Genomic DNA, 72,089 nt, shown 5'->3' on the forward strand with positions numbered 1-72,089 from the left:
AAATCGTATGGGGGATAATAATTGTCTTTTTTCCTCTCCCCTTATTTAACTTCAGATCACTTCCCCTTACAAACAGCTTTTGGTACTGAAGCGAGTTCATACTGCCTGATGCAAAAGCAAATTTCTTCCACTGAAGAAGGTCCTGTCTGCAGCCAATATGTTCACGGTAACTGTTTGTTCCAGAAATAAACATCTAGCAAGAATCTCAGTATTTGAGAGAGGCACTGCTTTGTTTATACAATCCACCATAAATGGGAAAACAGATATAAAGAGCTTGGTCCTGCTTTCCTTGGGCACCTAGTATTTCATCTGACATTTTTTACATCAATGAGTGTGGAAAGAGTGGAATTTTGGACCCACTGTGCTGCAAGTGTATATATATATGTGTGTGTGTGTATATGTGTGTATATATACATATTTATACTTTTAGGTGGATTATTTTGTTTCCTGGGAAAGGCCTCATTTTTATATGAATATTCTTCAAGTTGAGGAGCTATTCTAATGGATTGCATAGTACAAAATGCAAGCCAAACGAAGTACTTTTTAAAGTCTGATAATAAAGCACTATGTTACCAGTGAATACTAATAAGTCAGAGAAACAATTTCTTATTTTTCATCCAGAGCTGAAGATGTGGACTGTCCTAAAATTTGCAAATATCACAGTGGAAGTCTTGATATTTCATTCTGAACAAAATGCCAAGTAAAAATATTGCTTTTCCAAGGAAATATATTTACTAAATGATGTTGATGTGAAACCAGAGGCAGAGAGAAGAGAGTCAGAAAGAGTTTGTGCACCTCATTCTCTTCTCTTGACTAAATCAGGAAAACTCCATTGAAGTTAATCAAGTCACAGTGATATAAAACTCTAGTAAGGTGAGAATCAGACCACTTGTGTTTAAATAGATGCTATTACTTTAAAAACAGAGTTTACTTCACTAAACAATCTGCAAATAAACACAAAACAAAGGGCAAGTGTAGAGACATATTACAAGTAAGCATGCATGCAAAAAAGGTAAGTGCAAATTAGGTTTGAATATTCATGAGTCACAAATCATTGACAGTTTGAAATAATGCAAAACAGCTTTATAAATGAGGTTAAGGCAAGGGACATCAAAGAAAGGCATTGCTAAATCAATAGCAATTTGATTGTGCATATACTTGTAAATTGTGGTTACAGTTTTTGTGACATGGGAGAAAAATACCATGCATGTAGTGAAGAAGAGACACATAAACATTCTTTTGAATGTGTTATATTTCTGCAATTCAGCATGTACTTGGAGATCTGTCACGTATTAAGTGACCAGACATCATTTTTAATTTATTTTTTCTGAAGAAAGTTACAGTTTCCTTTGCCTATTCTCTCTCCTGTATGGTTTTACTTAGTATGCAAAAAGCAAACAAGCAAGCAAGCAAGCAAACAAGCAAACAAATAAATAAGTTTTCAATAATACCTGAAAAGCAACATAATAAACAAAGTAAAATAAAATAATTCCTTGCTTCACRTGACTTCAGTAGAAGGGTCACCTGCTGATTAAAGTACTGTCATAAAATCATAGCCAGTAGAGATAATCCACTTGTTTCAGGGAATTTTGCTCTCAGAAGTGGGAGTCAGATGAGCTGCAAGTCTCGGGGCAAATTGCTGGAATATAGGGATTTAAAAGAGTGATAGCTTGAAAGATGACCAACCTAATCATTGAAATCAGAGCTTTTTCATTGCATCTGGCAAAGTATTGGATCTCCTATCTCATTGTGAGCTCTGTGGATATTTGAAAGAAAATAGTTTAAAATGTTGATGAATACATAGAACCAAAAGGCAAAATTGTCAAAAGTAAGATACTCATTTAAAATTACTCCAGTGTGTTTGTTTTCCAAAATATTTATATTTTGATTACTTAACACACACACTGATACATTAACTGGTTCCCTCTCCTCAATGTCCTTTGCCTTCAGTGTGATCTCTTCACTCTCTGGCATGACAGATGAAGCTTCAGTGGGTCAAGTGAAGTTAAATACATATATTTAGCAATACTGATAGCAAAACCAAGCAGAGGCATCAGTTGGGGAATGGTCTGGAGTCCTCTGGTTCTTTAAGAAGCAGAAGCACATGACTTCTTGCAGCGCTGTGTCTAAAAGCATCCACTCACATCAATGAAGCTGGCAATTAACTCATGTCAAAACATTGTAGAAGGAGAAACCCAGATGGCAAATAACTTTGGGAAAGGATAACCTCATGTCCTTCTCAATCCCCTAGATGAGCTTGTCAGAAGCTGATGYGTCTCTCATGCCATCACAGTATCAGAAGATACCTGCATGTGCCATGTTTAAATTCAGAGTGGTTTYTGCAATAAGTCCTTTAAATCTGTGTATTCCTCAGCATGGATAAACATTAGATAAGTTAAAAAGAGCCACTTAGGAAGTAAAAGGCCAGATTACCGTTTTAGGGACATTCCTTCCGACCTTCTCTGAGGAGAGAAATGAATCGCTCTTCAGACTGAGAGAAGCAAGTGTTCTGGCTCTTCCACTGCCTGGCCAGGTTTATCAGCGGTGAACTATGTACCTCCATGTCTATAAAATGAAGTCATAGTTTTGTGATTCTGTGAAAAGGAATTCATCAGACAACCCGAGAGCGTCTGATGAAGAGCTACCAATGTATGTCCAGTATTATTAACTTTATAATTCCTGCTCGAGAATGTCTCTAGACTCAGATCTCTGCCATATCTCTAGATTTCATAATCCCATGGTTTTGTTTGTCCGTTCGTAACCTCTTGCACCTTCAGTAAAGTACACAATCTTCATTCCCTGAAGTAACAAAGTTACTGCCTCTTTACATTAGAAATTGCTGTCAAACCTGCAACTGTTTGACTGAAAGTAAAGGAAATAAATACCAAATCTTCTCCATGCTTTTTAGACTTACTTTGCACCCATCACCATGGTATCTGAATGCTGCTCAAAAGAAATGCTTTTCTCCTTCTGGATGTGCTCAGCTCAGACTGGCTGTTGCATTACTTGTGAAAATAGGTCACTGGTGTTACAGGCCAATCTTCAGTTCAGCAGAAGAATACCAAGAGCTTTCTTTTTATTTGACTGGGGAAAAAAAATCAGTAATGTTTCCCTATCATTTCTATTTTGCGTCAGATCACASTTTCAAAGATTGTGTTTTTCTTTCCTGGGGAATTCCTTTTTCTTGAAGAAAATGTGAGGAAACGACCAAAAATTAATGCAGCTAAGGAGCATGAATCTCCACAGTCTCCAGAAATCTGGTGAGTTTTATTAGGATTCTTTTTTTTTCTACCTTCTTCCCAGATTTCTTTTTCTTTTCTGCTCTTTCTGGATTTTTTCATGTGTCTCCAGCAAACCGTCCCCTGGCCATTTGTAAGCCTTGCTTTGTAGTCTGCTGACCCTGACTTCTGGCCTGTAACTGGGGGATATAAACTCATACAATGCTAAAAGTTACGTGCGACCGGAAACAGGCAACGCAGAGCAGCTCAGGTGGGGCCGCTTGAACCCAGCACCCAACCCAACACTACAACCCCTGGTGTTGTGACTCACCAGGAAAGATCTGGCTCTCTGTACGTGATCTAGATTCACACCAAGGATGCTCCTTCCCAGGCTCAAGAGGGCAAACTCGCTCGTGAGGCAGATTCTGTGTACACACGTTTTCCGTGTCATCACCTAGTCCTGCCAGTGTCACCTGCCGTTTCCTTCCCTTGTGCCAGACAACAGGGGCAGCAAGTAGCTATACCAGGACCATAATTGCAGTAACTGGCTTTGGAGCTTCACCTATGGCTGCATTTTGGGGAAAAACATTTCTATTCTACTTCTAGGCTATTTCTCCTTCTATTCCCACTCTACTCCAGGTTTCTTTGGGGAGGATGCACAAAGCCTGAATGGTCTCCATGCCCCTCCCAAGGGCGTTTCCACAGACTCTTTCCTAAGTAGGAACTGGTCTATTCAGATTTGAACTATTCAAGACCCTTGTGGGAGAGGGGAAAGGCTTAGCAGAGGGGTTCATGTCTGTATCTCCAAGGTTTCTGCCTACCTGGGTAGACATTCTTCCTGACAACTCTCAAAGATCGCCTTTGTGTGTTGTTTCCTGGGTAAGGGAGAAACACCCACCCCRCACACCCTGTGAGTCTGTGGTTGCTCTGAAGTCCTTTCTCCTAGAAACTGTGCTGGGATTTCTCCATGGGACTTTGACCAGAATCCAGGAAGAAAAAAGGAGAAGGTAAATTCTGAGACCACCAACTCTCCAAACCAGCTCATCCATACAATAGAGTGTGGAAGGGAAAYGAATACAGCTGTCCTAACAATTTCGTACCTAGTGAAAGGAAGAATAGCTAAGGGGAGCAAAGGAGGGATAGCTCCAGACAGGAGACCCTCAAACACTGTGATCAGTCAGCATGTGAACCACTAGCACTTAACTCCAGTAACRTAAAGTCCTGGATGAAGCATCAGGTGAAGACAAGTAAAATGGTGTGAGCTGTAAAATGCAAACCTTTAAGGTTGATTCACCAGGAACATTCACCTTGGGTTGGCAGTAGCACAATGTATTCCTGAGGCACTGAGGGCCTGAAAGCGAGTTTCTTTTGCACAAATGTGCACATCTCCACAGTGGTACTACTGAAAATAGTGTTGTTACACTATTGCTRTAGGAGAATGAATAGAAGAAAAGTGAGTAGAAATCAAATCCTAGAGCATGACTTCATTTTGTAATTGCCCATATCACAAAGCAGCTTACCTTAAATACACAATTTACCTACAAATTCTCCTTTGTTAATATAAGAAAATAGCTCTGCTTTTGGGAGATATGTGTCCTATCATTTTTTACTACTAAATTTCATCCAAAATGTTAAAGCTTTTGAAGAAAAAAATAATTATATAATACATTTTCTCTTTAGAGTGAATCTGGACATTGCCAAATCCTAGTTGTCAATACAATGATTAGATCATGCATGACCTAGACTTCGCATGTGCCAACAAGTAAATTTATCTCCTTCTGTTATTTCAAATTRCAGGAGATAAAGACATAATCCTCACTGGATCAATTGGAAACAAAAATGCTTTACCTTTTGTTATTTTAATGCCATCTGTTAAAATAAACTAAATGCCAAACATACTACATACACAGGGCACGAAAATGGCTTTTTGATTTGGCTTGTAAGCAAGGAATGCAATGCATTCTCTGACTTCTTTATATGAATTATTATGTACTGCAAGTGACATCTACTGGAGAAAGCAGAGGTAAATACCTACTCTACAAACTTTTTTTGCTATTAAAACAGCCTCTCCTCTAGGAAATAMGGCTATTATTTAATAGAAACCTTGCATTTGTGCCCATCAAAATACAGTTACATAATACTTTAAGGATAGTTAAAGCAATACTGCAAGACTGTCTTTTTCACACTGCAGAAAACTCTTTTGATTTACAGTTGAGCTGTAATACCACAATTTTTCTGGATTTACAATAAAAGACATTTTGAAACTAACAACTGTTTGACCATAGTGCATAGTCACGCTTGGTGCTATAAAATTACTCAGGACATATTATAAAATATTCCCCAAAAGAGAATGCGGCTAAAGTTTCAAGTTTCAAGCTTGCGTGTTAGCAGATGTTACACTTTAACAGAAATTAGCTAGAAGGCCCAGTGCAGAACAATACTATTGTCAACGCACTTTATGTAGAAAGTCTGACAGCATGTGCTTTTTTACCACTGCCTACTGGTTGAAGTTATTTGTTGGGACACATATTCATAAATACCCACATTGCATTAAAACACTTGCAATCTGTACTTGTCAAGTGTTGCATGAGTTTGGTGCGTAAGAGCAGCACGTTTCAAGAAATTTCTTTCAGTGAAATATGATAAAAATCTGAGCAACACTGGGAAAAGGCTGGGAACTCAAATGGCCCCTTACCATTCGGAGCTCCTGGGAGTGTGTCAATATATCTTAATACAGTTTCTTAAGTTCTTGCTTAAAAGCTAGTTCAGGTCCTTGGACAGATGAAACACCAAACAATTCAAATTGTTCTCACTTGAATCCAAGCAAGACCATGGACAGTGAAGCCCATGCAACAGTTCTAGTTACTTGTACAATTGAGTTAGCAAATTACTTCTAGTACCACTGACAATTTGGGAAAAATTTCCCTAGTGTAGACCAAAACCCTAGGGTTTTAATTGTATTCCCCTCCAAGCGTGGGAAAGAGTTTCTGAGCCAGAGAAATCAGTTCAGAAGGTAAATCAATAGCTAGCAGCCATTTAAGGATTTGTTTATCTAATGCTGATTTTAATTTAGTTGTAATTTCCTCCATCAAATGTATATTCCTGTAATTTTATAAGGAAAATTTCATTTGGAAGGATAGGCTSTAGTGCAGTGAAAAGGGATATCCTTTACTGCAGCAGTCAAAAGAAGATGTATTTGTCTGTTTGGAACAAGTGCAGGAGGAGAGATACCAATAATATATTAAATGAGATTAAGTGGCTAATCTGTATGTAATATGTCTRGCCCTAACTGTCCCCTCTAGCAGAACAGTCCCCAGGGAGGAGGCTAAGGGGAAGATGTTTCCCAAAGGGTTTCCACATAGCGATGCCTCCCGAGCTGTTTCGGCTCGGGAGAGTCTCACCCTTCCTCTCTTCTGCTGCAGGATGGGCTGCGGGAACAGCTCGCAGACTGGCTGGATTCCAGAGTCCCAAACCGTCCGCGTGGAGTTCCCACATGCTCGCCTTCGCTGGAGGCTCTTGGCACTTTGCTCCATCCCTTGGCAGTGCTACTACCTCTGTATCTCTGAAGCTTCCCTAGCTCTACTAGCTGGACATCGAGATTTGGGCTAGGCGTGTAATTCGTAGCTTACTATGTCCTCTCTCACTTCTGCTTAGTGGAAACTGCCAGAAGTTCATTCCTGTTGCCTGTACGGTTTGGAATTTATCCTTCAGAGCATAGACTGAGCTCTTCAAAGAGGCTTCAATTTCTGACCTAAGCAAAGCTTTTCAAAAGTTAAAATTAAGTTTCACTATCATCTTCTAAGCAGTGCTTGCCAAATGCCTTACAAATGTCTAAAATAGACACACATTTTTAGAATTTGAAAGGGGCAYATAGTCTAAAAAATCAGCCCTACACAATAAGCTATCTTTTTTGCTGTAATAAGGCTTCAATCATTCTTGTTCAGCAATTTCTTTTCTCTTATTTTCTCTAACAATGGCTAAATATAGCAGTTGCAGAAGTGAGAATGTAAATTGCCCGTCAGAGAATTGGCTCTGATCAGACTCTGCTTCAGCATTTTGGTGCATTTCTATTAGTGCAAGTGAAGTGTAATGTGGTCAAAAAAAAAAAAAAAAGTGTGCAATAAGAGGTGAAGTAGTACTACCCTTCCAGTTTTGGCATGAAGCAGCTACGCAGAATGGTCGTAAGAAACATACTAACCATCTGAAGAGAGAACATGTCAAGAAAAGCAGCTAACTGGAGGATACATGATAAAAACACCCCTGTAATTGTGATAATGAAATATAATTCTTACAGGTGAACAGAAATATTCTGTATGTCCCCTCACACATGTCGTCTGACAACAGATAACAGACCAAAGCCTCCTGACTACTACATTTTATCGTAAGGGACTATATGGCATTTGATTACGTGTGTCTTGACTTCTGGTGTGTGGAACATGAGTGCTATTTCCTGTGGTTTTGCATGAGACACGTGGGAGCAAGATTACATCTTTCATAAGCTGCCAACCTGATTTCATAGAGTCTTGAAAAACATGTCCTCTGGGGAGTGTCCACAACCAAGCTGGTGTTCTGGATTGCTGTTTGCTTTCTGACCTTTAGATTAGCAGAGTAATGTTAGAAGGTATTTGTAAGAGTATACGTGTCCGTCCATCTGCCTGGTGTCTGCATCTAAGGTGGCTGCTGTGCATCATTTACTCCACCTGAGGGGTACAACATCTTTTCTCTGACGTGGCCTTCATTTTAAGTGCTTAAGATAAGAGACTACTAATTGTGATGTGGTATACTAAGAAGATTTCTATCTAGTCAGAGCACAGACATTTAGAAATCCCCTTGAAAATCCATTTGGATAATCCAGCAATAAGAGAAACTGATTGATGATGACCGATGAGATACAACATTAGGAGAAGCTACATTTCCATATAACATCTATATCTGCCCAGATTCATCTTCTTCCCTTGGTGAAATTAATTTGACCAAAGATTATAAACTGCTTTCCAGCTAGCTTTAACCTTCCAAGATGTGTCATTTGAGTAAGTCTCCAGAGTTCATCTGCTTACCAGAAGCTTTTTAGAAAAAGTTCTGAAGTTCTTTATTCTGTATCTTTGGAATGAAAATTTCCCAAGAAAATGCTTTCTCTTGAATCTTCTGACATTTCCATTTTTCAGTTCCAGCCAGAAGTACTGTAAACACAGCCTTTCTCATGATGTTTAGCACTCTCATACTCCTCAAAGGCAGAGCATATTCTGTGGTGAAAAAGAGATGCAACTTTATCTTTAAATATGTTGCTATATCTTTCAATGGCTTCAGAGACAGTCTGAGTAGGAGGCTGAGACAGAAAAGGATCCTGGCGAATCCAACCCAAAAGTGATCAAATGAGTGAGCAGGTCCTCTAAATACTCATGCAGGGAAACTTCAACCTTTGCCCTGGAGAAGTGTCAGTATCTCATAATGTACAATGTCTAAAGAGTCTACAGAAAACAGATKACCTTTATAATTTGCCAGCGTAGATACACTTTAACATTACCACTGTTTCCTGTCATAAGAAAAATAAACCATATTAAGACAAAAAGCACTTTACAGATATTATTTCCACCTGATTTAATGTAGTTTATATAAATAACCACATACAGAAGAAATGCAGATTCTTTTACATATATCATTTCTTAACCAGTTTTTAGGCACAAATACAATAAACATTTCTCTGAGATATGGTGTCTGGCATTCTGTGAAATCAGTTGTATTCTTGAATCTCTCCTTTTATGTTACTTATTATTACTAAATGTTATTAATGAAGCAGGATGGAACTTGCTTATATAGAAGGACCTGAGTTTTCAGTATGTAAGCAAGGTTGCTTACAAATTACATCATGCTTTTTGCAAGATGGTATCACCAGAGACTCAGAAATTCCAGATGTAATTTAAAAGTAATTAAAATATTCATTTCATCAATAATGACAAACCTACTTCATTTTCAGACTTCTAACATGAGAAAAACAGGTACTTATCAAAACTTCTTCATGCTGCAAGGAGGCCTGTTGTTGCTAGAAGCCCCATATTATTTTGTGTAGAGAGAAAAAAGAGTGTATAAAATATAAGGAGACTTCAAAAACTCAAAGTTTTAGCCAGAAATTAAACTGTAGACCTCCAGAAGTTGATTATATATATTTTTTACTTTGCTAGAAATTCCATGAGTAATATCTTTACGTAAGTAATATCCGTAAGCAGTATCCTTACAGGTGACCACTGCCTTCCTCATTGGTTGAACAACCACACTGTAGGATTTTGGCCCTGCCTTTCAGAATTGCCCACGTGACTGCAAATGCATTTACTGAAAGCTGTGAAAGTCTGTGGCTATTCACCTCCTTTCTAGAAGAAATTAGTACAAGCTGGGAGCGAGAACTGTTTTGCTCTATGGCTCAAAACTAGCATTCCTCTTCTATCTCAGTTTTCTTGTCTGTGGAAAGGGAATTACAATATTCTTCTCATAAGATGCCATAAAATAATTAATGAGACAGTATGGAAAAGCTCATGAAGAAATGAATAATTTGTGCATTCTGTGCAGGGTCTGGATGGCAGGATCGTAAATTAGGCTGGAACCCACGCATTGAGTGGAAAAGATGAAAAGAATTATAGAACAGGAGCCCCTTTCCAGCCAAAACACAAAGTGGGCCAGTAGTTTTGTGAAAAATGCATCATAATGCATGAACACGAAACAACACAGTGTTGCACTGGCAGATTTCCTTCTGGCATGCCCGTCTTGCAAGGCGCTTTCCAGTATTTGACTTTGCAACCATATGTAAGATTTTACATGTCATTTTTTATTTCAGTTTATCAAGAAGTGGACAATGATAACGGGTCAAGAAAACTTAGAATTAGAAATCAAGMATGAGCATACCTATTACAGCCATTCCTGCAATAAAACAGCCTGCGACATTTTTATAGTCAGATCCTCAATTGGTGTGAAAGGGTAAAACTCCACTGAAGTCAATGGAGCTGCATCCAATTTAACCTGGCTCAGGACCCGGCCCCTAATCCCTTAACAAGATTTTAATGTTAGCCATGTGATTTCCATCTTAAAATCCCTGCAGGCAAGGCTTGGATTGTTGGATTGAGCAGGGGGAAGCTGGGGAAGAAGCCTAGAGAATGAATATTTCTCTCTCTCTCTCACTCTTTCTTCACCTGAGAATGCCGTCCTATTCTCTAGAAACTTAATATTCATTCRGAAATAAAAAATACTGTTGCAGAGAAACCCTTGAAGCTGTGAAGTGGAAACTAATCAGTTCTGTGTTGCATTCTTGTATCGGAAGCAGCCCTGGAACATTTTTTGGGGAGGCAAAATAAATCATTATCTCATACACCTATTAACAAAAAAAAAAAAAAAAGTCAAGATTCTGAGATCATCAGTCTTGGACTCGGGGGTTTCAGACACTTGCCTGTTGTGCTTGGTCAAAGATGTATCTTTACATCACTGCAAAAATGCCAAACCTGCCAAACCCGACAGCGCCTGCCAGCGCTTTTGTTTTTCTAATTCAAGCTCTACCAGTAGACAAAACAAAGGGAAAGCACACGTAGAACGACACCGACTTCTTGCCAGATTTACAAATACAAAAGAGAWTCTGAAATTTAGAAAATTAAAAGAAACAAAGCAAAACATGAATTACYTGGAGGCTGGAACAAGTGAAAAGATCATGTAGGTGAAATAGTCCAATGTCTGACATGGGAAGCTTGTCTTCTCTAAACTCCCTCAAGGTTTTATCCAGCCTCCTTTGAAGCACATGCAGACAGGAGGTATTAACCACCTTGAAGGTAAATTTTCCATTCATCTCACTGTCCCTGTGACTTGCATTTTATTTTTAATTTTTATATACACTGTTCTTTCCAGTTTCAGGCTACTGTTCCTTAACATACCACTTCCAACCTCAGTTAATAATCTCTCCCTCCTTTTGGACTGTTGCCATTTAAATATTTAAAGACAGTTGTCAGAGCTTCTTTTCCTTACGCTCTAAGCATGAAGTTCCCTTAGCCTCTCACAAAATAGATCACACCTTGTAATACTTGTTTCTGCCACCGTTTCCTGGATTCTCAGACACTTACTGTGCATACTGAACATAACAGCGCATGAATTTGTTTGCAGAAAGGTAACATAACAAAAAAAAANAAGAAGAAGTAGATGCTGTATAAATTGACTTCTTCAAATGGCACAGAATTTGGCTAATGATGCTAAAGAGAAGAGTACATCAAACACGAGCAATAAGCAAGTCAAAATCTTAATTCCTATCTCTCTGTTTTCATGAATAGTTCTGCTACTTGTGCAACGTCATTAAATTGAAACCTCATGTCCAATATGTTCTTATCTCTCACTCCAAATCTTTTCCACATTACAGTTCTTCCTGCAGAGTGTTCCTTTGATTTTATGCCAGATAGTATTTTCCTCCACGTGTATTATTTTACATTTATCTACATTAAATCGTATTCATTTTAATGCTTTCTAAGCTCCTCTGATGTTTGCTATTTCCAGTCCTTCCTATTTTGGTATCATCTCTAAATATATTCATTGTACAACTTCCTTTCTCTTTAAGATCAATAGGGTAAAATCATTACTTTAATGGCCTGATTTTCAAAGATACTGAGCACCTGGCTCTCTCACAGACTCTGTCTGTATCTGTGTACAGAACTGAGCAAATAAAGTGACTTTTTTTGGTTTGATGTTGGAAAAAAAAAAAAAAAAAGATTCCTTCTGAGTCAACCTAAAAGTAAATCATTTTTATTTTTCTTTCTGAAATGCAATCTGGAAAATATTTATTTTGGATTAGCCAAAGATTTTCTCCAATCTGAAGCAAAACATTTTGTTTCATTTTTCTTTATAGAAAAGTTATTTGCTTCAAAAATTAAATATAGCTGCATTTTGAAGTGAAATAAAATTTAAAGATTGACTATTTTATTCTTTAGAAAATATTTAGATGAAATAAACCTTTCTTATTTTTTTCTTAGTTTCTGGCAAATTTATGGCAAGCCATGAATTTGACATGAATTCTCAAATTGCTTTGTGTCATTTCATCTGCACAATGTACGAGATGATTTAATTTGATCTAGGAAAACGAGGTGTTAAAATCACAATCAGTTCCTGAACTGATAGTTAGAAATTAACTGTAGGAAGCTCCATTTCCAGCTGATCGTGCAGGAGCTGTGTCATGTGTGCACTGCTCAGCTGGAAACCTCTTCCTCTCCTCCCAAGCTGGGTCTCAAAATTCCTGCTTTGGCCATATTTCCGTTCCCAGTTCTTGCCTGCCCCTGACCTGAATATGTGTTTTTAGTGAATAAGTAAGAACAAAACAATTTTGACACGCTTTGCTTGCTGTGGAAAGCTCAGGCTGTTCGCCACGGCTCCTACCGCAGGGTGTGCAGAAGTTCCCCACCGCAGCTCCGGTCCCAGGGACACCGCGCCGCGGGCAGCGAGGGTTTGCTGTCCCCGTTACCCGTCTCCACTTGTAGCTGGAGTCGGGGGAAGGCGTTCGGGTCTGTCATCTTCCCATATGATATCCAGCAGCACCAGAATCCCCTGGTAACTGGAGGTAAAGGATTAAGATTTTTACATGACCGCAGCTCATAGGCGTGAAAAGTGGATAGAAAAAAGAAATACTTTCCTGCCTCTATTCATGCAGGTGCTCCTATTAATCACCGGAAGATAATTCAGCATGGGCACCAAGTATTGATCTGTGCAGCTCACTACTTCCTATTTCATTCCAAACTCATGAAGCACGGTGATACTAAAAATTGCTTTTAGTTTAGCATAGAGAAGAAATCAGTTAGACTCTCCAGAAAAAAAAAAAAAAAAAATCTAACCTCGCTTTTAATGTACAGGTGAAAGCCGTATCACAATTGATAGGTCATTTATGTAAAGGTATTTTGGACAATGGTTACACGGTGGAATATTCAGCTTAAGCACTATCCCAGCACTCTCCTACCTACAATTAAAACATTATGCCCTTAACTTCCATGACAAGATGGGTTTTCAAAGACCTCTCATGGGAATCAAAACGGTAATTACCCGTTCATCAGGCTCGAGAAGTATGAGCTCTCATTTTTATATAGAGCTCATTAAAATAGATTTGGAAGATAAATGCAAATATATGAAGAGGTGGGAAGAATCCCTAGGTAGAGAGATTTCATTCAAACAGTGGTCTGTAATTTGCCACAGAGCAACTACTTCTCCAATAAGTGTTATTAAAAGAAACTCATGATAAAATTTTAGTTAAAGTTGTCTTACTTCTTCATGTATTATGAAAACTTATACAGGATTTTTTGAGTCTGATTGAAGAGAATGAAGAGAAGAAAAAAATAATTTTCTCTATGTATGTTGAGAATGATTTTATAAACCAGCCTATGACCCAACGTCAGCAATGAATTCTGAAGTTACAGTATTATCAGGATTAGGACGCATCATCAAACCTCTATTAAATTTGGGTGACCTTCAGTGAGAAAATATCTGTCCAATTAAATATTTTAGGTCTATTTCATTGACTAGATCTTTTGGCCTTGCAGGTCACGACACACAACTATCAGAGGACGGCAGTAAAAGCTAGCCACAAGTGTCAGATACTGGGGTGGGTCTGCATTGATGCGGACACCTTGGCCCTTTGTTTAGCAGATATATTGCCCACTCCCTGATGTTGGTACAGGATTATACTTGGTCATATATTCTCTAGTTTTCTATTCAGACTGGTTTTAAATTTCTTGTGTACCAGGCCTTCCTTTTTCCAGCCTTTAGAAGATATTTTTATTATGCTCTTGCTGTAGAGAAGTTATACCTTAAAAATAATACTAAGAAACCTTAAATATGGAGACATGTTAACTTCAGAAATTAATAACTAGATTTCAAAAAAAAAAAAAAAAAAAAAAATCCAACTCCACATTTGTCCAGTTAGCTCTATCTCATATAATCTTATCCTCAGTCCTTAAGTGCAGTTGTTCATACAGAAGAATTATTCGTACTAAAATCAAGGGCAAAATTCCTTTAGATTTAATAGCTGCAAAGTTTTATACATTTAGGGCCATAAGAGATTATAATCATCTGGTTTACTATAACACAAACRAAAGTGCTGCCTAATTTTTGCCCTATGCTCATAATATCTGTTTGAGCTACAGTGCCTCTGGGAAATACCCAGTTTTGTTTTGAAGATCGCAGATAATAAGAATCCAATGTATCCTGACAAATGATTCCAGCGTTTAATTAATATAGCTTTTAAAATGTGTTTCTAATTGGAGTTTGTATGGCATCAGCTTCCACCTGACTATGCCATGCCTTTCTGTGCTAGGCTAAAATCCTTTCTATTGTTAGGAATACCTTCATCACATTGTTCCTTGTAGACTATAATCTAGTAATTGGCTATATTTTGTCTTCACTAAACAAGCAAATTGATCTTTATTCTGTCTGACTACAACAGGTGCAGATATGTTTTACAATCACACCTGCAATACCGTCACAAAATGAGATGAAGATTGATTGTTTCCTACACAGCCACATTCCCTTACATTGTGCTATCACCATTAATTCTTCACTGGTTATATCATGTTATTACCACTATTTACGTCAAAATTCATATCAGCTAGGTGGGCTGGAGCCACATAGGCTTTTTCTTTTAAAATATTGGCACATTGACTTCTTCAAGGTTAATTAAAAATCAACAGCACTGTTTCATAGAGTTTCTTAGGCAACTTTATTTTKTATAAAGTTATTCAATCCTAAAGATCTAAAATTTTTAATAATTTCTATTTAACATCCCCCCACACTTGCTACCAATGAAAAGTACTTCATTTTTACTATAAAATACGGATGTGCCATCATTATAAGACATCAATATTTGTTGAATACTTCTGCTTTTGCATCATGACTGATAATTTTATATTCTCATTGCATGGTAGACTTCTATCACTGATAGATACTATTTCYTCTGACATGCTTAAGGAACCGTTTTTCTGAACACTATGGGACATAGATGTTTTAGAAAGTTCAGTTATTTGCATTCTATTCTTGCTGATTTTTATTTACTGTAGTCAGTGTCTCATTTTCATCCCATTATGTATTTATTTCAAAATTATTTCTTCTTTCACCACTTCAAYTGGGACAGTTTTCAGTTTTGATCTAAGGAACCTTGTTTTGCAGCAGAATACTTTCTTTTYTGGCAATGCATCTGATAGTTTTGAACAGTTCTAAATTATCATTTACATCTGTCTTTTATAAACTATATTCTCTTCAAATCTGTTCAAAGCTGGTTTTGGCTGCATCTCTGTATATCTACTGCAGCAAGGGTCAGCCACCCACAGCATGAGTGATAAATGCAGAGGTTTTGAATGTCACATAGCATGGCCTAGTGCAATGCCATGATCAATGAGCCATGAGATCTTGAGAAAGGTAGTGTTTCCCAATTTTTAGTTCCTACTGAGTTCTGAAATCAGCAAGAGCTGGGAGCTCCTAATTCAAACAGAAACAAGACAAGATGGAAAGAAAAATACAGTCTGATATATCACTCCTGAAAGGCTGCTGSCTGTTTTACTACCAAATGAGACTACAGTTTGTCTGCACATAAAAATGAAGTTAGACTGTGCCCTCTACTACCTGGACAACTATCAGCAGATTATTCATTAGCGATAGGAACAAAGTCTCTCCTAGATCTTTCTTGATTTTTTTTGAATACTTTCTGAATTTGAAAGGTATCCAGAGAGTTCAGAGACTAGAAGGATATTTTACAGGTAAAATTCCCTGCATTTAGCCCCTGATTAGCATCCTCTATARAGCAATTTTTCTACCTAGCCATCACAGATAGGTTTTAAAGAGCTGTTCATTCTCTTCCTAAATTCAATCTGGTAGCCTACTGCTGACTCTCGCATCACTATTCCATCTCATGATTTATCATTTAATATGTTGATCAATAAGCATTCCAAGGCCTTTTTTTTCTACATTGTCAATAATTTTCAAGCAGATAATACTATCTTTAGAGTACACTATCACCCTGCCTGTCCTTCAGTCTCTCTCTCTTTCCTAATAGGGTATAGTCAGTGATTTTAGCATTCCAACAGTACGAGTCATTCTATTAGATGTTGTATCAATCATATATAATTGCTCCATATAAATTAATATATCTAACTCACTTTGTTTATTACTTAGACTAGCACTGGCAATTAGGTAACTAAATTTTGTATTATTATTATTTTTTTTACATCTCTTGGTGCCTTAATTCTTTATAAGCATGCTGTTTTGAATGAAAGTTACATGTCTGAGCATATACACTGCACTCTAGCCGTGGGCAACTTCCCTTTAGCTGCGAATGTAAAGTCTTCCCAGCTACTTCAGCTGGCTTGACACAATATATAAGACTATAAGTGTGTGTGCAATTATGCTGTCTACTGGACAGGGTTCCATAACTACTCAGTTGTCTTCTAGCGTGTTATTTTTAGAAGTTGGCTTATAAATCACAACAACATTAAGGCTTTGTCTTCAATTTAAGAGCAAGGAGTTTTCTCCTCTTTGTCAAGAAAAAGTCATACAGGTGTTGTGAAAGAATTATTATGTTCTGTTGGTCAACATACACATTTTTATTTAGGTCATTTCACTTTCTACAAAAACATGGGACTAATGAAGAGTTTGGGAGTGGGATGATGAAAATGAGAACCAGAAATTTAATACCTCAAATTGCTACAATGGACTTGGCTCCTGACAGGATGAAGGATATGCTCTGAGTTTTAGTATATTACAAGAGCAGCATAAATATGCTGAAACATGCTCAAACATATCTATAGATGAACATACAGAGCTTTTTAGCTTCCAGCCTGCCAGCATTCTCAGTAGTTGGCTCCATCTTAAGACAGCTTTACATTGTTAAAGCTTTCCAAGTTTATAAATATCTTGGAATCCATGATGTCCTGCCAATTTCCTTCATTTTCATTCTAGACATCGGTGGTTTCTGGCATAAGACTGGGAGTATGAACTGAGGGTCTGTCTACACATATGTAGGTATCCATACTCTTCTACCTTCTACACTCGTATATATCCCAGTGATATGTACTAAGCCTGTGCAGACCAACTCCCCTGCAAATGTGGATAAATTGCATGCATTTTGCAGCTTGGATATAATTTGCTAGGAGAACCCGAGCTAATCGTAACCTTTTCACTTCATTAGTAACCTTTTGCTTACAGTTACCTGCATCTGTATCTTCTGGTCCTTCTACTTGCTCACTTTGCACTTTATTTTCTGGAATTTTACGGCCATGCTATTTACTCTCCCTGCTTGACACARTCTTTCAGTTCACATGAACACTGCTCAAGTACAGACAGAGCACATCCATGGTCCTTCTGCCAAACCAAAGATTCCCTCCTCACACGCAGTTGGCTAAGCAGGGAGCATACCAGGACTTGTGTTCCTTTCTGGAGGGGTTATTCATATGAGCATGGTTTAGCATAAAAATGTATGTCATCACCAGACAACTCATGATATTGACCTGTTGCTGGACTAAACTGTGTTGCTGAGTGTAGATCAAACATTTCCAGAAGCTTGTTGTGAAACTGAGGGTGCAAATGCAAGGTTCAGCACTGCAGTGCACTCGGGGTACCTGACCTGTGTAGTCCGTGTGCTAACCTGTGTACTCTGGGGAACCTGTGCTCTGAAGTACTTGGCTGCAGATTCACGGTGTTTTGACCTGAGTTTGCTAACCCCCACGATCTGTTCTTCACCCAGCTGACTGATAAGCAGAGAAAAGATGGGATGATACCAAAATGAAATATCAGGAATAGCTTGCAGCCATCTGTCTGCAGGCTTGCCCTCAGCCTCACAGGATCAGTCCCCTGAAGTAGATTACCTGGAAGATATCTTGGATGAATCTCTGAGCACCTGTAGCAGGCGGAACTCACATAGGCAGCTACTTACTATATTTGTAATCACCTAATTTTAAAGGGAAGGTGTTTCCATGTTATTGCTATAAAAGATGTTTATGAGTTGAAATATGTTCAGCATGGCAGAAGCYGTGCAATCCACTTTTATAAATCACTTGTTATCTTCTCCTTGTCTATCCTAAATACATGTGACAAAGTGGCTATCAAGCCTAGAAGGACGTTCGCATATACGAATATTGCATATTTCAAAACAGTTTCTGCAGGGTTTAATACTGATAGAATGTCAGGTTTAGCAGGAAAAGAATACAGACTTTTGTGAATAGCAATAATTTTTGCTTCAGTGCTACCMACTGCTTGCCAACAGGGTTTAAAAATCCCCAGAATACAAAATGTGGAGGCTCTGCTGAAGTCCACAGCAATCAAATTCATCTTTCCTGCTCTGTCATCTCCCTGAGGTCCTGTGTGGCACTGGTAAAGGGAACGGCGAGGTTGCTTTCCTCTCACTATCRAGTTCAGCACTTCCTTTTTCGCTTCGATCCGAGGCAGTGATGCTTTTCAGGCATTAGAGCAGGTCAGCCTTGTCAGCTGGCCTGGCAAGCTACCCGCCCGCTCCTTCCATTGACGCATGTCATCTCCTGTAAATCTCCTGCGCACATATCGATACAGGTTCAGTGACAAATATTTTTCATTCTGAACCTTCTAATATCATGATATCTTTAAGATTTGGATAACAAAACAAAAACAGAAACAAAAAGATCCCAGCTCAGGCTAGACACAATTCCATACTGGCAAAGGTGGGGTTTTCTTTGGGCTTAACCTTCTTTGCACTTCAGCAATGTGAAACTCAGATTTTCAATTATTCTTCATTAAAAAACATTTCTTTTTGGCTTCTCTTTTTGTATATTGGTGGGGGCAGCCATGAGGGTGAGGCTCAGCAGTCACCCAACTTTATATGGAAGATGGTAAGATTGCAAAACTACCTGGAAGAAGGGAGGACCAGAAGTAGCTCTCCAGGCTGAAGCACTAAGTGGCATGAAGCACAGAAAAGCTAATGAAAATATTCCACAGACAGATACAAATACAGGAAAGGAAACTATGTTTGGATGGACAAACATACTGAGCTCTAACAGCTTTCCAGTTGTGATCTGCTTGAGCTATTGTATTGATTTATATCAATTTGTCAAATAATCTTTTACTTTTCTTTGTTATAATGGCATTTCAGGGGAATAGATATGCACAAATTAATAAATCAGGTTTGATATAAAGTGAAATTAAACACATCACTGCCTTAATAATAAAAAACACACATAAATAGGTAGTACATTTGGATATATTAATATAAATCTGCTTTCAACAGGTCTTCTCCACATAAAATAAATGCCTATAATTACCAGAAACTTAAAATGCATACAGCAAGAGTAAAACTTTAAAAAATGAGCACAGCAGTCATATGTAATTAGTTAAGCATCGCATATCTTTCCCATCTATTACTCATCAACATCAACCTATGTTTGACAGGATGTGGGCACACATAGCAAGTCTATCCTTTGCCTGCCTTGAGTCTATGCCAAGGTGGATGCACGGCTGAGACAGGACATGTTCAGGTTACCTGCACCAGGGTATCAAACTCGCTGTCCTGGGTCCACCCCATGACTGSATAATGACCATTAACCTCATCAATACTGCACTTTATAGCAGGTYGCAACCATACAGAAGGTATTTGTATTGGCATCCAACAAATAATACCAGTGGCACTATATTAGCTTCAGCCTGTCAAAGACACTCTTGTAAGTGCCTTTTTCAGAACAATTTTAGGACTTACTTGCATTTAGGTGAAAAACTTGCTGTGTCAGTGACCATGACACAAACGTATTTCTCTTGTTTCTCTCTCCCTTGAGCTGAACCTAAAACCAAGTGAAGTCAATGAGAGCCCTTCATTGACTGGGGTAGGCTGTGGTTCATGTCCCAGGAGAAAACTCCTGACATTTTTAGGAAAAAAAAAAATCCTGTTCAGACATTTGTACTTTAAAAACAGTGACCTTCATGGGTCTTTATTTGATCTGCAATAATTCAGGCATCTATTAAAAGCCACAATTCAATATTATGGTCAGTCTAAACCTGCAGGGGCTGGTGAAATAATTTTTATAGGATGCACTTATATTTCAACAGTAGCATTTCACTACTCTAGTAGTATCTAGGAGATAATTTTAGATTATGAGTAGGCTTCTCAGTTTGGAGAAATAATTTCATGGATTGCATTCATTAGTTGTAGTTTGATATTAGCATGAGTATATTAATCTCGTAATCAGATGTGGTAGCATCCCTTTTAAAGCTTACGTATATATGTATAGGAAAGGAGTTTCTTATTATTGTCAGGTTGAGTTAATGTTCAACTAGGGATTACTTTGTTTGATGGAGAAGCAAGGAGACTTGGATGCTTAATTCTTCATTAATCTTTTCCTTGCCRTAATGAGCAAAGGTGTAAATATTAACACCTCTGATTTTCAAGCATCARTTTAAACTATCATCCTCGAATTCACTTTCATAAAGGCAACATGCTTCCAAATKGAGCTACTTTACCCTTAATGAATAATTTGACTCAGATCTCTGATTTACATGCATTTTGGTTTCTGAGCTTTCTGCTTCTGAGATATTTTTTAACTATACTCTTTTTGACTGGATTGCCCTGATATTTGGGATTTTGAAATGGCATCCTCAAAGTCATTAAAGTTAATAGATTAACTTCTGTTATTATTTGTTTGTATAGTTTGTATTTTCTCTTTATAAATTATTTGTTGCAGCCTTTGTATTGTTTTCCTGCTTGTAATTGACAGCTTTATAATACCTAGGGGCATATTTGAGGTCTCTTTCTCTTTTCAAACACTCTTCTCTATCCACTGCAATGGCTGTTTTTCTTTGTTTCTTTGCTGTCTGTGGAAAGCAGATCAGAGACTGTTACTGAATGTGGTAGAATATTACATTCCATCGCAACTAGCAGTTTACTTAAGCTGTGTAACTAAGTATGCTGTAAAAGCAAAATGCAATTGCACTGGCAAATCAATGTTTTCATAAATCATGAGGAAAACTTTTAAGATTGTGAAAACCTGAAATATTTGTATTCACTTTTTAATTGTTGATGTGCTGATGTCAAGGCACCATGCAGTGTATTTTTAGTAGCTCTCCCCATGACTAGTTATGTGTAGAAATAAGAAGTAAGGGGTATCACTTCTGGCAGAACTGGAGAGAATTAGAAATTCTTTTTTCAAGACATTTTAAAATATTCACTTTCTTAACCTCCTTTAAATCTACCTCTTGCTATATTTTGCAACTGTAGGGATTTAATGCATGATGCCTACATATGTGTACATAATATTCTCTACCTTTTGTCTTTAATATTCCTTGGTTTTTAATTATTAAAGATAAGTATTTGAATTATAAATATTCTAGTTATACAGGAATAGGCAAAGCAGGCACATACCCTCAGGCAAAATTCTTCCATTATCCATAATCCTTCTGCCTCCTGCCTCCATTTCTCTACCTCCTATCTTTATGTCGTCTCAAAAAACACAGAGGCATTCTTTTAAACTAACCTTCTCCTCCCCACTTAAACCATAGAAATCCCTTCTCAATATGTATAGGAGCCTTTTCCTTGAAGTGGGATGTCATACTTGTCCTAAATATAATAAAGTGCTATCTTCAAGGCATTTCTGCATCCAAAACACTCCCCAGAAACCTGCCTAGTCCTCCCATCTAACCAGTCTGAATGTCACAAATCATAGCACAGAAGCTGCTTTATAGTGAATCATTAACATTGTCAGGAATGAGTTGGCAAGGAAAAAAAAAGCTTTCCATTAGAGAACTGAGGGAGAATATACAAATGACAGCATTGTCATTTCTCTTACATTGTTTTATAAAGTGCACAACTGATTAGGAAGAGTTTATTATAGAATATATATACAGTGTATGCATACATGACAATTTTGTTTTCATCCTGCGGTGTTTATAAGTATATATGGATATGCTTCAGATTAACTGTCCTACTTTAGGTTTTTGAATTACAGGAGTAACAGTTTCATTACGCGGAAAGACTGTCTAGCCTTAACAGACATATTTGGAAACTAAGAGGTACAAAAATGCAAGATATACGTGGAAAGTATTTTTAATCTACATAAAGATTAATAAAGATATTCCAAAATCCTGTTACGCAGTATCTGGAAAGGTCCTTTAGAATAATATTGCTTCAGTATGTAGACGCTGTTATCTGATTACAACTTGGAGGTGTGTAACTCCAGTGCAGATGCTTACTTGTCAATTTTCCTGTTTGGCACAGCTTGAATGGGATAATATACACTTATAACATGTAATACAATTAGTTCTCTTTTGAGCATCAAATATTGCAAAGAAAGTCATTTTGATCAATACATGTGATGCTTTTTATATAAAAACCTAATATATTTGCGTTGTAAATTAGGGTTTTTTCCCTTCATACCTTAAAAGACAATTGCATGGAATTATACATGGCTTTGTTGTTCATGGAGATAAAAACGTGTCAAACCATCAGTGGCAAAAAATGTGTGAGGATATACAGTATACACCTCAAAAAAGAAGGAAGATTGATTTTCAAAGAGCGAGTTAATTTGCTTTGACAACATTGGTAGCTTTCTTTAAATAGTTGTAAATACTAATGAAAAGTATGTAAAGCAGACTGTACGGCTTAGAATTCCACATGCCCTTATATAAATAATTTTAGCTTGCTTTTCTTCTTCTTAGATGGTCATGTGGRCAGTTAGGCCATTCTGATTACCAGCTTGGTGTAAATCTGGCGTATTTAAGCCATTTTGGCTGAGTTTTGGATTTATATCCATACCACTGAGCTCAGAACCTGGCTATGTGCTGCACAGTAATCGGTAGCCAAAAATAACAATTCCYCAAACTTTCAGTCTCCAACTGGTATTTAGGTGTGGTTTGATTGACAGCATTACATAGGCAGAGGGAATCTACTTTTTYCCCCTCTCAAGTCAGTTGATTGTGTAAGAGCTGCTTCAGACAGAGCAATTTGCATGGTATCCATCATCACATAAACTACTTCCTTCACCGGGAACGGCCAGGAATACATCCAGAGTACGGGGAAGGGCGGGATGTGTGCGACACTGCAGGCTAATCGGGCTAATGCTTACAACGGTGCTGCTTCTTGTAATCGCTACCGCTTGTCCCAAAGCACGTTCGCGGAGCTGGATGAAAAGGTCAATGTCCTTTCTAGCTTGCTGCCTGTGATGGAGAAGGTTGAGGCTGCTTTAAAAGAAAATCAAGAGAAGAATGGTAACAATAGTCATAGTAAAAGTAATAATACAAGGGTGAGCCCTTTGCATTGAACACAACTCGCATGTTCCTTCAGGAGATCTTGGGAGATCTTTGCATAAAGCAAAGGCTTGATCCCACGGCTACTTCACTGACTTCTCTGAGTACTGTATGAGCTCCTAAGAATTATGGCTTGCAAAGCACTACGGTGAGGTAGCGATTATCTAGTTGCTTCTTATATGAAGCCTTCATTTTTCTCACAGGAGATGAAACTGCTAGAGCCAGGGCCACTAAATACTGGCTTTTCATCAAACAGTGGGACCTTAAACAGAAATATACCAAAAAAAGGAAGGAGACAGAACAAAATCCTGAACTTCATCAATTCTCTGAGACAGTAAAAGAGGCACTTGGAAGAATTCTAACTTGAACAAATAGTAGGATTTTCCTTGTACTGACACACTATTTGCTTGATCAAGGAAACATAAAAAAAAAAAAAAAAAAGAGAGAGAGAGAGAGAGAGAGAGAAATGTCCAGTGTGATTTAGTGTTGATGTTGATGACTGTTGATGGAAAACTCTGCTTAATAGATAGAAAAGATACATGTGTATATATTTGCATACAAACATAAAACCAGATATACATTATTTAATGACTGATAAGGACATATTCTTTTTTCCTCTGAGGCTGGTCCTGAGTACAGGATGATTTTTATGAGAAAGCTTTGCAGTTACACAGTGGATGCGGTCAGGTTATAGGGAAGATAGGCAAGCTGGATGTTAAAGTTCACTGCTTGGTTAATTCCTCAGAGCCTGATCCAGATAGGGGTCAAACACCCTCAGCTCTCACTCGAAGACATTGTCCAAGTTAAATACAATAACCTGAACTGTTTTTCATTTTGCTCACCAGAAGATGTCATCAGTAGCAACTACCTACACCTCAGAAATAAAACCTGAAGTAAACAATAGTAGTGGAAGTGTGGTGTCAGTAAACAAAAGCTCTCCCTCCCCCACCAGCGATTTAACATTAAGGTCTCTCTGCATTGGTGAAAAATGCAAGGTTGAGCCCTGGGTTTTAACTGACAGATCTACACTATTTCCAAAGCGTCACATAACACATGGAGAGAATAACCATTCATGCCTGTGTCTTCATGCTTACACATTCCCCTCACTTTCTGAAAATAGTAGCATCAGCTAAGAAGGGAGATGATAAAAATGAATAATAGGTGTCAGTAGAAAGAAGGAAAATATTGTAAACACATGAAAACATATGGCCCAAGAATCCACTGGGAAAATATATTCAGCAGCTAACGTTGGACAAACTCTGAATAACATATAGGAACCACCATCAGCGCAGCAGAGAAGGACAGAAAGAGGCAGAGAATRAAAACAGGCCGATGTCGAAAGGCATGGCTTGTCTGCACCGTCTGTCTGTACAGCTAATCCAGCGCCGGAATACCAGAACCGAACACGGATGAGAGCCTTTACCGAGGCATCCTTCAGCGAGACGGACGCACGCCGATTACCGGGGGTGGAAAGTCTGAACGAGGCTGCACCCGGAGGCTGCCTCGCAAGGGGCTTCGGAATTCGGAGGGGGCAGAAGTGCTGGATGGGGATGCAGACCCGAAGAGCGGCATGGGCAGGGACCAGGAGGGACGGAGGAAGGAACAAAGATGCATCTGTTCCCCTCCTTGTGTTATGGTCTGTCTTTTTAGAATGCAAATTCTTCAGGAAAGCAGAGATTGCTCCTGCCTCTGCTCTTGCACAGTGCCTGGCACTGTATGATCTACAGCATAACGTAACCGGTTACAGTTACACACGTATACGCATAGCACTTTTCCACAGAACCATTTCTAACACAGTTAAAAATTTCGTTAGGAAAACTTTTAATGCAACTTTTAACTCTGAATTGATATTCTGAGAGTTATTATTTTAAAATGTGGRAATGCTGGGTCTTATGTGATAAATACTGTAGAAACATAAGACTTTTCATTCACTCATTTTGATTTTTGTCTTGTTTTGAGATGAAAACGAGCGTTACAATTTTGGAATTTTCCGCAGGAAAAAATCAACTGCTTCTTCAGAAAACCCAAGTCCATGAAGAATTTCTTTCTAAAATGCCCGGCTGATATTTTTAGCTGCTTTTATGATTTCATGCTTTTGCTGACAGGTGATAGAAATGTTCTTTATTTAGTACTGTGACCACAAGGCAAGCAAGAGAGGGTGGGATATCRGCAGAGAGAGACACTCAAGGTTCAGGAGGAGTTAAACGGGATAGGTTTAATAGAAGACTTGCACCCCAAGCTGCGCGGGGAGCCCTGGGAACCGCAAGGAGGGGTCGCCGATGGGAGGTTGCTGGAGGCCCGAGTCGGACGCCCAGGTCAGATACCCAGGCAAGACTCGACCCGTTGTTCGTAAGGGCCCCTTACACCTCCCAGAACCCTTCCTTATCTCAGCTGTGCTAACCTGGAGCAGCTCCTGCCTGGGAAGCAGCTAGACKTTGTTGACACTTATGGGAGAAGATACTGGAGACATCATTCAAAGCTACATTCTACCACTCATTTACCAGTTAGAGAAGATTACCGACCGCTTGGAAAAGTGGCCTGAATATTAGAATCCACTCACAATGTATTTTGTGTGCTGTGCACTGCGCACGGTAAATAGAAACTCTTGTCACGGAACCGTAGGAAAAATAATTCTCCATATTTTTACAACAAGAAACATGTCTACTATGCTCCTTTTCTCCCTAAGGGTGAGGCCGACCTAAAACGCCACCAACATTTTTCACAGGGAAGATTGCCAACTTATTGTCAGAGAGAATTAGTGAGAAGAAATGTGAACATTTGTCACCAAGAATAAAGGACCAGTAGAAGAAYTGGAGGAAAAGAAAAGACAAACTGTGACTATTCGATTGTCTGTACGAGAATTAATTCATATTCACTTACCTTTGTGAAAGTTAGCAGTTCCAATTTTCTGGGTGTGTAGGACCATTTTATTCTAACTTCATTTTAGCTGAGTCTCCATCACTCGAGTTCCATTCTATATTTCAGATCCAAATGAATCTCAAAATATAGAGCACCTCTTTTTTAAAACTGAAAACCCTGCAGGCAAATACCAACCCCTATTTAGCAACTTAAATCAGTATCGTGACTTTAAAAAATTCCTGCTAGTAATGCTGAACTCACGGAAATCACGCAGAGCTGTCAAGTGTCTAACAATTTTGGAAGTAAGAGTAAATTAAACAAGAGCGTGAGTAACTGTCATAATGCACAAAAATGAACAAAGAAAGTTTCTTGCAATGCATTAAGTTTGTGCAGGAGCAGCCAGCAAATGATCAGTTGATGATGACTTCTCACCTTCCTACTATCTCTTATTCACTATTGGGATGTCATTTCCAGTCAAGCCATAATGTTAACCTCCATTGCCCATTTGTTACACTTTCAAGTAAAAGCTTTTGTATTGAGTCGAATTTGATTTGCTATATAAAATGTCAGGATTCTGTTAGATTTGTAAGAAGGACATTTGTCACCCCGGTCCCCAGTGAAGTTTAATGTATTTGTRTAGATAGCATCAATTACATCATTAGTATAATGCTTAGCAGTCACTTAGAGCAAAGAATGAACAATGCAGCAAGGTAAGAATTTCGGAGAGTAAGTTTTCCATTTGATCCAAGGGTGCGTGGTTCAGAAAAATGCATTTTTGCCTCTCTGACATAGGAGAATTCTGGAGAGAGGAGCTGGCTGCTTCTGCTCCCTTTYCCCCAGAGGAACAGTGAAGCAGAGCAGAGCAGGCCAGAGAATCTGGCCCGTGGCATGTTGCTGGCTCAGTCATATCCTTGTCAAGTCCCTTCATTACCTCATTCCTCCTACATCAGGAGGAAGCCAATGTAAATTGGCTAAATGAAGAGAATGAAGAAAGCTATGTGGCCTTTAAAATTAAACCAAACTCCTTGCATAAATGTTGCATCAGCCATTCATCCACCAGCATACATAGTTTTGTCAAACCAGGCATTTTTATGAATCTCCTACCAAAATGTAAAATGCGAGAAAGATTAGTGAAGTYGAGAAAGTTGTCCTTCGCAAAAGATCCTTTTTCTATCTCTATTTGCTTTATTATTTATAAAGGGAATCTCATCTAAGATGCAGCATCTGTTTTTCAGTAAAGTCCTGCTTTTTACCCAATTTTCCAGCTGGATTGACTGAGGCAAAAGGAGGTCAAGTGACTTGCCAAGGTCAGATGGCAATCCAGTGCTTTACCAAGGATTAGAATTTAGGAACCTCCTGATTAATAGAACAAATAACCTCCATGCACCAAATCCCCATGGGATGGGCAAGTCACAGAACTGGGTAGGATTAACCAGAAAGGACTTGTCTGCTTGGGTAAGCAAAATATACCCAACACAGAAGAAATACAAACATTTTCAAGTTGCTGAGGCATAATCCTAGGAACCATTTACATGTGTGTGCTTGCACAGTTTGTAGAGGTCTTTAAMAGACCAATAAAGCAGAAGGTTAATATTTGAAGCCGTTGCATTAAATAACATTCACACATCTTTATTAAAAAAAACAGAAGAATAACACATCGCAATGTATAATTACTACCCATTATTTAAAGAGGTTCAGCCACTGGCACTGGAGATTTGCTCTGCAGAAAGCCCTGTCTCCCAACAAAAGGGACATGCTCGGAACGGCAAGTAAACAAACATTCCAGACATGCCTTATGTTCCAGCAGCAGCACATTTTAAACAAATCTTACTAGTTACAGAGCAAAAATGGAAACTGTCTGCTTTGATTTAAATCTGTCCCTGAGCAATTTCCATGAGTTAACACAGCAGAAGTACAAGTACAGGAACAAATAAACAAACAAACAAAGACGCTGGAGCTTGCCTCTAACARCCGAACCGCCACCAGCTCCCGAAGTGCGGTCACGGGGCCGGCCCTTCTCGCGCCACGGTCAGGAGCGGCTCGCGGTGGGGGCGAACCGTCCGCCCCAGCGCACGGAGAGCGCGTTGAAATGCTAATTGCGCACGGAACTTCAGCGTTGCTGGTGATTAATATACTTATTGTTAAAGTTGGAATGACAAAGGGTATAATATGGCAGTGCTTTTGTGTCCTCTGGCTGTTCAAAAGTGTCTCCTTGCACTTTCTTTGGGTGCCAGAATTACTCAACTTCATTTTACGGTTTTCACTTGCATTGAATAGACAGGACACATGGAAGAACAGCCACTGGAGTATTTAAATAAAGCAAAATAGGTAAGAATGTTTTTTGTTTAGGAAACGTAGTGGGGACGACGGAGGGAACTAGTAGGTTATGTTCTCCTAGGTGGAAAAAAGAAATGAAGAAGACCTGGTATTCAAGCTAATCAGCCCGGTCCTGATTTTTGCCTCTCTTAACTTTACTCAAGTAATAATCCCTTGCTACAAAGTACTGAGATTTCCAGCATGATCCACCAAAGTACTTCAGTTTATTTTTAAGAAGATGAACACTGTACTGACTGTAACTGGCTGCAGTTATTAAACATTTACTTAGAAAGCTTTTCTGAGTAATGCAAAGATATTTTGCATCTTGCATAATTGAGCTTTCAGTGTTTGGTTGTTATAGACAGGTTTTCAAGGGAGAGGTGGATGCTCATCCCCCCTGCAAAGTAAGCCCCTCATTGCATTTCCGTAAGATTTGTGACAACAGCCATTAGAGTCAATATGTACAGACCCCTGCCACATGGCCGGGATGTGACTGCTTGTAACCCTGGCCCGTCAGAGGTGGGGATGGCTATGTGCTGACTAGAGTAACTCAGTGAACACTAAGTATCCTATTTCTATACTCCTGTTAGCACAAGCTAAGACAAAGGAGATTCTGCAACAGATCGCCAGCTGTTTTGAAAAAGATTTGTTGAAGACAGAATATTGAACTTCTCTATCAGAAGGTTTCAGGTTGTTCATCTCCATCTCAGATGTCTTTTTTTTCTTTGATTCATTGCCCAGCACAGCTGGCAGTGGCTGTTTATGGTTGAGATTAAAATTTATTGACTCTACATTAAAAACAAATAAGTAAATAAATAAACAAATATTAGCTATATATAGCTAATATATACAATATAGCTATAACATAGCCAGGACACTGTAGATAATGCCTTCTGGAACCAAGATCTTGCTAATTTGTAGATATCTGTTGGTTCTCAGAATGAGGGTAGGGAACGATAGAGCTAAGGAGTCTTGCACACCTGTGGAGGGGGAGGAGGAAGAAGAGCCACTGAAAATCTGGGAAGCCGAGCTCTGGCAGCATAACTCCAAGGGGCAGCAGCAATAGGGAGCAGATCTTGTTGAAAGGAGTTTTAAACAGGTAATTTGGAAACCATCTGTGATTTTAACAACTGGTTCAATCAAGCAGGAGTAAACCATAGCAAGTACAGCACAGGTATGTCACAGGAGGTATTATTAATTTGTGTAAGTCAAGATCTACTCAAAGGTTTACTTATACTCGTTGGAGATGTGCTGAAGGAAATTAGATCATTTTTTATAACTATTATTTATCTACTTCTTCAGACTGGTGAATGGAAATGATGCAGAGTACAATATAACATCAGTAAGTTTTTTCCAGGACTATTAAATTGCAGTTTGACTTTACACTCTTGTAAGGATGTGTATTGCTGAAAGAGACTCCCATTTGTTTACAACTTTGTGAGTGAGATTTTCCTTCTTAATGCATAGTCCTCCAGAATGATCCATAGAAACATGGCTTACTCAAGTGAGGAGTAAAGCAAGACATTCAACCCAAGACAGCCGGGGTAGGAATCAGTTACCGCTGGACAGGTTCTTGGTGTTATTTTAGATCATTCCCAAGGGACTGGGAGATATGGTACAGGATCTATAGGAGACTCATCCTTCTGGAGAGATATGGTGCGTAACCTATGGCATGTAAAACATCAGTAAATATTTAATATTAGTAAATATAAATCCTGTACTTTGTAGGTACATACTCCACAAGAGTAACTATATGAGCAACTATACTTAAGAGATACAACTTCCCCAGCATCATAGCCTGAGTGATACATTTTTTTGGAGCAGGTCCCATCTTGAGCAATCCTCTGTATTTGGGAGATGCTACCTGTCTGACTTCTGCTCGAGTCTGGTATTGCTATAAAATCAAGGAACGGCTTTAACCTTGACTTTCAGGACATTTATAGGTTTCTGTTATTTTAATTGTATATTCCAATTCAGTTAGCAAATGGTACTGAAATAAAAAGCCAAGATACATGGACCATGAAAACATGATCAGTGAAATATTCTGCATAAATATAAAATAATGATGGAATAGAAGGACTACGTAAAAACCATATTTTCTTTTCTGTACGGTAGTGAGACAAGGAAAAATTAGCAATTGTTTGCTGTGGGGGTGGTTTTATTAGTTTTTATTAGTGAATAAATTATTCATCATCAGTATGAGTTTTAGTCGAATCATAAAGCCCTTTCCATTTTCATTTGGTCAATGGCTAAGATATGACTTTATGCCTGGAAACAAACAATTAGGTGATTTAGGAGCCACCTTTCCTTAGACTTTTAAAAGGTAGATTTCAGTTGCTGTTGTGTATCTCATTTCCTCTGACAGTGATGTGATTATTGCTGTCATATGTACTTGCTGTCATACGTACTTACATAGCTAAACAAAGTATATCCCATATTTTACTATTTGAATTTTTCATTTCACAGTGTTACATAACTTAAGCTTTGACTTCAGGAAAATCTACTTATCATACTTAGTATATGCTGTGGTTTAAGATCATGACAGGCTGTACCAAATAGGTAAGAGGTCACTAGCTGGCATTAGTTCTTAATCTGCTGTACAAGAGGGGTTAAAGCATTGCTTTCAGTGAAAACCACACTGGCTGCTATCGATTATATGGTTCAAGACTTTAGAAGGTTTTGTTCATACAAAGTGGATCCTCAAAAGCTTTCCAGAATTAAGTAATATGATTACACAGATAAATGATGGCAGAGGGAGAGCAGATATTTAGTCAATGAGCTGAGATTTGAAATGAAGAGTTGGTACAACTACTACAAACTACTCCATGTGCTAGACACAGCAGAGAGGAAGGCGTACACACAGGATGGATAAAAATCAGCTAAAGAAACTAGTGGAGAAGTGAGAGCGGTCAATGGCAATACTGACAAAGCAGTGTGGATACAGTACTTTCAGACCCTTATAAAAAGCTTGATTCAACTTTCACAGGCAGAAGGTGAAGGTAGAACCTATGTGTGCATCTTCCAGTGGAAACATTAGTGCTGGTCAGCAGTACAAACCCTTCTGCTGATGCACAGACATCACAGGAGCATTAAACAGTACCAGGTTAACCTTCAGGTGTCATGATTCAGTGTCTCTGGAATCTGTGCCTTACTTTAAAGCTTCTTTATCCCAACAGATAACTTTTGTAGTGTTGGGCTACTGTATGTTTTTTCCTGGTACTGCTTCTGGTGATGAGCATAAGGATTTGACTAGACCCTATGCTGCTGGAACATCTTGCCTGGGCTATAAGTGTCTTTTGTGTGTTAGGGTGGTTGGAGAGTTTTCTGACATGTCATCCTTCAGCCTGCAGATGTGTGTGTCTTACAGTTTCTGACCAAAAAGAATAAAGGAAAATTAGAACATGCTGAAAACTGTTTTATTTGATTTTGAGATTTTTTTTTTGCCCTTTCTGCACTGAATTATGCTCAAGATTTTTCAAAATTCTTCACACAGACAGACAGAGTATTATTCCACCAAGAAGTGCTATTGGTTCGTACTTAGGGCACTGTCCTGTGATGTGGGAGACKGAGATTAAAGGTCTTGAGTGTCACTGTCTTGGCGATACTGGTCTGAATGAGATTCCCATTCTCTACRACTATTTTAAGAGCAATTTAGGCATGCTGCACTGTGTGCAAATACATTGTAAGCTCAGGTCTATTTAGAAAGCTCAGCTTGGTTTTATGKTATTTTCCATGCAATGCTGTTGCAAGGCAATGCAGGATGTGGTGTGGAGGACTCATCTGGGGAAGTACAGTCAGGGTTGTGGCTGGTCTGTTCAGTTTGGGCCATCGCTAGGGACTGGGACAGACTCAAATTATTTCTCCTCACATGTTCATCCTTGTATAATGTTGTATGTACCCAAATAGAATCGGTTCAGAGTAAATCTTTGATTTTCTTTTTGGATTTTTTTGAATTTGAAAATTCAAAATGGTACTTAAATTGCAGAATAGATGTACTCATTTGACCATGAGTTCCACCTTTGGCATTGGTATTTATATACCTTCAGCAATCCTCTAGATAGATGTTTTCCAATGAAAACAGATGATCAGAAAATTCCTCTCCAGACTGAGGAGCAAGACATGAATTGATAATGGCACCTTTGCAGACACCTTCATGTTATCTTGCAATATTTTTAAGCAGCCTCAGAGTTGCCTTTTCCAACAGTCTAGTGGCTCCTGAGGGAAGATCTTTATTGATCAGCTAAACTTCTGCATTATCATTCAGCTATCAACTACACAGTCTTCCACTGTTTTTCAGTGGGGCCTTGTCTCAGGTAATGTACTGGCATGTTTGACTCTCRAAGAAAGGATGCCCAAAAGGTAAGGGTGCTCTAAAGATGCTCTAAGGAGGAGACGGATAGTTCTTTAAATAACGTACAAGAGATTATGAAGTAGAAAATCTTGGTAGAACCCATTACCCCTTGATGGAGTCTAAAGAATGGGAGAAATCTAGCATGCCAGATAGCCCTGCGTCCTGGAGATAGARATATGTGTTATTAAGGGTCCTATGGTCTGCAGAATGGCTCTTTTGTTGTACAAGTTAGCCAGTGAATGAGATGAGGGAATGAAGATGAAAAAAAAGATTGTCTCAAAATAAGGCTGCTGATCCAAAGAATTTGATTCTCTTTTTGCCTCTGTTGCCAGAGCCAGGGTWCTAGCTATACTCACGTTTTATATAGCTGGCTACTACGTGTGAGTKTCTCATTTTGTGATGCTTAGGCTGGAACTCCGGGGCTAAACTGGAAAAACTGCTGAGTACTCGTAGCTGCAACATGAGCGAACAGGAACTGCAGTTCTGAGAATGCAAAGGGCATTACAAYGCATACTGTGGCACCCATTCTGAAATGTTAGGTTCTAAACGTCTCAGATTGGGTATCTAAAATAATGGCTTTTTAAAATTTAATCTTTGTGCCTTATTTCTCTATATGTTGCAAAGAAAATAACATATAAACATCCTCTCATCTTGTGAGGATATTGTAAAAATAAAATAATAAATATTTGGGAAGATGCAGATACAGTTACAGCAAAACCCATGAGGAAATTAATAATTCTGTCCCCAGAGTTGAATATGAATAATATGCAGTAAATAAGTCCTGAGGCCACACATTGAACAATAAGAATAAAAACTATATTGGATCATTGCTCATTAAGTGAGCATCCGTCCATCCTGTGCRCTGAATGAGGCAGAGGTCTCAGGGAAAAATATGATGGTATTCTATAATTAAAGCCTTTATCATAATGAGCATGCCCAAGAAGGCTGAATTAACATAGCATGCATTGCCTTAATAATTCTAGTTTTTCTCGTATTTGAGGRTTTGACTTTTCAACTGGAACATTCTGTTACCATCACTATACATTTATGCTAAACAAAACAGAAAAAAAAAATCCAGTGCAATACAATCTGAGATATACTGCAAAGGGTAATTGTATACTATTGGAGACTTGGCCATTTTATATTCCAGACTCTATAAAAGATTTAACTTATTTGTTTATTTATTTATTTTAAATTCAGCTAAGGAAAATTATTTCTGATTCTTGAGAGAAAGCTCGTTATCGTGCATAARGATATGCTGAAAATTTTTGGAAAGGCAAATAGTTCTGACATTTGCCACACAGCTTGGGGATGAATAAAAGTTTAGTAAGATGCGTACTATTTTTTCCTCTTTTTTAAAAAAAGCCTAAATCCTATAACTGTATATTAAATCACTTRTTCACTGTGATAGGCAGCAGAACACAGAAATAGTAATCTACCAGTCTGGTACCTGGTATGCACTGGGATTCGTGAAATAGAGCTCGGCAGGCTGAATGCTGTGCACCCACGCATTGTACAATACTGTGATTACAGTAGGTAGGTGGTTCGGGCAACAGAGAATTTCAGATATGCAGGAGTCCAGTATAATGTGTGGTATGATTTGCAGGATTTTGTTAGGACACATCCTATAATTGTATGTCTGGTGTAATCTCTGATTGGCTTGTCTTTTGCGTCATTGAGTATCTGGACCCTTTAGGGAAGGGGCATCTTTTTTGCAAAATTGTTTTGGAGAGTCCATTTTAAGAGAAATGAATGAATCAAAGCTGATTATATTGTGCACACTCCATTTCTGTAAAAGAAATTGGAATGATTTACATGAGTCACAGTTTTATTGTCTGAAACCTTGTAAAACACCTATAGAGCAAAAGACATTTATAAATGGACACTCTATAACCTCACAATTATCTTCAATAGGCAACAAAAAAAATTGCTATCCTATACAGGCAATATCACACTCCTGTTAACAGTATTTTGGTGAAATATTACTCACAAAATTTGTCAGGACCGTTAACTGAGTCACCCAATGGACTACTCTTCCCCATACTTGGTCATTTCTTGCAGCTTTCAGGTATTTATAGGTCCATCTGGATTGTATGCACATTTTGCTGTATCTTTACGTAGTATATTTTTAAAAGTCTGTGTTACTTATAGTGACACTCATAGGCATCACTTTATAAATGATAAGAAACCCTGCCAAGGAGTGCCTGCAACTCACGGGAGCAAGTAAAGCCGAACACTTTGCAGAATCAGTCCCAATGTTACCAGCTGGTGGCACATACTAGCCGTTGCATGTTAAACGTTCCTCCTATGGATTTACTTCTAAGGGATAGTGCCACTTCACTTCTTGCCACCTCTAGGCGCAAGGGCAGGCTAGGCTGCTAGGTTGGATTTTCATCCGCCTAGCCCAGAACAGGGAGATCAGCATTTTGTGTAATCGGCTAGATGCCGCTCAAAAACCTAAGTAAAAAGGATGGGCAAATCTGTTTGCTTGCAAAAGAAATCTTCCAAACTAGCCTTTCCTTTAGGTTGATTATGTCGGTGAGACAGAAGGGAATTTTGAATGGTATGCTGGGCCTGCCACATACACTWGTTCATCTTGCCTAGCTGTATATTCCAAAAACCACTCGAAACCTTTCCCCTTCCAAATGTGAAGGACGACTATTGCGGTACAGAGCCAAAGAATGGTCCGGCTGCCTAGGCCAGACAGCTACCTTTTCATTTACACCACTTCAGGCATCGTGTCACAAGTTGCGTTATTTCTAACCGGGCTGACTATGTAGTAGGCTGCTTTGCTCTTCAGCAGATCATTCGGGAGGTTTTGTTCGTAACAGGAGATTACCGTGGTTAGTCTGTTTTGACGGCATCATAGCTGGAGCTGAAGAAAGCTTAGCCTAGTATTCTAAAATCCCAAACTARGGAAAAAACAGGTTGGAAAATGGCAGAAATATTACTACTAGGAGAAAWGAAGTGATTTGTATGCTCCAAAATTTGGCTGGCTTGTCATAGCAATTTATTAACTGTTAGTTGCACATATCTTCATAACATAAACAGCTTTCTTTTTCTTTAAGCAGTAATGAAATAATGCTGATGACTTTTAAAATATCACTGGATTGTAGAGTTAGCATCACAACGCGATTAATATGGCAGTTCACATCTCTCCTGGAGCTATTGTCTCAGGCTGTCAGCAGATGTCATTGAACTTGCTTACAAGTCATACTTGGAAGGGTATCTTTGCAAAGGATGGCAACCTTCAAAATGAAATACAGCAGAAAACTTAGCATAAATGCACCATCTTACGTGGCTGACCCACGCTGGCTGAGTCCAGATTCCACTTTATTTTAGGAGTGGTAATACGAAGGGAGGGCTCTGTGGGGGGACTATTTCTTCTGAAGGTTCAGCATAGCACACATCTAGTAGACAAGGACATGCTTGTTGGAAACTTTTCTTCTGAGCTAAAAATAGTCATAAATTCCTCTGATAAAATATGTGAAAAAGAAYGTGGGAAGACATACAGATCTGGCCAAAGGCTGCAAAGAGAAGAGTTATCTCTTTCTGGCCAAAGAAAAGACCGCAGCTACCTCTCCTGTAAGTAGGGGTGTGCAGTAGGGGAATGCTGAGTCAGCTGCAAAGAATTTATCAGCCTTTCATCCTCCTGGCTCAGGAAAAATGGAATTGTGCTGTGGGGAACTGGGATGGAGTTCAGTAACAAAGAATTATTCTAGAAAGTCATTAAAACTGAAGGTGGAAAGGAGTTTAGCCCTGTTTCTCTGCAGATGCGGACAAGAGAGAGTCTTCCTGAGGTCCCTGGCTTTGAATTTGATTGAAGTCATGCATTTTAAGAGCCCCCCCCACGCGGCCACTGGCTCTTCTGGGCATTTGAACGTCTGACCATTTCTTGTGAATGTTTAAATAGGTTCAAAGCCCGTTCAGACGTCTGACCCTATACTTCTCGCCTTTAGTTCTGTATGTTTAGTTTGGCTTTTAAGCTTCTTTGCCTTTGCTTTTCTGTCTTTCAGAACAACATGTAATAAGCTCTAACAAACACACAGGCATACAAAATTCTTTCCTTGTCCAGACTCCTTTAATGAGAGGAACTAATCCAAAAATTAAATTAAAAGGTTCAGAATCTCAAAAGTAAGGTGCGGATAAACACCTCAAGGCTAAGGGAGAAATCCTTTAAAATGGAGGTATCTTAATTGACTCCAGTGGAGCTAGGCTAATTTACATCAACAGAGGATGTGACTTGAAATGATTACATGTCTTATCTGAAATTGTTCAGCACTGGAAACACTGGAGTGGAAATCTTACAAGCAGCAGCATCATTATGAGATTTCCAGTACCTCTCTCTTCAAGTCATGCTGTTGTAAAGGAAAATATGCATGCCAGGACTGGGTAATAACTTTGACAGGTTCCCCCATTCACAGCACCGAGAGCTGCGGCTGGGCTGAGTATAGTGACAATTCTTGTGATCTCCTGCCCTAGTGAATTCCCTGCCACATGTAGCCAAAAGCCAAGCTCTCCCAGAATACTAAATCCACTGGAGCAGAACCTCTGAACAATTTATAGCAGGTTTCTAGGTGCTTAGCAGCCATAGTGCTTTTCTTGTTTATGGCCCATAGTTTCCCCAGCCATACTCTGTAATTTCCTTACTGAGGTCTTACTCTCAGGTCTGCATATATTTACATGTTTTACTCTGTAGGCTTTTAAGCAGCAAATTATACAAAATAGAGGTGAGACCTCTGCTAGTTGAGTCTTCCTTTTATTGTTTCCATTGTATTCGCTTCTGGAAAATAAATAAGTAAGAATGTGAATTGACATAAAATAAATGACAGTTCAGGTTCTATAGGTTCATGTTTATGACATGATTGGCCCACAGCCACTGCAGCTATTTCATAGTCTACAAGATGTCCTTGATTTGCTCTTCCACTAGTATGATAACAAGCACATATAATCTTTGCATACACTGCTAACAGGATTCTAGTCTCTGTCTGATTTTACATGTTCAGCTCTCACATTGCTCTCCACACAACTCTCCTCTCTCTCAAATGATCCTTACATTTTCACAATTTTTTTTTTCCATCTCTCCCTCACTCTAAGGCGGGGAAAAGTAAAGAAGGAAAATACTATATATCACTTACAAAAAGAGAGGAAGTAGAACATATAAAAATATAGTATATATATAAAAATAATATATATATAGTATATATAAAACTAATGAAAATTTCATTCTAAAAAGGATGTAATTTTTTTCTARCAAAATAATAATTAAGATATTCCAGACAGAGCTAACTTTAAATATTTTCAGATCTGTATATCACCTCCTTCTACCAGCTTTTAAGAGTAATATACAAAAAAGCTGCATAATGATGGTAGCAACAGCTGGGCACGGGGTTCATCCRTGCCAGCCCTGCTAGATCTCTCAGGCTTCTTTGACATGTGGGTTATCAGATTTTTCTCTCCTTTTTTAAGATCTTGTAGGAATAGTCCTGGTGTGTGTGGCATGGTTCTGTTTCCTCCTTCCTGTGCCTGGAGCTTGGTGAAGTAATTGTTCTTTTTCCCTCAAGGTCCATCAGGTAGCCTTCCAAGGGCTCTCATCGTCCTTACCCTATTGCTGGGAATCACAGACAGCTGACATTTCAGCCTGATGATGGCCCCATATTCACAGCTCTATTGCATCTGACCTTGCTAGTGTTACTGAATATACAGGCAGCTTGACAAGGGAGGAGACAGGAATAAGAGCTGGCTGGAGTTCAGTAGAGAAAGACTGAGGCAAAGTCAACAAAATGGGAAAATAATAGCAACTTACAGTGAAGATGCTCCTCTGYCTGTTAGGTGATGTTGGGGGGAGCATTGCTGGAGCCTCAGCAGCTGATCCTTGATCAGATGGCATCCTCATCCAGCAATTCTTTTTTGCTTGCCTTCATCTTCTCTACGAGATGATGTTCATCTCTTCCCAATGTGAATATGGTTAYTCACTCCATGATTTTGCTGGTTTCTGGAATGTACCATTTGCAGAGCTGCTCTCTACCTTAACTTGAGACTTCAACTTACAAAATACTGCAGCTCACCCACTGTAGCTGGAATATATCTGAATGCAAGTCCTGGCCAAATTTTCCTTGAGCTACGGTGACTTCTTCATTTGTAGACAGAACACCAACATAGTTTTGATCGGAAGAATGAAGTATTCAAAGGAGAAATGGAGTGCCAAAGTCTTGCTGAAATTCAATCTTTAAGTTCAAGAACTTAAATAGGCACTAGGCTATGTGCTTTAATATTCAGGATTGATAGTGACTATTTCTTTTCCTAGAGCAATCTGGGCAAACTGAGAATGAGACTTGTGGTATTATCATCAGTTACTGACAATCCACTTTCATTTTCTGAAAATTCCCAAGTACTTAGCGTTCTATCTCCATRCAGTAATTAAAGGGGGGTGGGGAGAAAAGGTTATTTTGCTCTTTTGATTAAAAATTGAATTTACTTTGTGTTGATGTAAAAGCAGGAAATGTAATAGCAAATTAGGTTTTGTTCTCTCCATCTGCATTCAAAATTAATATTTAGTACAGATTTTCTACTTCATTTTCAGATAATCAGAATTCACAAAGCTAGTAAGATTGTATCACCGTTTCTCCTCTCAAAGAAWTTTTTGTAATTACATGAAAAATGAATCTGTATTAACCTTTCAAATGCTACTGTTCTTAGGTGAATGGCACCAGGAACTTGAGTATTYACCGTGTAGCGCTATGACTGGCTTCAGAACGCGTGTCCGGAATAGGCTGAGACTGAGGTAACAGGTTAGTTTCAGCATTCAGTGTGCAGGAAAGCCMGTAGGGTTTTTTTTTATGGAAGCATCCTGGGAGCTTATAGGTGGTTTCAGTAAGCAAGAAGTAGGATTGCTCTTTGGTGTTCAAGTGAAAAATGAATGGGATGAAGATGCRTCAGGATGAGATACATGATGCACAATAAGGCTTGGGCAGATCAAAGGGTACAAAAGAGATCAGCCTCTAGAAACATCATATTCATCTTTAGGGCTAAACTTCAATTTCCTGAAGTTGAACAGACTTTTTTCAGGGGGAACTACAGCTCTCTATAACATTAAAAAGCTGAGAATGCTAACATTGTAGAAGTTGGGAAAATCTTGACTTTGAAGTCAAGGTAGTCAGGAAATCAGTCAAGTAATGATTCAAACTTTCAAAATGGTAGTGGTGAAAGAAGGAACAAAAAACTACRGGAAATTTTTATAATGAAATCACTACTGTAAAAGAAAGTAGAATGTTTACAATTACCACAAAAAGGCTGTCTCTATATACACAGGGGTATTCCCAACTATATTTTTATGTGACTAAATAGCTGCTTATTCTATCACTTACAAGTTGACTACTCCATTTCTTTAAAACACTAGACTTTAGTATTGCTTTAGTGAGTGTAGTGGGTTGTAGTTTAGTGACATATTGTGTCATAGATATCTGAACTAGCTGAATTATGGCAGAGGTGGACACCATTTCTCAGTATTTTATGACTCTTGAATGAGTATCATGTCAATAAAACTTTGCATTTGAAGGAGATATGTCCTCTTTTTTCTCCCAGAGTAAATAAAAAGGATCATAATGACATAAAATATCAATTTGTTTTGGAGAGGGAGCAAAATTACCAAGTCAGGTCATAATTCAGGGTCATGAACATTCACGAAGGCTTCTAGATGGGCTTTATGTTGACAGTCTCTTAATGACAGACTCCAARGAAGTTGGCTTTAGCTTATGAGACAGCAAGTCCCTTTCTGATAGGAGCTAGACAACTATTTGGATCAACTTTGCGTTATCAAAAAGAGAATTCTTTACTGGGTTCATGGTGAGAAAAAACATTTCCTTTTATAAATACTGCAATGATTTTGAGGTCTTTTTTGCTATTCCTTTATGTTGCTTGCAGAAGGGCTGATGAATCAATAAAAATAAATGATGCTAGATCATATTATGGAAAAAAGATTATCTGATARTTTGTTCATATTTATTTCCAAAGACATGAAATGGATGCTCACAAAGTAGTAGGAATTTGAGGCTGCTGAAGGCTGAAGTTACTTGTTATCCAAAGATTAGATAGATACTTAAATATAAGCTTTCACAGTCACTATATTTTAATCTTTTAACTGGAAACCTTTGGTATTTTTAAAAGATGAAAGGGTAGTTCACTCAATCTGTTTCWGTCAACATACCTTAACATAAAATATAAAAAAGGTTCCCTTTTTTTTCAGCAGATTGCGGGGTATGTGGTACATACTTCCTTTGTAATTTGCGTAAAGAAACAGTAACAAAACTCACTCGATTTACTGCTTTTTCCAAGGTCATGTAATTAGCACATTTTTTTTGCCATTTGACTAACAATCTCAATGTTGACCTCTGGGAGAACATTGGCAGCAATTCTAATTAAAACTAGAAGAATCTTGGTCAAAATGTTCTTGACCTGCCTAACTGCTTATATTACAATGCTTGGGATAGCAAAGTAATGAATATAATCTATGAAACTGGACAAGTTTTGTCCTGTTATACATCCTTGTCTGCTCAACAGAAATGAGAAGTCTTAGCACAAAATACATTTCATACAAGGTTGTTTCCAGCCTGATAGTGAAGTTCTGTGTGAAGGACAATCTTCTGATTTACAGTCCCTCTGAAAATTCATAAATGGTGTTGAGCTGTATTAGATAAAAGAACCTAAATGACACTTTATAGAAATTTAGTTCTTAWAGGAATAATTATTCAAAATGATTTTTTATTTATACTTGCCTTCAGTGTCCTGACATAATTACCAACTCTGTGTGTTCCTTTAAATTTGCCTGGCTATGAGAATTGTCTTCTCAGTTGGTTTGATCCAGTTATCAGTGGAAACGTTCCCAGGAACTTCAGAGGATGTCAAACCAAACCCCAAAGATATGCCCAACTTAAATCTAAGGTGCAAAAGCTTAGTTCATTCAGCTAAATCCTCTGGGATATTGCTTGTCTCTTAATATGTTTGAACAGAACATGAAACAAGGAGTCTTTGTGTGGTGAGAACTGAATGAGTGCTCAGTCAAGACTTTGCTTCTGAAACTTCACCCTATAGATGGAAAACACTGTCGTCTGTTTGCTGTCTCTGCTCCTGGCACAAGTCTAAAATTCAGTATGGATAAACCAATTATTTTAATCATTTTACAYTTCTAAGGTTAATTCTGTCAAATTAGATTTGGGCTCCATCTACATCTAAAGATGTTCAAGACTAAGGGTAATAATATGAGCAGGGTTTTGGTTACACTATTWCCAGGTAAAAATGAATAGTTTATTTTTCTTCATTTATGTAAAAATGACCAAAAAAACTCCAGCCTAAAGCTGATGGCTAAAAAGGAGATTATTTATTAATTCTCTGTCTGTTGAAATCCCTATTTCAGATCATGTTGTGTGAGCAATTTGAAGCATGAATTCTTGTAGTATGTAGCATGAATTCTTATGGGATGCAAATGAAAAAAAAAAGACACGCTCTCTTTCTGTTTATTTTGGTGAAAATGAAATGTTGGTTTTTAAAGCTGCATTAAAATATCAGATAAAAACAGTTTTTATCTTTACGCGTCTTTGAGAAAAAAAATTCTACCTCAAGAAATTTCTTTAACAAAGAGAACATTATTTCAGACTCTAACATTTCTGTCTGCCTATTATCATTAGTCATAAGCTAAGCCCTGCACTAAATGTCTAGTGAGCACAGATAATGTTCATTTTGTCTGGAAGACAGGTTGCCGCCTGTCAAGGAGAGATGGAATAAATGACAGGTTTGGACTCTGTGCCTTGCAGGCATATTAGGCTAAGAAATCGCCAACATGATGAAAAATTATTTTGTCAAAAATTTGTAGGTCACCCATCATTGTCTAATGTATTCTGTGATTAATTGCGAGCATAGATCAGCATTATGTCTTTCCAGTGAATCGCTTAATTGTTGCCTGCTTCATGCTCTTAATGTAATGACGAGGCATCTGGTCCTTTCACATGTGCTTTTAAATGCCAGCTTTTGCATCCAGGTTACGGGAACTGTAACATTAAACTTAAAGAACAAGTTGAAATTAAAACTTCCGGAAATCCGTCTCTTCTTGCTTTTTTTATGGCTGTGCACACGGTAGGCTGAGTGTTAGTGTTAATGTATGTAGATTTTATTTCTGATGAGTGATTATTTGACTGCTCATTTTACGAAGATTTATGGTGTGCTTTCTATCTCCTGACTGCAGTGCTACTCTTATCTTTAATAAAAGAGATGAGGACATTAATCAGCCTTTGTCAGGAGTCCTGACTAAGACATTAAATGTACTGTATGGGATAGGTAAACACGCTCCAGATCCTTCTCTACTCCAGTAGATCAGGCAAAAAAACACTCATTATATTTATCATAATTTCACATCTGCTGTTTTTGAAGCAATGTACCATGAGGCCATAAACTGTATTACAACTGTGCATAAATTCAACTGATTTGTGGCTGGAGTAACTAATTCCTAAAGTACATTTTAGAAAAACAAGCAGTGAGCCCTGAAATTGCAATTCCATAAAGGCACTAAATTACTGACTGCAGAATCAAGAATTTGCTTGATGTGATTCTGCAGTGACCATTTTATAAAAAGTGACAGTGTGCCTGTGATTGAGTCAATAAAATAAGGACGAGTGAGCCGTACACTCAAACAAGATTAAAGAGAAAGAGAATGACAGAGGACAGACACATGGGATATAAATAGAGGAAAGTGTAATGTTCCMCCCCTCCAAAAATGGCTTTAGGATGTAACTATTAAAAACATGGAAGTTAATTTGTAAGTAATCGTTTAAATATGYGAGAAAAATAAAGATATTTATACCTCTGTTTTTATCAGATATCATATTTGTATAAATAAGGATGTATTTTTGTATGGTAAAGGGTTATAGCTTTTATCTTAAAATATCCCATATATTTAAAATGACTGGATTCTCTCATTTGAAAATCATAAATACTTCCTGCAAAATCAATGGGATTATACCAGCCTCTAACTGTGGTAATCAGAGCAGCAAACAGGACTGCACCTTTCAAACTAGATCTTTCCTAAATTGGAAAGAACGTACTCTCAGGGAGCCCTAGGATTTGACATTTCATCGTCTGCTAAATAAAATTATTTTTTTTGCGTATGTTTCAAAGCAGAATAGTGAAGTGAACAGTAAGAGTCTACCTTACTGTCTATCTGTAAATCTGTGCTTTGCCTCTCCTGGTGGCAAAGCAAAGAGGGATCAAAAGACTCGGGAGCTTCCAAAATATGGAAAGTACTGTTCCAAGTGTGCTACCATTTCTGAACRTTTGTGACGTTCGTTTTTGGCCAGGCCAAATGCCAAAGAATTAAAATTTCAGTTAATGGTGATACAGGAAAGSATTTTCCTTTTAGTGATATCTGAAAGTTGACACAAACCATTTATGAGAGATTTCTTTTCTCCTCTCTTGGAGTATWTAAAAGAGAAGAGGGTTTCAGTTTCTATAATAATTAGCTTTTCGTTACGTTTCATGCTGCTGTCATCATTGGTAGGTGTGTAAGTACTGGACTAATGTTATGGTACGGGAGACTTTTAAACTTCCTCCTCTCAGGAGTTAGTGGCTGTCCGCAGTGTCAACAGACTCTGGTGTGTGTTGGTAAAATATACATGATGTTCACTTTGGAAAATGAGAGTAATATAATACCCTCTGGTGTTGTTAATAAATGTGTATATGGTTTAGTTTTAGTACTGTTCTTGACCGCAGCCTGCTAARCTCGGTCCACTCTAGTGGTTATAAATCTGTAGGGATTATGCTGAATATCTCTGTGCTCTGTCCATGAAAGCAAGACAAAAAAAGAGTTTGTTTGATGCCGATGCATAGTTTCTATCTAATAGCATCAATCTGTGCATCACTGAGCGTTTCTTTTCCTGACCTTATTACTTTACTGAAATTAAGCTTGAAACAATCTGATGTCAGATACTGTATATCTACTTTTATTGCTAGCCTTGCTRGGCCTCTCCATATTGCTAGTGCTGCATCTCATTTTAGATAGGTTGAACTGCATATATATTCTCCAGTTTATTGAGAGCCTGATAGATTGTATGCTGCGTTCTGAAACAGCAGGCCAGTCTTTTTCATGAATTTTGGAGAACAAATGTAAATTCACGTGCGTGCAGCTGACCGAAATTCATAGTTTTTTCTTGGCGTTACGAATAAATCCAGCATATCACCAGAGATGAGTAAGAGCAGTACAGTAAAGTTGGCTTCAGTTCAGCTTTTCTGATTTAGTGGCAGTTTCAAATGTACTTGAAGAATCTGTAAAAGTTTGATTAGTATGGTAGATTCAAAAAGATTTGCTCAAACGACAGAGCTGCACCAGAATGAATTGTAAGGATTCAATAAAATGCAAACTACCTTCAAACCAAGGCAGGCTTTTTCCTTCTGTGCAACCCCCACCTCTTTTCTCTCTCTTGCCATTATCATATAAACTTAGCAGTTTCCTGCAGAGCTCCACCACCGTCAAATAAAATTCAATGATAAAAATCACTCAATAGCTCCATTAAAACATAACTAAAATTATTCTTAGGACCACATCTAGGGATTAATATATTTAGAAGCTATTCGACACTTACATAGCTTTCCCTCATATGGAGCATGATTCTACTATTTGAAAAACAGTCAAGGCTCAGGGGGCATAAGAAGAAAAGATTTTTCCTTATCAAACTAATCTACCCTACTCCATATCCTTGTTGTAAGAAAGATCGGATACTCATGGAGCAGCTATCTGAAGGAAGGCTGACGAATCAAAGGAAGAGTTCCCTCCACTGACAGCTGATATAAGTTGACCGGATACAACTGGCCAAATCTAGGCTGATTTCCAATTTATTTCTCCGTGGCTGATTAACCAGACCATGCTGAAGTCTCCTGGAGGAATCTGCGTAGTTGCATTGATACTGCTGATCACCGTGGTACGTGGATGTCTACCGACGTCATGTGCGGTTCCCTGCCTGTACCTAGCAGGAGAGGGGCAGAGCCGCAAGAAACCCTGCAAAGCCCCCGGGTCGGCCGGACCCCAGGAAGCAGTCTGGGAACTGTCAGCGCGTGGTGTGACGCCAGCTGCGTGCTCGCTCCACCCGGCCAGGTCCATCAGCTGCAGTGCTGGGACCGGAGCCAGCACCTTGCTTGAACTAGAGAAGAGGAATATGTTGGGTCTAAAAAAATGGCTGTGCTCATTTGTTTGTGTAACTGAGAGCATCTGATCRCGGGATGGACCCACTCACAGTCGCTTCAAACACACCCCCTTCTTCATGATGCTTTCATGGTAGCAAAGCCAGGAAGTGTCGGGGTCAGGGGAAGTGTGAGTACATGCTGAGCAGACCGTGTTTGATGCAACGTACACTATCCCTGCCTGCTGAGACAGCATGAGCGCTTGCTCTGGAGGCCAATTCCTTTACTTAGCTCCTTAAGCACTGGCTGACCCTCTGCAGGACTTCTCTCATCATTACATGTACTGAAAAATAAAAAAAGAGGGCTGGTTTCAAACACATGCTTTCTGCAGTTTTGCTATTTTGCAAAAGACACTTTTTCCCTRTTTCCTTACACACCTAATTCTTCACTCTGCTCCCAAGGGAGAAGCATAGTAGAATGAAAAAGAAGTGTTTACTGATAAAAATAAACAAAACATACTTATTCATACAAAATAATGCAATCTCTGGAATATTGTGTTCTTTATCAGCAAAATACTTKCCTCTGATTGTTAACTCTGTACGTAAAGTACAAAAACACATTCCTCTGAACAAATGGGCTTTTCCCTGTCTGTATTTTTCTTCATTGATTCTTATTTTCTCCAAATGCAAAAAAAATTGTATTTTCTTGTCCTTGAAAAAGTGGAATGATGTCAAAGGGAGTGAGAATGCAGTGGAACATTATTATTAGAAGTGAGGGACYTGTTTGCTGCGAGGGACAACTGGATTCCGTCCACTGAGGACATTTTATTCTGGCCTGCTACTTCAGTCTTCCTGAAGCCTGAGCAAGATGACGATTAGCTGTATAAAATTAAGCTGCTAGATAAGAGACCACTTTATGGYAGATGATTAGTCCACATGAGGCTGGTCCTCAAACAGCTATGCTACCTGCTCTCTTAGCTTGAAAGCTGCATTTGCAGAAAGAAGAAAATTGGGGATTGAAATATAGGTATTCCTCCACATAATAACCAAGCAGTACTGTAAAAGTTCACTTGGAAAATAATCTACCTCTTCTGTGGATAATTAGTTTCAGCCAATCATCCAAAACAATAAACACCTTTTAAACATCAGTATGGAATTTCTATTTACAAATGGTAAAGCTAGTTCATTCAGTTCAACAAGTCCAAACACCTGCTAAGTGAAATGAAATTTGTCTGTTCTCAGTCTTGGTGTTAGATTTGCCTGATGCCTCATCTATATTTCATGAAAAAGTCCAGTTAACGTTGTTCTTTATACTTAAATATGTATATGTGTGTGACTCAAAAAGGCATGGGTGCTGACCTGAGTGAGGTGTGTTTTGGACGATCCAACCATCAACACGTGCACATCTACGCAGAGAGCTGCCGGAACAAAGAGGGAGGCAGCCGTAAAATATTCTGGTCTTCGTACGCAACGATACCTTAAAAGCACTTTCAGTGTCTTAGTCTTGTGATTTTGCTAGTATTACCTTAAGCTCATCTCATTTGCATAAGAACTATATTGAAGGGAGTGAGGCCCAAATTCTGAAGACTTAATCAATTATTAATTAACAAGTTGTATCATTAGCTGTTGTGAAATGGAATGTAGCATATTCATCATTGTAAACAGCTGATTAAATTAATAGCATAATGTTAGGTATTTGGATATTTCTATCATACTGTTACTGTTCTTTGCTATACTGACTGCAAAATATAATAACTTCTAAGCAGTGTGTAAAACAAAGTGCTCAATTCACTTTATTAAAATATCCAATAATAATTGATTTAAAGGCAATAAAATGTGTTCATTAGAGGGTTTATATTCAAGAAATATTGAAAGTATACCTAAAACTGTCACTTTTATTGTGAATGAACAGGATAATATAATTTGAAAAGAGTGTGATCATACTAAAGATTTGTCCTGCAGCATTATCTGATAGCTCGTAAAGTGCTGAAATTTAATATGATGCTTTCAGTCAGTTTAATTGAAATTTAATTGCCACTTTGGGCAGAAGGTTTAGATCTGATCAATAAAATATTAAAGATTTTGTGCTTTCGCTTGGAACAATTTCTTAGCCAATGCATCAAGTGTGCCCTATGCTTTAGGAAATATTTGTTTGTTGTAATTCACATAATGTTCAATATCACTTGCTAATCTGAATGTTTTAATGTGCTGCACAGATAAATAGTGGAAATAATAAAGCTATAGTTGATCCATTTAATTACAACAAGATGAAAGAAATAACGGTCACCTTCAGATTCATGAGAAAGGCATTAATGTAAAAGAGCTATAAATATTTTGAAATGTCAAACCTCAGAAAGACAGAGTCCAACATGAGCTTAGCTGTAAATCASGCACATAGAAGGACCTTGAAAAAAAGATGGTTCTTTGGTATTTTAGAAATAATTACTAATACAAAAAGGGTAATGATGAACCTATAAATTACATTAAAAAGGGCCATTAGAGGAGGATTAGTTTATAAAGCTGAGAGATGGTTCCTGAAAATTATCCCACTCGTTATTTCTTCTTTTCAGTTCATATTATTCATGATCCCCAAAATTATCTGATTAATGATAAACTAATTGATTGCTACTTTGCAATTCAAATGCAATGGCCAACTTTGAGTCTTCCTTTACTGTAATCTATACTGTAACTTCATTTTTATTCATCTTCTTTTGGCGGCACTGTAGAAAGAATTATTCTAACTTGTTCTCTATAACGTGTAGGGGTAACTTCAGTCTAAGTAGCACTGCCATGAGTTTCACCTGTGCAATTAGCTCAGGTTGCAAGATGCTCTTCTTCATGTCCAGAGGGAGCCTGTTGGCTCTGCTCCTCCATCCTTTTGCCGCTTATCCATTCTCACAGGACCTTAGTGAGAGCAGACACCGTTGAAGATGACTGAAATGCCACTCTCCTGATTTCCCACAGATCTTCAGCAGTGCTTGTGGGCCTAAACCCCACAGAGTGCCTTGTCAAGATCTGGAGTTTTCTGTTTGAGATGGTACCATCCCTCTGTTTGATGACTGGCTACCACAGTCTTAGATAACGAGCCGTGATTCAAACAGCGATGGGWGAGTTCGGGTCCTCTCTGTCAGGAGTAGAACAAGAAGCTGGAGGAGGATCTGGAGAACAGAAAACTGTCTGAGAGACATGTTATGATGGCAATTTCATTGTAAGTTACTGCTTATTTGAATAACAGTAATTTCCAGTTTATGGTTTTTACTTAGGATTGATACAGACACGCACAAAGCAGAAGACAGCACTCGACTGCTGATCTAATTTGCTACTGGTGACAGGAACACAGGCACGGCAGGATCGTCTTTTGGGCCTGAAATCAAGGATGTCTATAGTGCTAGGTCCCAAGGATCGCTACAGAGGGTGAAAAGGTCCAGTCATTCTCCCTTCTTCTCCCACAGAACCCAACCARTTAGCTGCAGGACTGACGAACAAGCCCATTCGAAGCCCTCTGAGGACTGCAGTGGTCTGTTGCCCCTTCCTGTGCACTTGCCTGTAGGAAATGAATTGAAGTGGCAAAGTGGATCTCGGAAAATAGTTAACTTCCATACTGAGTGATTTCCTGCTTCCACTGACTTTGACATCTCTCTGCCATTGTAAGGGGCAGCGTGAGTATTAATTTGAGTGCAGGGAGTAAGTTAGCTTTTTGGGAGTTTGATAAGCATGCAGAACAGAACACGGACTAATCTGACAATTAATTAAACTATAAGGGACATAACTGCTAAAAACAAATATTTCCCATTTTTCCTGTCTTCAAGCAGAATTTCAGGCCACGAGGTATAAAATTAGCAATTTTGGCTCATAAATTTGAGCTGCGCTGGAGGCAAGAATCTTGACAGAAAAAACGATTTGACGGATAGAATTCAGAAGCGGAGGACTAATATCATGTTTCTGTCCATGCTGAACCATTTCCTCTCTCTGTGCCTTCCTCATCTACAGGATGGGAAGAGCATACTTCTCACTTTGCCACTTGTCTACCTTGTTGTGATTATTGGAAGACTGAATAAATTCACATTCTCACAGAATATGCAAGATGGTAGCTGCTGCATAGCATTAACCTATTCTGACCAGAAAGGCCTGGGGACGTAGATTTTTAAAAATCTGCTTTAGCCCATAGTTTCACAATCTTTTCTCAAGCTTTCCAAGATAAAAATATGGGAATATTTCTTGCAAACCCGTAATTCCTTTCTGGTGCTAATGTAGAATATTAAAGATAGTGGAAGACAGCAGTAATTCCACATGTTGCAAACTGGTCCTGACTGTAGGACTTCTAAGCAACAAAACTGATTAGGAAGAGTCTGTCCCCCTCACCCAAGCAGTAAGGTCGTTCGATCTCCTTTTCCATAGCACTAAGACAGAGCTGTTAAAACAAGTGACCTATCTTGGCCTTTTAAATATCAAATTTCTTTCTTAACTTACATAATTAAAGTTTCATTAAAAACATAAARCATTTTTTCTAAGTTCAGTTCATTAAAATTCAGGCAGAAAACCAAGAAATCATCTTTACAGGTTCCCTAAAGTTTGGTAAAGCCTGGATCTGGAATCTGGTTTGAGTCACTGGAAAGGTAAAGGCTGTTTCTGACTTTCTGTTCAGATCACGGTTTGGATTTTGAACCCCTTGAAATGCTTATATTAGCTGTAGGATTTTTTTCAGGTCCTTTCTAATAAGGGCTGTGTTTGAGCTTGAAATTTATTCAATGCCTCTTTTTCAGACTAAATCTCAGTCCTTAATGGATTTAAACCTTTTCCTTTGAATGCAATATTTTTGTATATGTTCAAGTAGCATTATATCTTACACAAAAGCCATTCTTTCATTTGTTCCTTAACTTTCCCACATCCCCACTTCAAGGGTACATTTTTCACGTGGAAGGCACTAAAATTGGTGTCACCTTTCCTCTGCATTGACAGTAGAGGATTAAAATGGTTGTGCTGCGGCATCTTGTATTTTCTCTTCTTCTTCTAATTTATCACAACCACATATTCCACAGGAAGTTCAGGTGGGGGGAGAGAGGGGAGGAAAGATGCCCAGCTGATAGACAGTACCTCTACCTTGCAGAAGATTCATTCCACTGCACATTTTGAATCTGCTGACAAGAAACTTGCAGCACAAGTAATCAGAGCCTTCACAAGATTGATTTTGTCCCCTGCTGGTATATGGCGTATAGGGGAAAAAKGTTCTCATCTCTCAATGTAATCTTAACTATTTAGAAGCCATTATTGCRGGATTACAAATCATCTGAATACCTTTCTTGTGTAACTTAGTTATTTATTAGCAAGTCCAGCAAATTAGTCAGGTAACATTATATAGGGTTGCTCCAGTCGTGAAGCTCATATCCAGTGGACTGCTGAATTAATCTCTCCATTTGCAAATGCTAGTAAATCTGTGAAGTTCTTTAAACAATACCATATAGTGCTGAATGCAAACATTTAACAACTTAAAAAAWTTTTCTAATTGGTGAGAAGGCATAGCAAACTGTGTGTGTATATGTGTATATATATATATGTATATGTATATATATACATACATATATATATTGAGAGAGTTCACTTTTTCGAAGTGACTGGAACAAAAATGCAGATGAATTCTGTCCTAGGTTTGTAAGAAATGCTTAAAGTCAACTTGTCATAGAGACTAAATTGAATCTACTACCTATACTGCTCTGGAAGGGAAGATGTAGGGAAAAAAGGAGAAGCATGAGATTTATCTGATATTTGGTTGATGTATGGCTATATAAAATCTTAAGTAATACAGATAATGTCACACAATATTGCAACATATATTTTCAGTTGAACATTATAAGACAATAAGGCATAAATGGAAATTAAAGGAAAAAAATCCAAATGGTTGTCAGAGAACACTTTTTCATTCAGAGAATCATAAACATATGGAATGGTGTGTCAGGCAAAGTTTCTGAGATAAGAAGAAGGGAATAATTACAAAATGGATTTATATCCTGAGAAATAAAGCGCAGACAATGGAAAGAGCTTTAAGTCAAATGATTTTTAACCCTCAGTAAAAAAAATCCTCATGAAAATCATGTTTAATAGGTTCCACCTAATTTGCTGAAGTTTGCCTTCTATTCTTTGGTCAGTAATGGAATATAAACAGACATGTGTAAGTCATCCACCCATGTTCAGAGCTACCATGTTCTTTTAATACATACCAGTATATCAAAATGCAAACATAGAAACTACGATATGTTCAGTAGCTCTGTCCCTATTCAAATAAATTACTTGTTGATGTGAAGATATTGGATACTCAAAGCATACAAATTCCTGATATTAGAAAATATGGCACTCAGAGCGACTCTTCTGTGGTGATGTGTAAAAATAAATAATTTAGATAGATAAATATATTAAAAGGCAGCCTCCAGGGCAAATAAAAGCAGTAAACATGTTTTCATGGGTGAAACAAGTAATTAGAGGAAAAGTGATAGAAAAATGCAAAGCAGAACATTTTCATATTGCTGTTCCAAAGTGGGGCTGGRGAGAGGGGGTGTCACTCAGTCTTCAATCCATTTAAGAGATTCAGCCAGGAACACATAGTTTAGCAGAACTTTTATAGTTCTCAGTCTCAACAATAACACTGGGCTCACAGATTTCATATTTCATAATAACTATTTCACATAAAATCCCAATTTATATATACATTATGTTGTCATAACTAATATAGTCAGCTATATTTATGTTAAAACTCAGAAGAGCTATGGAAAGGCATGAGTTTGACACAACTGATTAGAAAAGGAGCCCAACTATAGCCCAAATACTTAACTGATATACTCTATTAGAAGTGTGCTCACTGGCTTGCCCAATTCTCTCAGTCCTTCCTCTGCTCTCTAGTATTACTTGTATAGTTAGGCAGAACTCACATTATTTACCTCAGTTTTTCTCCTTTGGTCAGACAAAAAGAGTAGAGCATACTATCTAAACGATAAGGGAACAATGTGCCTCTACATTTCCTGCAAAATATACGCAATTCTATATTTCAAGATTTCGTAGACAAGAATACACGTCTAATGTGCCCCACTGCTGCTGCGCAACGAGCCTACATCCTTGACCTACCACAGAAGCGCCGGGCAGGTGGCTCACGTGTGGGTGGAAGGGCCAAGGCAATCTCTTGACAATGTAGGAATGACTCCACAACACCTGTACGTTGACTACTGTGTACCAAAACCACCAGGTGTGAACTGTGGCCATTCGGGCTCTGGGGCACTGGGCCTCTGGCCAGACAATAACTCTAGAAATCCACGCCAAATGGACAAAATTGTCATTTTCTGCTTAAAATAAATTTTTATGGTCCAATATAGAAACAGGAGAGGATGAGACATTCAGTAATCCCACCCTAAACAATTTCATGTGCTGAGGATGTGAGTGACCAAGATGAAGCCTAATAGAAGGCTACATGTCATGATCCTTGAAAAGAAAAATATTCCTTTCATAGTTCTGAGAGGAAAGAAATTGTCCAGCAAGACAAGCTAACTCATGCTAATGAACAAATCCCTGTGGTTAGAGATAGGAAAAGCTAGATTTAACAAAGACAGCATGAACACTATCTGTACCTATCATCAAGAAATCATAAATCATAGCTATCCCATAACTGTAACAAAATCCATGCTTAAAACAGCATGGCAGGAATCAGAGACACCTATATTATCAAAATGTAACCAGACCTACTCCAACATCACATCTCAAACACCTCCTGCAAAATAGGAGGCAGATTTCGGCAATATTTTTTTACAAGTAGTGAAGGGCAGGTGTCCAACTGATAAAATGTTGAATGTAATTCCCTTAGCACTTCTACGACTTCATTAAGAAAAGGATGGAACTCAACCAGGAAAGCAGTACAGTTCAAACCATCTTGATTCTGCTCCTCTTCATCAGTACAGATTCAAGCATAAAAAAATAAAATASGGTAAGTCTTCATRGGGAGAAAACACTAATACTAGAATYAAGTCARAGAAGTCATATTCACAACAGCCTTCTATCAGATTRGTTGTGCTGGCCAAGATGTCACTGATGGCAAATCATAGCCTTCCCACTTTTACACGGGGGGATGGTAGACGGTAAAAATTTCCCAGGTTGCAACTTGTGCTTTTGACATCAATGAGAATTAGGTGCATAAATTGCCTTTAAAATCCTACCCACAATCATTATTTAAAATGCTCAGTCATGCTTTTCTTGCATTTTCCCATATAAAAATATTTTATAATAAATGCTAAAGTTTTGCCTTGAATATGCTATTTGTTACTTACCAGATTCCAATTAACTACCTTATTAAAAATAAAAATTATAACAATAGTAATAGAAAGTATAACTACACTATTTGGAAAATGAGCACTAGAAGCAGAGGGTAAGACTAGAAAGAGAAATGGTCCAGTAATACCATACTTGCTGCTAGTGTTGGATGAGAAAGAAATTATATGAGCTTTGCTGTTCAGTAGATGTCTTGTTTCAGATGAAAAGCAACAAGGCTAACCTTAAAGGGGACTCAGCATTTAACCAAAAAATGACTGCTATTGCCAGGCTTCAAAGCTGRAGAATTGAGAGTTTAAAGAGTCGGTGAGGAGCTGAGGTTCCTGAGAATTCCAGGAAGAGTGATAGAGGGCTTTCTCATAAAAATAAAATAAAAGGAAAAACATGTTATTGATTAGCAAAAACTGGGAAACAAAAAATCAGAACCCAGGCTCTAAGTTCTGATTAAGCATGAGACTACGCAAACTGAGCCAAATTACTGGGCATCCTGTTATCTTTGCCAATCTCTGATAAAAAAGCAGTATTTTAGCTGTAGCTTCTTTAAAAATAATACGACCAAATCCCTCTCTTATTTAGCATTATTTCCATTCCCCCTTTCTAAAGACTGGACCAAAAGCATACATCACTAATTTTGATTCTTTGAGAAGGTGTTTCTATCTTGAGGAGCTCAGGGGAATGATAGTTTCCAAAGTTAAAGTTAAAATTTACACGTTGGTGCTGCCAGTTTCAATCTGCTCCAGGTCAGACCTCTATTCCTGAGAGTTAAAATCTCTTATATGCCTGTGAAAAATTATTTGGAAGCCCTATTTCTAATTGGCAGTGCGAAGTGCTGGAGTGTACATCACTGAGCAGCTGTAACGATTGGCTCTACCTGCACCTGTCTCAGCTCCGAGATCTCTCAGTTCCCTAGGGTGAGCAAGCTGGCTTCTTGCACAAGGTTTCATTTAAAATAATACAAGAATATTTTAAGCTTTGATTTATCCAGAAGGGTATCAGAGAAAGCTTTAAAAACTGTGTCTGCATTTGGCACTGRAAAATACTGTGACACATAGGACCAAAAAGCAACACCAACCAGGGACTAGAATATGGAATGAGCGAATTGTTGATTTAATGCTGTTTTCATGATGACTTCCACAGACATGCAGTATTTTCTTTTTTATTATCATCTCTAATCTGCCTGCAATTTTGAAAACCCTATTAAAAGGGAAACCAGGTTTCCACAAATTTCTGCTTGACCAGTGCTCTGCAGCTCAGAATAAAGGATAGCAGATATCAGTAATCAACATTAAGTAGTATACTTAAACTGTAGGCAGARCTGTGACGTGGATAGAGGCCAGGATTTAGCCTCAGCAAATAGATCCACTGAAGAAAAAAAGTGCTGAAACAAAGCGACGTTTATCCCTGGGTTGCAAAAAGAGGGCTGTTTGTGCCAAACAAAATGAGTACTTGAACAAGACATATTCCAGCTCTAATGCACATGAATTGCTCTGCACATATTCCTTGATAGCATACCCGTGCACGATGTTGTTAGTGTCACTCTAGGCATGTTATGGATTTACTGTATTACATACAATGSAATTATTGATTTACATAAGTATTGCTATTTTTCTCCAAATGTAACAGATTTTAGCTTGAAAGGACTATAAACTGAGAGACTTGCTATAGTTTAAAATTGGCAGCTGGTCGGGAGATGAATGCCAGGCAAAGTGAGTGTACAGGAGGTTCCTGCTGTTTCTGCAGGGAAGCGTCCCTGGGTGAGACATCTGCTGTTCAAACTTCACCACACATTTTATCAGGTGACACTCCGTCAGTACCTAATCCAAATTTCTTCCCCTGTAAAATGTTCTGGAAAAACAAAAATATTTACTTTCCGTTTTCTATTAAAAAAATATCAGATTCTTTCAATTTGCCTATAAATATTTTATTAAATATCTTTATTGGTACTGCCATTCTTGTAAACAGTAACTTACTTTCCCATGCATATTCATTATTTTGTGTCATGAATTAAGATTCAGACCCATACATGCATATTCTGTTCAAAATACTCACACTGYGCCTGCTACATCAGTATCTGAACTTCTGATTATTTAGCCACACAGCAGCCCATTTAGGTAAAGTACAACTGAAGTAGGTTCAACAGGGAACTCCGAAACCTAAAATTTGGCCCCTCGAGGCCTAACGTTGAGGCATTTGCTTCCCACAGTCCACTCCAGATTCCCAAATGGGATTTCCTAAAGCCTAYGTGGGAGATCGGCATCCTCCTCCTCTTCCACAGAAAAGGGCTCTGGAATTTTTCCTGCATGGCAGCACTGCTTCAGCAGAAGTGGCGAAGAATGTTCCCACCCAAAATAAGCTCTAACCAGGAGATTGAATGACTCTTGAGAGGTGGRAAATGAGGTTGAATTCCCTCAGGAAGAAACTAAATCTGGGTTTCACACATCCTGGCGAGAGCTCTAACCACTGGACTACTGGGCAAAGGGGGCACATCCTCCCTCCGCACTCTAAAATAGCAGCTGCAGCTGTGCTTGGTGAGGATCACTGCTCTGCGTACCAGAGGCACTCTCAAAACCAGACAGAGCCTTCCAGTCATCTTAGGCAGATAACCCTCTGGTTTCTAGCCAGGATTAAATACAAGATTGGTGACAAGCTTCTCAGTCCTATTAATTTGGAAATAGCATAAAAAAAAAAATCACAGCTTTAGGCACCCAGAGAACCTTTAAAGCCACAAGGTAACGTGTTCGTGTGCTGCTGGCACCTCTAGGGTTAAGGAGCAGCTAAGTAGGAGTTTTCAGCAACAYTGTTTTTGAATTAGGTGTCTCTATTATCCCTATGAGGATTGGGTAACTAGAAGGCTAACTGAGGTCATTAAGGTAATCTGTGGCAAGGCACAATATTGGATCCAGAAGGCTTAGGTTCAGCTACTGGACTTTTAACTGTTTAACTATTAAGAACGTTTCTGTGGAAGAAGCATAGATGCAGGAAGCAGTTGGTGATACATTCTCCTCATTTTGGTGTGTTTTAGAAACATCGTTAGCATAAATCTTCTAGTGTGATTTGCACTTCACTTAATTTTATAAATATATAGACAAGCCTCAGTCTGCACATCAGAACCAGGAATGTTTTTGTATCAAGAACCTCAAATGAGAAAATCTGTAAATGAGTTAGCTGTTTTCTCATCTGTTCTCTGTGCCCCTCTTGCTGCCCCTTCTGCTGTCTGAGAAGAAACTGTTTTTTGTTCCTTCCCCCCTCCCCAAAGTTCTGTCTCACAACTGCTACTGCTTGACTGATGGATGGCGGGACACAGAAACAAACCCTCGGATTTGTAAGAGTCGGTGAGTAAGCATATCCTGGCAAAACACTTGAAGAGAACAAAAGATAACAAGCCGAAATCATAAAGTGCTTTTACTCTGTTTTAGAAAAAAACTCCACTCTGATCACATCCATGCCCTTCCCAAAGCATTCCACTAGATTTAGCTCGTATTTTGGGCACACCTCAGCTCCTCACCCTTATGTCTCCAGCCAAGACCTGCTCCATAATCTCTTATCTGCTCAATTTGTTCTATGTAAGCCCTTCTCAGCATACACGCTATTCTTATTTTTGAGCACTTTTYCCCCCTCCCGTGTCTCTTTCCAATTTCTTGAGTTGACTCACTGAACRAACCTTTCTTAGTGCATGTCTCACTAACATGAAGATTAAGAATATGAAGACACACCACAAAGACAAAAGCCAATATTTTCAGCTGTTGTTTACCAGAATAGCTCTATTGACTTAGTGGACTAGCTGAAGAGCTGATCTCTCGATTAAAGCAANAAAAAAAAAAAAAAAAAAAAAAAAAAAAAAAAAAAAAAGCCTCTGTCCTCCCACAGTGTTCTCTATGTGTTTTTTCCTCACGTAATTCGTTGAGGATGGCGCTTGTATCACTTCCCTTGTCACACACTATGCTCAAAACACTAAGCCACCAAGCAAATGGCAGATAGTACTTTAGTCTTGCTCCCCTAGCATGTTCTGAATGAACTGTTTATAGAGCACTAAGAAATATCTGTTGAGATAAACCTTATGTGAATCTAACTGTAGATTTTGAATTATGAATTTGTTAGAACYAGGGTGAGAGACTATTGAATAACTTGCCAAGACAGTCTCTTCACTGCTGACCACTACAAAGTATGACATATTTTGCTTCATGCATTCCACTTGCTGTCTCTTATACTGCTTTGAGTTGAACTTACCTCCCGCAGAGTTCTTCTCTGCAGACTTCCATAGGGCYTACTTACTGACACTTGTATCAGAAGCAGCAGATGAAAGGACAGAGTTMTGATTACTTTTGCAACTGCAGTTTGAAGCATCAACTTGATACTAAAATTTTAATAGTTCAATGTAGTACATAATTATTTTCTAATTTCTGTGGAAAGGATTATTTCTAACTACATCATTGTTACAGACTTAGCTTGTCAGTGAGCTTGCTCACTGTGATTTTCCTCCCCCTARTTATTGCAGTTCATTAATTTTGATAAATAGTTAATATATTGCTAACACATTATCTTTACCTGTTAATTAGGAGTAGGCATTGTTTTTATCATCAAAATTCTCCCTTACTCTGTATAACTTGACTTCCATGGAATCTYTGAACAAGTTGTTCAACATGTTCATGATGGAAAGCAAACAGGATATGAAGATGGTAAGACTTCATTATATGCAGCACAGAACTGACTTAATCTACTTTTCTAAGTACGTTAAATTCTGAACTCTTTTGTCTAGGGAAGTCATCTTAAGCACTCATCTCCAGCTTTGAGGATGTGAAGGAAATAAAGAAAAATACTCRATTCTACACAAACAAGATTCATTATCAACCTGATATTAAGGTAACATTTTTTATATACTTTACTTTTTAGAAAAAACTGTCTAGTTTGTTGATCTCAGGAGGAAAATTATGCTTTCTAGYCTTTGTACAAATAGATCTTTTTCTTATTTCAGCTGGATAACCAATACAGGAAAGATCAAATCATCCTCARTTCAAGACTGATAATTACAAATACATCCTTGGTGCCTATCAGGCAGYTTGCCCAGACTATAGGTAATTAGATGATGGACATTCTTTCCCTCAAAATTATTGATATTTGGATCATATCTGGAATACTTCTCTCAATAACACAGCACTTCATGAAATATTCACATCCAATTCAAAATGGTACTGTATGTTACATAAAATAAAATAATTTTAATGATGGAAGTGTCACTTTCCTAGCTTAAACATTCAACTCCTTAACCAATAAAACACCCATATGATCTTTTTAAGAGTAAGATTATTTAACCTAAAGGCTTTTTAGGTGTTTTCAATACTATTCTTTTAGCACTATTCTCAAATAGATTATGTGGGTTTTATCAAACACACACCCACTCTCACCATCTGCTGGAAATTTATGAAAAGTATAAGAATGTTAAGGTAGATTTTCTCCATTTATAAAAACTGGGAGAAATTAAATCAAGAAATAGGATAGTTCTAAAAGACAGCTGTTTCAGTTCTGAGGGTTTCTTTCAATTTAGGAAGATGATGGCAATCATCTAGACTAGAATTGCATGCAATACCAACCCCAACCAATAGCAGGCTGGAAAGAGTTAGTGAAGGGCCTGATTGYGCTTCAGACATGCTGATTTCCCCCAAAAGATGAGAGCTTCCCCAGTAATGCTCTCCTGGAGGCACTTRTTTTTATGCATATACTCCAGGTGGGCCCCTACTGCTCTGCTTTGTTAATTATGAGSACTCTTATCCATATTAGCCTGCACCCTTTGCCTGCCAATACAATCCACCATTTCCTCTGCTGATTGCAAGTCATCATCTCTCTCCCCCATTATTCCTAGTTTAATAGGAATTCTCACCAGACTGACTAGCCTTTTGGTAGAGATGCTTTTTTCACCACTCAGGCAGGTGGATTCCCACCTCTTCCTAGAGGTTCTCAACACTCAAGAGGGTTCCATGGTCAAAAAARGTCAAATCTGTGCTGTCAACACCAGCTATACAACTTTCTGTTGACACAGGGTCCATCCAGTCCTCCTCAAGCCCTTCRCTCCTAGTAGCAGAATTGAGGACAAGAACACCTGGCCTCCCATGCTTTGAGACTTTCCTATAAAGTTAYATAGTCATGCTTGATATGTTCAAGGTACCCTGACAATATCATTGGGGTTCACATYGAAGAACAGCAGAGAGCAACAGCCCAAGGTTCAGAGAAGCCTCAGTACTCTGTTCACAACATCCTGGATCTAAGATCTGGGCAAACAGTAGACTTCCCTAGACAGCAGATCAGRCCTCCAACCCCCACAGCAAGGAGACTCCCACTACTATCACTCACTGCTTCTTTCAAGCGCTGTTGGCTTAGTTCAAGCCCAGCAGGCTCAGATGCTTTCCTGGACAGAGCTTGCAGTCCTTCATCTGCCACCAGGGCACTAAACATTTCTGTGGCTGCAGACCTGCAAGTGGAGCAGGAACCTTCCTCTGGCTGTCAGAAGTCACAAGCTTCCAGCCTTTGCCATCGTGGCAATTTCTGTTTCTTAACCCAACAAGCACAGACCCTGCTGCCTCACCTTTGATATGGCTGGAGATTCAGGTTTTTTTACACATACAGGGTTTCAGCTCAGGTCAACCTCTTTCTCATTATCTCTGATGCTGCACAGTCTGCTGATCTCTTCTCAAAGTCCCTGCACTTGAGTGCACAGACCTTCCACCCACACATACCTCCTGCAGGCAAGGACCCCTCCCCTTCCTGCACCAGTCTTCACAGGAGGCACCAGAACCGTTGAAGCCCCAGACATTGAGAGCTGCATCCTCCCTTTGGAACTCTGCCTGAACTGAGGCCTTTAGTGTGCCAARGATAGTTGCTCCCTGGAGCAACTGTGCCCTTTAGTACATCATAGCCACCACCAAGCACAAGAACACTGTCCTCAGCAGAGCTTCTGAGACCCCTTCAATCCAAATCGCTGCCTCTCTTAGCTGTACTCTAGGCCCAGCACTTTTACAGACTCTCCCTAGCACCTGCTGAAAGGTGTTTGACCCTCCCTAGTCACGAGTCAGCTGGAACAAAAGCTAATGCACTCTTTGATCAGGAGCAGCTGACAGAGCTTGTTAGAAGCTGCTAAAGCTTCCTAGAAGTCAAATCCCTCTGCAGTTATCCCCTCCTGGCAGCAACAGACAGCCTCAGGTTCCTCAAGGGCTTCATAGGAGTCCTCTCACAATCCCAGATGATGTTCCCAGAAGATCTAAAAGCAGAGTCTAGAAATTGCTGCACAGACTGCTGTGGATGTTGGGGGATGGGCTCCTGGGATGTTATGGAAAGAATGCTGTGGGAAAGCATGCTGAAAATGAGGGGAAAATAGGAAGGGTAAAAGTGAACAGTTTTCTGCTTTTTTTTGGTGTAGAGTCTCTGGGCTGCTCTCTAGAGGGAGAGTTGGGAGGGTTACATTTCCTACCTCCTCCAATGGGCAAAAGAGTAAGCAATGGCCCAGGACATCAAAGATTGCGAGCCAGCATGCAGCTGCTATAGGATGAAACGGATCCGGACACATGTTTGCGCTAGTTTTGGGGTATGAGAGTGATTTTTTTGGCCTGAAAACAGGGGATGCCTTAAGCTACATATAGTGCTTCTAATTTCTTCCTGAAGGAAGGTAATCCAGTCAGCAGTTGAGCACCTTGAAAGCCATACTTGGGTTGCTCTTGACTACCTAAGCCAAAGAAGAGTTTCTCAGAATATTTGTATGACTACTTATGTGCTGTAAAACCCACTGGTAATATGATCTGAGTAGCTTAATGTCTACTCTTTACCTAGGGTAGTTTAGGCCCATAAGCTAATTGAGCCTTTCCACTGACCTACTGCAAATTGACTGTGTCTTCAAGACACTCRCTGGAAGCATTGAATTAGGTACAGACTGACCTCTAGGTGCTGCAATGTTTAGTTTCCCAATATGTCTGTTCCTTTAGGGACTTGGTACTGTTCTCCAAAAACGTAGCTCTTCCTGCATTATTTGCTATATTAGAACAGAAAGTTAAATAGTTATTTTTAAAAAAGAATCCATGGTCTTCTTGACATTTCCAGCAGATCATTTCTACTTTTTTTTTCTATTTCCTCTCTCATTCATTCACATATACTCTCTGTACTTTTTACATATACTCTCTGTACTTTTTAGTTTCTGCTTTCTGTTGTGCAGGAGGGCATAGGGCCTTAATTATCATATGAATACTTCAGTTTTATGAATAACATACATTATTTACATCAAAATCATGCCCCTGAGTTGTTCTGTGCATGTAACACAAAAAGAGATATTGACTTTGAAGGTCTCAGTAAAAATATAATGTGGATACCATTTGTTTATTTAGAAAGTCTTCTCACGATAGACTAAACAGTTCCAAACATTAATAATGGATATTTACCTAGAAAAAATTACAATGTAAGAACTCTATTGCCTGAAGGACAATATTAATTAGTAATAGTAGCCCATAACTTAGTTTCAGAAAATGCATGCTGTCTTCTCTAAAGTATGTATGGCACATAATTACACTAACGCTGGTCAAATTAGGTCACTTCCTTTGAGGCTTTGTAAATATCCAGATGTTATCTTTTTCACCTATGCAGCTGAAATAGTTTTTATGTATTTTATTCCTTATTGCAAGCCTCCAGTGAAGCCTTTCCAGGCAGAAAATGATCCCTGCGATCCCCTGCTCTCTGTACGCCAGCCCTGCTGAAGAGAGTGGGAGCTGCACATTTGTACCTTGGAAGAGAATACAACCCCTAGGCACTGTGTTTTAAAATCAAGCAGTAAACATTCATCCCAGTTGGAAGCGGAATACATTTAAACTTATAAAAAGATTGTTTACAGAGGCTGGTGGAAAGAGCAGGTAGTGTTTATTTTAATTATTTATTCCTTTATTCATTTTCAAAGCGGTAATGAGCCCTTTCAAAAAAAAAAAAAAAAAGAAAAAAAGCAAAACTGTTGAGAAACATAAGGCATTTAGCACAAAAGCAATGTTGACAAAAACGGATCAATAGTTTTTTGGTGCTGTTGACATTGTGCGGAGACAATCTGGTCGCCTACCCGACGCTGTGTCGGCACCCGCGCCTCGCGGGCCAGCCTCCGTCCCGGTTTCGAAGGCGCCGCCGCGGAGGCTCCCGCACCTGGCCCGGCGAGCGCTGCGCGGCGAAACGCTGCCGGTCCCGTCTGCAGGGGCCGGCGTTCGGACCTGTGTGTGCAGCTGCTCCCGAGTACACAAAACAAAGCCTTTTCAGTCGCGGATCCTCGGCGCTTCACGCGGTTCAGGAGACCGGTATGAAGATCCTGTGAAACTCAAAATGCAAAAAATTAACGCGGTCCATCTTCCGCAGGGGTGAGAGTCGCTGCCCCTTGATCTGGAGAAGAGCTTTGCAGTGCTTTTGTTCCCTGTATGCAACTCTGCTGAGGGCAGATATGGGGGAAATACGTTTCTTTCTAGTTATGCTGAAGTTTCCATTCAATTTGAAAATTACTTTACTATTCAAAAACTAAATAGAATATATAGCACCTCAGTACTGGGAAACTGATTTAAGGATGAAATTTTTACCTTGTTTCTGAATTTGCTTCATTCTTTTAAAATATACTCCTGTAGGTTAATCTATTCTTGTTACAGTTACCTTTTTCAGCATTCACCACCTTGTTCATGTTTTATACAATGTCAGATAGCAAGTGTCAAGAGAAATTTAAAATTATAGTTCATTTGCTCTAGTTAAACATAAGGAAGCAAAAGCAATTACCAGAGTAAAACGATGGAATTAAAGATTCTTCCTGCAACCTAGTTAGGTATTTAGTGTTTGATGARTGTTGCAAAAGATAAATACATTTTTCAGAGAGGACTGTATCAATCTACAATCGTGAATGAAAGTCACTGAACATGATTTAGATATCAAATATATGGTTTGCAAACAAAAATCAGTCTTGGACCAGGACGCTGGAGCTAGTTAAGAGTGTAATGTTTCTTCTTTGTTCCTCCAATGACTTTTTTTCTGTAAGTGGTGAAAAATATCTTAAAAGTGATCTCAAATTTCTTACTGAAAATGTATTTAAAGAAAGACTAAATTCAAAAGCAATCCTGCAGATATTCTGTAGAGGATCTGAAATATATATATAAATAAAATCCCATATAAACACAAGGATAAAATGTTAATTAGTTTAGTTTAATTACAAGCTTTCTGTATGCTGGAAGTTGAAATTTAATGGATTGGTGATTCAATTTGATTGATCATAAAAAGTGAGCATAGGCTTATTGTTGTGGTGACTAGCCTAAACTGTATGTCRTGTGCATCTGTAATTTAATCTGTGATTCATACTATATGGCACATTACACATAACAAAATCCCGTTGATTGTTAAATATAGAGGACGCRAATTCATATAAGCCTCACTTATACGTATCAGATGTTCTGTAAGAATGAGTTATAAATTCAGGGCTGTCATTATTTTGACATCGCTTTCTGTAGTAACAGTTTACTGTATTCAGGTTAGGTTCAGAGTGAGGTTATAGCATGGCAAGTTGTTGCTCTGACCCTAGAAAAAACCATTAAAGAGCAGAACCCCATCATCAAAACTCAGGGAGACTGGGATGGTAGAGGAGGGGAATAATCTCCAGAAGCTTTTCTAACATGCTTGCAGGCAGAAGGAAGGAGCGGACACGAAATTCCTGTTCACCTCTTGCCTGTTCAGCTGTAACAGGAGAAAGATCTGCAGTAATGTGAAGAAATTCAGGGCACCTTGCTTTCCTCACGGCTCGTTGTGCCGGGTATTCGGGTTGTCCCTGGCTCCTCAGACCACAGCGCAGAGAGGGAACCAGAACTCTTGTGTGCTCCTCAGCTTACACGTGCCACCAGCGCGATAAGAAATACTCAGCCTCCATGTTCTGGGGCTGGAGAACGGTAGGACACYGCTCTGGGTGTTCCTGTGAAGCAGAAGACCTCTCTTAGGACTTGACACATCCAGCTAGCGGGAGGGGGATATTTGCGTATGTAAATGTCTGCATTTCCCTTGCACTCTTCCTGTTAAGAAAAAGGCATCAAAGTTTCCTCACAAAGTTCTTTTATAAAAATTAAAATAATATCTCTCAGGATGCCACAGGAAATTCAGAGCAAGCAATACTATAGTTAGAGTGTTTGGGGAATTAGGTTTTTATGATGAGTTTATAAATTATTTGAAAAAGATAGTACACGTATAACTACATGTAATTTTTTTTCAGGTATGGAACTGGCATGGAAATATTTTTCAGCTTATACCTTTTTTAACACTTCTAAACTTATTGTTTAAATAACAGCCAAGGAAACGTTCTTTTCTTCTGTTGCCTTGTTTCTGTGTCTAGGGACGCAGTTCTAGTTGCAGCGAGTTGTTGTGACTCCTGATATCTGTAAAGCCCATTCAAGGGTACCTCTGATCCATCTCCAGGTCTGAATGTCTCTCTCTTTTTAAATATGACACAAAACTGTATCAAGAGGTTCTTAATATTTTGAAATATCCAGTTGCACAGAATGCAAGCTCATTTTGAAATAGCATGATAGTCATATTCTCACCTGTGTAATCAATTCCTGTTCTTTGAAGATCTGGGGCGCTGCTGAGGTTTTAATGCGGGAACTTGCAGTTTTGTTTAAATCTAGTGTTTGTGTTTTATTGAAGATAGGAAAAAATGATGACCAGTTACGCATACCGAACAGCAATAGAAAGGGAGTCAGATGATGAAGACAGGGAAACAAGAAGAGCCAAAGCGCTGTGGGTTCTGAGTTACATTAAATATACATAGCATTATTATAAAAGTCGCATCACTGATTAGAAAGTGCTTTTCAGTCCTTACCATCTGCCTGTATTGTTGTTGCTCATAAGGTTTAGTATTTTCTTCTGGGGTCTGGCCAGCCCGCTTGTGTTTAATAATCTGCTGTCCTTTTATACTTTACTCAGCAATCATTCGCATTCTGTTGCAATACCAGCAAAACTTTAAACAACTACTTCTCATGTTTAATTCATGTTGGGGTTATTCTCAGATGGTCTTAGAATGCTCCCATTCACTACAATCTTCTTAAAATAGCCTTTGGATATACAAACTTACAGACTCTTTGCTCATTTTCCCAGAAGGAAGCCTTCCACTGTACTGTATTTCCACTGCACATAATGCAAATGAGGGGAAAAGGAGAAAAAAAGAGAGAGACCAGGTTCTCATGCAGGTGCTCTGCACCACTTTTCTATGGCATTCCATATTAATCTCTAGCTAGAGTTTAGTGAAATATTTATTTAAGAAAAACAAAGCTGTCTTTTTTTTTTTTTTTCCTAAGAAATAATAAAAAATATACTCTCCTCCCACCCCTGGTTGTTATACTAACATAAATCCATTGGAATGAGATTAGCCTTTTCTGGGGCCGGTAGAGACATGCAAAAACTACAGACYATTTTCTCTTCAATAGCATTTTGCTATGTTTGTCAAGATTAGGTAGAAAGCACTTTTTCTCTTTCTCTACGTTGGCTTTGTGTGGACTGCTACAGGATTCCACCATGCACAAAAGATTGCCAGATTAAGCCCTGAAGATTTTTTGAAGACATTCACCCAATTTTTATCAGTAAGTCTGATCAATGAAAATAAAGGGAAATTAGTTAGCTCACTCTTTTCTGTGAAATAATAAAAAAATCTCAGGAAGTATTTGTACAGTGTATATATRCTTTCTTACATGGAAAACTATTTCCATGGAAGCAGATGCTGTGCTGTAGAATGTCTGGCACCAAGAACCTCTGATAGGAAACATTAATCAGAGCTCAGATCCACACAGCGAATTTTGCTTATACTTTTAGCTCTGTGACTCTGTGATTGTGTTTAATAGAAGTTAGAAAGATCACTATCCATGCAAATGCTTTGAATATTTAGGATATAACATGGAGGTGCTCTGTCTTCGCTACAAAACACATATATATATGAAAGACAAGTTCAATAGTCCATGAAATGATGCACTAATCTCAAGAATTCACATGCAATTTGAGATATATTTTYGTCTTCATGCACCTTCAATTGTAAAGGTAATTTCATCCTGAAAGTAAAGTAAACCTACAAAATATATACATTGCAGATACAGCAGAAAAGTCTTACAGAAAAATTGCTTTTTTCATTTTGAGGTAAAATGAACATGATTCTTGCAAAATAACTTCTATATCTTATCTTAACTTTGTTTCATTTTACTTCTTCYGTATGATTGTTTTATAACGTTAGTAATATGGAACGGTTGGGATATTCATTCCTTTTCTTTTTGCAGTTTTCCTGAACATGTTTGTGGATTTTCAAAATCATTTTAAGGATATTCATTTTGGCCTGTGTTCTGCTCAGCATTATATGCTTAACATTRTCCTATAAATGAAAAATAAATATTAGACTCTAGATATTACAAATAAAATAACAGTATGTATGTAGAGATCAAAAAACAGATATAACTGAATYTCTTCTGTGCTTTTCTTCCAAATATTTGACATTGTAGTAAAACCATTTGTTTCCCCCAGAGTTTGAGGTTTATATAGAARTAAAATTTATTTAGGTTTATTCACTAACTATAAACACTTCCTTGAAACGATGYAATTTGAAATTAGTGAAAAATAAGAATATTTAGAAGGATGAGGAAAAATGAAAATTGAAAAACTTTCAGAGAAATAGATCTGCATATCTCAGACCAAAAACCACTCTCCCTTATGAGAATTAGGAAGAATTTTCTGTGCTGGCAAATTCKTTGGTAGGAGTTCTTGTACCTCTCCTGAAGGCCATGAAAGTTGCCGTGATCAGAACCAGAACACTGGAGCAGACTGAAACCTGGTCTGGCCGCTGACTGGCACCTGATATTTCTAATACGCATTGCAAAGTTCCCAAGACCAGGCTTATTGTAGAAACAATTGCAAAGCGGCAGGGGCTAAGCCTCGACAAAGGCAACGAACCAGCTTTTATCTATCGCTAGGTGCATGTCTGTAACAGCTTTCTGTCAAAAACATTCTCGCTGCTGTTACACCACCAGCAGCAGCGAGAGCAAAAACGCCGCCGCAGCCAGAGACCCAGTGTTTCCTGGCTGTTAATAGTAACCTTGCTCTGAGCTATACCATGGTTAAACTGTCAAAAACTATCAGAGCCTCGGCTACAGCAAAGATGCAATTAATAATGTTGCAGGAGTCTTTGCAATGATGGGAAAGTTTTCCCATAAACCTGTGGTGTAGGCAGGAGCCGTAAAGCCTCAGGAAAAAGAGCAGAAAGGAATYGGTTGCCGTTGCATTTAGGCATCGGAACTTGTTGCCATTCAGAACATCTCTTATGAGTACTACATACGGAGGAAGGTCGGGTAATATTATTTAGGTAAGAAAATGAAGCATTTCAGTGTYGGGAAATGTTAGACTTGGCCTTTTTGTGTGTCCAGTTGATATGTGAATGAGGCAAGGACCTTGTGGAAAAAGTAGTATGTGATCGGATTTTTAAAGATTATAATTAGTGCTGTTAACTTTATGTAAGGGGATTTTTGTCTGTTTTTCCCAAATATATCTGTTTTTCTCTAAAAAAGAAAGACACARTAAAATCAAGAATATTAAAAGTAGAAACCTGAAAAAAAATTTTTGTCTTAGAAGTTTGCTTTTTTTTTCATTGAAAGCTCAAAATGCTTTAAGAAATATTCAGCAAAAATCGCCAAAAGAGACAAGCTGTTGGAGTTTACAACTGCAGCGTAGCTTCCTCTTCTCTCTTCTGCCCCTTATCCCCAAGAGCTTGGATGCCTGTGTCCTACATATTGCCTCTGGGCTTAGGATGCTGGGGCACGTGCTGGATCCTGATGTGGAGAGATTATCCGGGGAAGATCTTTCTTCTGCCTCTCAYGCAGCTTTTCTGCCTGCTCTTGGGAGTTCTGAAAAACGCCTGGCGGTTTTTCCACTGCTGGGGAAAACTTGCTCAGGATGTGCAGTGACTTCAGTTGACTGTCAAAGTTTTCCCGATTAATCCAAGTGAGGAAAGGAAGAAGAAGGTGGGTTGTTTTGTTTGGTTGGTTTTTYCCCCCTTTTAATAGTTTCTACTTCAGCTAAAACTSAATGAAATTAAACGGGACATAGGAATGGCACTTCTACAGCCCGAGGGGTTTCTTTCTGCTAAATATCACAGGCCAGCTGCAAGGAAAGAGCAACCACAGTATTCGTTACAGCTGAGAGCGCTAGCCATCCAGCGTGCAGGTTATTTACCAGTTTCACCTGTAACGCGCGTCTGGTGCGTCCTCCTTAGGGGGAGAGTAAATYGGTATTGCCCGGCTGAAGTTGAGGGGTAACTGCCGAGAATCTGGCCCTTAATACGCGACACTTAAAATTAACCATAGGAGCAAAAAGGGCCCACGAGCGGTCACAACGAGAAAGCATCGGGAACGTCGCATTCGGCGTGTATCAATATACACAACTGTGGCTCTCCCGTAGCATGACGGGTCCAGCTTGCCCCGCTCTCTGAAGACGGCACACTAACCCGCGGGAAGTTGTCTTGGGGAACGTAAACGGCGGAGGGTCGCGAAGGGCTCCTAACCGGTTGCCCCTTTTATGAGCAGTTTCTGGGAAGCCGTTTCTTGTCATCTCACTGTTGATGCATCTCTGACACTATTCTCTGCGGGGTGCCTCCCGTTACGGGTAAAATGTATCATGTTTATTACTTCATGCAGTCCTCCGGTGGCATTTATTCTGCACTTGTGCGGAAGTGTTTTCAGCGTTGAGAGGGAACAGCAGAAAGCATTAAAATTTATACCAGAAGAGTGAATTGTATTTAAATAACTTCATAGTTAACCAAATAAAAGCTTTTGAATGTTATGGGCCAGTTCTTTAGCTGGTGTAAGCTGGCTTTTGCTTCCCACCGGCTGAGGATCTGACTCGCTGTGCTCAGGCTGGTTAAYGCAGCAGCAGAGAAATGCAGAATTATATGTCAATTGAGAGTAATTCAAGTGGATAGCTGAGCGGGAGGACAATGCAGCATCCCTGCACAGCTATTGCCAAGGCTCCTTCAGCCGATCGTCTCTGAAAGAGTTAGAAACACGTTACATTCATGTGAAGAGCTCTTGACTCTTAACAGCCAAGAGCACTTCACRTGAAATGTGAATGCATGTTGAATGTTTATTCTTTTATTAAATCATTCCCTGCTATTATCAAACCGATGTATTGTTGTAGGGTTTCCTTTTACTTTCAGCTATTTCTAGGTTTCAATACAAGTATAGTTTGCTATTAGTACTTGACTAATTATCCTACATTGTTGGTATATTAGTTTAATCTAAGCCTGTCACCTTGGCTTTCTGTTGTCATGCACTTGACTCATCACACTCCATTCATGCAACACTCTTTATGGCATTGGGCAAAATAGCAGATGTTGAAACTATCTCACTGCTATTTTAAAAGTATCTATAAAATGAGTTATACTCTAATGGAATCTCAGAGAGCACTTCTAACGGGGAGCTGCTCATGCTCAGCATAATGAAATGTAAATATATTTTTTGTGCTGAAGAAGTCACAAGCATACAACAATCTCTGATGAGGTTTTAGTGAGGTGCAAGGAGGTGTTTAAAATCAAAATAATGGTAACTATGTTTTTTTAACTTGACCGTCATATAGGGAAATTAGGTGTTTTGTTGAGTTACTGTGAATGTTGAGCTCACTTGGACTGAARAGCTGTATAATTGAACTGAAATGCCAATTATTTTATGTTTAAATGTATGACATTGTGCAGAGTCCTACACTTTCTTACAGTAGGCTTTTTAATTTCAGATCAGCACATTTCTGCCACTGATTTTTATCTCTTTGCTAGCACTAGTGGCAAGATACCACATGTAGAAAGTGAACATGTATTTTAAATTCGTAAGGTGGAACACAAGTGACTTAGGCTCTTAAAAATTAAACATCACCACTATATTCCAAATCAGCTAGCTCCTGTGTATCAGTTTAGATGGGAAAACAGTTCAGAAATTCTATTTTTTCACTCTCCTTCTCTTTGATACCAAAAACTCAACAGCAGTACTTTCTCAATTACCTTTAAAGATCCCTGGGTGCTGGAACTGAAGGGCTGAGGAGAACGAACCCAAGTCTCCACTTCCCAGTTCTCTAACAATATGCTACAACACCGTTTTCCTTCTTGCTCGCTTCCCTTCTGCCTCATAATTCTTGCATTCTGGTACATGTAGTATGGGAGCTTTCACGAGAAAGACTTTTATTCTTTTCCATATAATTCTGGAAAAAAAGTAGTCATAACTTTTTTTTTTTTTTTTTTTTTTTTTTTTTTTTTTTGCATTTTGTAGTATGCCTGATACCTTGAGCCAGGTTTCGGCAACCAGTAGGCAATGCAGCTGTACCGAGACTGACCTGACTCCAAGTGTGAACAAGGGCAAATAAGGATATTCAGTAATGAGTTAATGTGTGCAACCTGGTTGATTGCCTGGTAATGAAACGGTTTCTCCCATACATCTTTCCAGCCCCTCTTCCCTAATTACTGAATTGAAATGTAAGAGAAAAAGGGCCTGCTAAACTGGAGAGATTGACAAGCAAAGAGTCCCATTCTCTGTTAAATACTGTTAATTTTGTGGACTTATTTCCTTACTAGCTCAGCTCTTCTGACAGTGTGGACAC

Source organism: Rhea americana, unplaced genomic scaffold, assembly GCF_003343005.1.
Source record: "Rhea americana isolate MKP2758 unplaced genomic scaffold, rheAme1 scaffold_245, whole genome shotgun sequence".
Classification (NCBI taxonomy): Eukaryota; Metazoa; Chordata; class Aves; order Rheiformes; family Rheidae; genus Rhea; species Rhea americana.